Source organism: Hyperoodon ampullatus (genome assembly GCF_949752795.1).
Source record: "Hyperoodon ampullatus genome assembly, chromosome: 4".
In the NCBI taxonomy this organism is placed as follows: domain Eukaryota; kingdom Metazoa; phylum Chordata; class Mammalia; order Artiodactyla; family Ziphiidae; genus Hyperoodon; species Hyperoodon ampullatus.
The window spans coordinates 47,446,339-47,511,301 of record NC_136917.1 but is presented as its reverse complement, the minus strand read 5'-3'; the positions used below and the strand labels follow the sequence as shown (position 1 = coordinate 47,511,301).

General features: G+C 43.9%; 2 protein-coding genes across 2 annotated transcripts in view; one reads left to right on the top strand and one right to left on the bottom strand.

The window, feature by feature from the left end:
• Positions 1-15,303: 15,303 nt before the first annotated feature.
• Positions 15,304-28,461, top strand: GM2A (ganglioside GM2 activator; the record flags this gene model as incomplete). The annotated part of the gene is made up of 4 exons (XM_079703794.1): positions 15,304-15,393; positions 20,262-20,423; positions 25,863-26,045; positions 26,384-28,461. 4 exons carry the CDS (start codon positions 15,304-15,306, stop codon positions 26,537-26,539), a joined length of 591 nt encoding a protein of 196 aa, XP_079559920.1. The 3' UTR covers positions 26,540-28,461.
• A 13,399-nt stretch (positions 28,462-41,860) lies between these two features.
• The window catches only part of SLC36A3 (solute carrier family 36 member 3), a gene marked incomplete at both ends in the record, with an annotated part of 25,051 nt that continues 1,948 nt past the window's right edge, over positions 41,861-64,963 (bottom strand). The window contains 10 exon segments of the mRNA XM_079701537.1: positions 41,861-42,129; positions 45,108-45,277; positions 49,091-49,249; positions 49,251-49,255; positions 49,631-49,729; positions 52,308-52,526; positions 53,462-53,546; positions 57,357-57,452; positions 60,241-60,329; positions 62,994-63,084. Of these exon segments, the coding sequence (XP_079557663.1) occupies positions 41,861-42,129; positions 45,108-45,277; positions 49,091-49,249; positions 49,251-49,255; positions 49,631-49,729; positions 52,308-52,526; positions 53,462-53,546; positions 57,357-57,452; positions 60,241-60,329; positions 62,994-63,084 (1,282 nt within the window).

The window sequence follows — 64,963 nt, the reverse complement described above, 5'->3', positions numbered from 1 at the left end:
TCATGTGCTTCAGGATCATCTGGATCCTTTTCCCATCTATTCAATCAGGCCCTGGAGGGCTGAGTCTGAGGAATTTTCACAATAAAATTGGAAGCTTATTGCTCCAGTTGTTATCTCACCAGGGAATCAAATTATTACATTAATTATATCGAATTGTGTTGAACTGAATTAATACGGAGGTCCTTGGAAAGGAGAATTGAGTCTGAGTAATGCTAATTAGCAAGAAGCCATCCCCGCCTATTTTCCCAGAAGACCTGTAGTTTGGGTCTTGGGGCTGCCTTGGGAGAGGCAGCAAGATTCACTTTACCACTTTCTTTATACCAAGAGTGAATTCATGCCACCAATCATTGGCTAATGCTTTCTCTGTTCGATGAAGTTTGGATGGAGGTCCTCAAGGAGCTTCTGTGGTGATGCAGATTAGGAGGGTACAGAGCATCACCTAGGGATTCTAGGGAAAATTACACATCACCTCTTTAAGTGGGCTCTAGGGTCTGGAGACTGCTAATAAACATTTCTTTACACCAGTAGTTCTCAAAATGTGGTCTGGGGATCAGTAGCATCAGCATCTCTTGGGAAATGGTTAGAAATGCAAATTTTTGGGCTCCACCCCAGACGAGCTGCCTCAGAAACACTGGGTATGGGGCCCAGGAACCTGTGTTTTAATTCTGATGTGTGCTTATGTTTGAGCTACTTTCAACCTTTATGTCCTCCTGCCAGCCATTAAAAAAAAATTAATTTTAGGGCTTCCCTGGTGGTGCAGTGGTTGAGAGTCTGCCTGCCGATGCAGGGGACACGGGTTCGTGCCCCGGTCCGGGAAGATCCCACATGCCGCAGAGCAGCTGGGCCCGTGGGCCATGGCCATTGAGCCTGTGCGTCTGGAGCCTGTGCTCCGCAATGGGAGAGGCCACAGCAGTGAGAGGCCCGCGTACTGCCAAAAAAAAAAAATAATAATAATAATAATTTTATTTATTTATTTTTGGCTGTTGGGTCTTCGTTGCTGCGCACGGGCTTCCTCTAGTTGCGGCGAGCGGGGGCTACTCTTCATTGCGGTGCGCGGGCTTCTCATTGCCGTGGCTTCTCTTGTTGCGGAGCACGGGCTCTAGGAGCGCAGGCTTCAGTAGTTGTGGTACGCGAGCTCAGTAGTTGTGGTGCATGGCCTCTAGAGCGCAGGCTCAGTAGTTGTGGTGCATGGGCTCTAGAATGCAGGCTCAGTAGTTGTGGCACATGGGTTTAGTTGCTCCACGGCATGTGGGATCTTCCCGGACCAGGGATCGAACCTGTTTGCCCTGCATTCGTAGGTGGATTCTTAACCACTGCGCCACCAGGGAAGTCCCTATCAGCCATTTTTTAATGGGCACAGAGATGAGAGATGGAGTGAGGTCCTGGGCTCAGTGAGTCTCCAGTAAGCCCCATTTTCCATGTTTGAGACATCCTTGGCTGGGCTGAGTGTCTGGTTTCCAGGCCACTCCTAACCGTGCCCTTCATGTGACACACAGAGGACTGTTCCACGGGTTCTGAGCCAGGCCCTGAGCCATCTCACATCTAGGGACTAAGGGTGATTCCTTCCAGATAGAGTCCCCTGATGATCAGCTTGTTTAAATGCAATTGAATCGTGGGACTTCCCTGGTGCTCCAGTGGCTAATGCTCCACGCTCCCAATGCAGGGGGCCCGGGTTCTATCCCTGGTCAGAGAACTAGATCCACATGCCGCAACTAAGAGTTCGCATGCTGCAACGAAGATCCCACATGCCACAACTAAGACCCGGCACAGCCAAATAAATAAATAAATATAAAAAAATTAAATAAATGTAATTGAATGAGCAGGACTTCAATACTAGCTGGGGGCTGGGAGCTTTCCAGGCCTATATCAAGGATGGATATTGACTTGTCTGGCTGGAAGTCGGCCATCTACCTGTCCCCTCCTGTATGCCCCAGACTGTTTGCCCCTTCTGCACGTTCCCACCCCACATCATGTTCTCAATTCCATTCAGTTCCAAACAAACTTACTGTATATTTTTAGTGCAATCCCAGTTTCCACCAGCCCATCTCATTTGAAAAATGAATATTTTCCCACCTATATCATTTGCTATGTAATCAAAATTTAAGTAACCCTTTTTGAACAGATAACTGCCCTAAACCTCTCCTTTCTGGAAAACTTGTGTTTCCTGCCCTGATGTCACCTTCCTCGCTCCACTCCAATGGGAGCATCTTACCCACAGAGAACTAACTGGAGTGAGAGTTGGAAGATGGTGAGGCAGGGACTGTTTTCCAAGTCAAAAGTTGGAACACATGATTTAACAAAGGAATTTGTGACATTTATATTCTTTATTTACCTGATTCTATTCATTTACTCTTTGCCAACATATTGGAATTTCTAGGACAGCTAAACGGTTTATGGGGACAAGGAGGCGGAATATTTGTAAATGGAAACAGAACACATGAGAAGCATGATCCAGCTCCAAGGCTTAAAACCTAACTGTCTACAAGGCTGGGTAGGTACATAAATGAGAAGACGGCATAAGACAGGGGTGGGGTTAAACTGGGGACCACATACCGCTCTAAAAGGAGCACAAGTGGATGTGTTGCGGTGGATGGTTGTTAGAAGGAAATGAAACTCCAAGCTGGCCTGACCTTCCGATTTTTCAAGAGAAATTAGAAATCTGGGGGTTTTTTTAAATGTAAAATTTGTCTCTCTCTCTCTCTCTCTCTCTCACACACACACACACACACACACACACACGCCATCATGCAAGCTAAACAAAATATTTGCAGGAGGTTACATAGCTTCTGGTTTAGGTAGACAAATAATGTAACAAGGGGTATGGAAAAATACCATGGAAGCAAAAGGAGTAACGAACTCTATCTGGGAGGAAAGGGAAGGGCAGGCTTCCTCAGGGATGTGATGGTTGACCTGGGCTGTGTAGATTAGGCCAGGATTCCTCTTGTCAAGAAAGTGGGGGAGTGTAAGTCTGAGGGGATGACTGTGTTAACTTACATTATTGTGCTGATCATTTTGCAATATATATATATATATATATATATATATACACACACACATACACATACATACTTATGTATACATATGTGTATAAAATTAAAAATAAAAAAAAAAGAAAGTGGAGAGAACATGTGTGCCCAATGCGCAGTACTGCATGGGTTTTCAGGGGGGCTCAGCTGCTCTGTGTGGCTGGAGTACTGGGTGAGATTAGGGAAGGAGTGGGACGCAGACAGACAGGACAGCCTTGAAGGCCCTTCTCACGCCGCATGTGGGATCTTAGTTCCCCAACCAGGGAATGAACCCATGCTCCCTGCAGTGCAAGCGCAGAGTCTTAACCACTGGACCGCCAGGGAGGTCCCTGGTCAAGACGTTCTTTTTTTTTTTTAACATCTTTATTAGAGTATAATTGCTTTACAATGGTGTGTTAGTTTCTGCTTTATAACAAAGTGAATCATGTATACATATACACATATCCCCGTATCTCTTCCCTCTTGCATCTCCCTCCCTCCCACCCTCCCTATCCCACCCCTCTAGGTGGTCACAAAGCACCGAGCTGATCTCCCTGTGCTATGCGGCTGCTTCCCACTAGCTATCTATTCTACATTTGGTAGTGTATATATGTCCATGCCACTCTCTCACTTCGTCCCAGCTTACCCTTCCCCCTCCCCGTATCCTCAAGTCCATTCTCTAGTGGGTCTGCGTCTGTATTCCCGTCTTGCCCCTAGGTTCTTCATGACCATTGTTTTGTTTTTTAGATTCCATATATATGTGTTAGCATACGGTATTTGTTTTTCTCTTGCTGACTTATTTCACTCTGTAGAACAGACTCTAGATCCATCCACCTCACTACAAATAACTCAATTTTGTTTCTTTTTATGGCTGAGTAATATTCCATTGTATATATGTGCCACATCTTCTTTATCCATTCATCTGTTGATGGACACTTAGGTTGCTTCCATGTCCTGACTACTGTAAATAGAGCTGCAATGAACATTGTGGTACATAAGTCTTTTTGAATTATGGTTTTCTCAGACATTCTTACTTTATCCTGTGGGCAATGGGAGTGGCACAATCAGATTGGCGTTCTTCACGGTCACTCTGGGGACTCAGGTGGAGGGCAGACAGAAAGCTCTCTCCTGGAGCCGTCATACATCTCCTGGGATGGTTCAGGAGGGAACCGGGGCGGTTCCTAAAGGCACTTCGGTCCAAAAGGCCTGCAGCCCCCAGGTCCAACTCTGGCCCTGCCCCCACTGGGCTCCCAGCCTGAGATACTATGGTAATGAGGCGGGTACTGCAAGGAGGCAGTGGAGCTTGGGTGCCGTGGGGTAGGCAGTGGGCAGTTTCCTTTCCTCTTGGCCTGGGAAGCGGCTGTAGCAGCCAGTAGTGCTGTGGTTACCAGGGCCTTGGTTTACAACACATGTTTGTTTTTGAAAAAACGTTGCAATACCTTTTAAATCAGCGCCTTGGACAGGATCCAAGGACAGTAGCAAGGACCAGCCTCTGTGATGCTTCTTAAAGAAGTAGCTGCAGAGGGAGGGAGCCTCGGAACCTGGATTGCTGGGAGAGCCCGAGTTCAGGGAGGGCTTGGAAGGTAGGCAAGGTGGAAGGAGATCAGATCTCCAGGTCACCCCATTTCCACTCTTCCTTCCTTAGGACACTTTTGCATCCAGAGCACTTGAAGATGACCAGCGTTCCGAGCTGTCCTGGAAAACTAGAACTAGTGGGTAGGGTAGCCCAGGAATGTGGGGTCCAGCTCCTTGGGAAGAAAGACCTTCCAACTGGTCCAAGATTTAGGGGTCTGGCTTGACAGGGAGTGAGGTCCCCATTGTGGGAGGTATGCAAGGAGAGGCTAACATTGATAGGGCATGTTGGAGAAAGTACTGCAAGGGCCTGCTGAGATAGGGGTCCTGAGGGAATGGATGCTCAGATCCACTGTGATTGTGACTGGAAGGGGTATTTACTGTGGTCCCCCTTCAGAGACAGAAGTTCTTCCTCAAAGGAATCAAGATTGGCATTCAAGGGGCTTCCCTGGTGGCGCAGTGGTTGAGAGTCTGCCTGCCGATGCAGGGGACACGGGTTCGTGCCCCGGTCCGGGAAGATCCCACATGCTGTGGAGCGGCTGGGTCCGTGGGCCATGGCCGCTGAACCTGCGCGTCCGGAGCCTGTGCTCTGCAGCGGGAGAGGCCACAACAGTGAGAGGCCTGCGTATCGCAAAAAAAAAAAAAAAAAAAAAAAAGATTGGCATTCAAGAGACTTTCATTCTGGTACATGTTGGTGGGAATGTAAAATGGTACAGTCACTATGGAAAACAGTATGGATGGTTCTCAAAAAATTAAAAAATATGGTAATATGATCCAGCAGTCTCACTTCTGGGTATATAGCCAAAAGAATTGAAATCAGGACCATGAAGAGTTATCTGCACTCCCAATGTTCACTGAAACATTATTAACAAAAGCCAAGATATGGAAACACCCAAATGTCCACTGACAGATAAATGGTTGTATGCATACAACCAAAGTTTAATTAGCCTTTAAAAAGAGAGAAATTCTGCCACTTGTGACAACATGGCTGAACCTGGAAGACATTATGCTAAGTGAAATAAACCAGTCACAGAAGGATACTGCATGATTCCACTTGTATGAGGTATCTCAAATAGTCTCAAAGAAGCAGGGAAAGGTGGTTCTAGAGATCTGTGGTACAACATAGGGTCTGCAGTTAACAATACTAAAGTATTGGGCTCTGAAACACTTGTTAAGAGAGTGGATCTCATGTTTCGTGTTCTTACCACAAAAGTGAAACCAAAAAAACAAAGGGGCACAAGGAAACTTTCGGAAGTGATGGACATGTCTATTACCTTCACTGTGGTGATGGTATCAGGGGTGCATGCATATGTCCAAACTCATCCAATCATAAATGTTAAATATGTACAGGTTTTTTTGTATATCATTTATACCTCAAGAAAGTTGTTTTAGAAAAGAGAGAGACTTTCATTCTGATCCTTGGCTTGCTACTGATTTGCATTTTGACCCTGGATAATTCACATACATTCACTTCTCTGGCCTCACATCTCCCCACCCAACACTTTACCCAGTGCCTGACAAGGAGTAAGCTCTAGCAAAGATTTGTTTTTTGTTTGTTTTGTTTTTCTAAATTTAATAAACTCCTACAGTATATATACATATATTTTTTTGGCCGTACCACACAGCTTGTGGGATCTTAATTCCCTGACCAGGGACTGAACCCAGCCCCCAGCAGTGGAAGTGTGGAGTCCTAACCACTGGACCGCCAGAAAATTCCCAGCAAAGAATCGTTGAACAAATGAATGAATGGATGAATTAGCTGGATTGGGTCCGAAGTTGGACTGGGATCAGCAGGCCTCAGAGGCTACCTGAACCTCCTGAAATTACATTTACAACTCTTCATGTATGAGCAATTCAGTTTTTTTCTGGGTAGAGGGTCTGTAGCTTTAATCACTATTGCCATCATTTATTGAGGATTTGTTATGGCAAGCTAAGGTCTGTACATATTTCATCACATTTAATCTTCAGGAACCATGAGGGAGGTTGGAGGGGTTACTATTTCCACTGTACTAAAGTGGAAACTTGGGTTTGGGGAGTGTAGGAACTTGCTCAGGGTCATATACTGGAGTCGAACCCAGGTCCATGAGACTCCACAAAATAAGCTGTAAGCCACCGTGGTAAATTACTACAGCTTCTCAGAGGGATCTGCGACCGCAGAAGATGAAAACATTCTAGACCCTGGAGTTCTATTTCTCTGTGGGACTGTGGGGAATGAGGAGAAAGGGGTGGAGGTCGAGGAGGAAGCCAGCCAGCCAGCCGGAGCAGGACAGCGTCCATGCCAGCAAGGGCTGCTATTTAGAGCAGCCCCAGAGCCCCCAGAAAGGATGATAAGGGGTAGGCAGGGAAGAGCAGTTGTAAGAGGAGCCCTGGGAGGGGGAGGCAGCTATCTCCTCCCCCGCCCCTACTGCCTCCAGCTCACCCTGCCGCCTGATGTCTAAATAAGGCTTAGAAGCACATTCTAGGCAGCTAAAAATAAACCCTGGCTCCCCCTCCTGCCCTTGGGCTTTGGCGACCTCCCCAGCCCCGTCAGGGTTCCCCTGGGCAGGACCAGCTCTCGGAGCCCGCCCTTGCCGGAGCTATAGAATCTTGTGTCGCTGAGGACCCCAGGGTTCTGGTGGGAAAGCTTCCCACCTCAAGAAGACCTGGACCAGAAGTCAGGACGCCCGACTCCAACTCTCGGCTCTGACCTAACAAAGCTGGGCAAGTCCCTTTTTTCTTTGAACCTCAGTCTCCCCACATGTCAAATGCGGGCGTTAGACGAATGATATAAAGCGCTGGCATTTTTGAATGAATTCAGGATCCCACACTCAAAACTTCAGAGAGTGCCACTGGGGTTCTTTAGGGTACATCTGTCCTGCAGACTCATGCCGTCTTTTATTAGGATCTTAATTCGCTGCCCAGTCCTTAACGATTTGAAACATTCACATAAAAATCTGGATTTCCAGCTTCTCTTGAGAAATCAGGTCTGTCCACGCTGGGCTAGTGTGTCAGGAAACAAGAAGCCCGAATTGGGTAGCTGTCTCCCCCTGCTGGCAGAATGAACGTACTACAGGTGGCGGCTGACGCCCTCACTCACATTTCTGCCCAGCCTTGCAGTTGTGCGAGGCACCTGGAGCAATACGAGTGAGTGTGCTGGCAGATTCAGTTTTGCAGCCTAGGGTCGGGACACTGGCATTGCTCTGCCCAGCAAATGCTTGTTGAATGAATGAATGAGATAGCTAATAGAATGCTTTGGAGACTGTATTACCAAACCCACCTCGGGTCTGCTCCTCCAACGTGAAGCAAAGCCACTGACACTGGGTTGTGGTGAAGCAAAGAACAGCACTTACTGCAGGGTGCCAAGGTAGGGAGCTGGGAGACAAGCCTCAGATCCACTCCAACTTAGTCTTTGATTACGGGTTTTTGTAAGGGGAGGAACAAAGAGGCTGGGATTAATCATCCTCGTGACATTTCTGTGACATTTCTTAATCGTAATTTCAAGAGGTCAGGCTATCTCTGGTTCATGATTCTTTGGCCAGGTGGTCCATGGCTCGGGGGTTTATTAGCTCGTCTTGCCCTGGAGAAACAACCTGAGTTTCTACCTTAATGATGATATCGATAATAGTATTTTTGGTACATTAACATGTTATCAACAACAGCAATTTTAGTTATCTGACTCTAGTTGATTAGTGTTCAGTTAGCACAGCCTTGAGGTCAGAGGGGACAAGAAAGGGAATAAAGTTTTTGATAGAGAGGGAACTCAGTTTTAGGGGGACTCGGTTTCAACTGTCAAGATCCCCATGAAGGAGTTTTGACCATGGTGCTGCCTGGCTGAAATCTGTTGCCAGTGCATTGTGAGCCTGTCCCTGAGTCCAGGTCCCAAGCCCTCAGAAAGCACAAGATCCTCATACCCTCCCCCTTAACCCCACCCCTGGTGGGAGTCATCAGACAAGTAAGGTTCTTAAATATTGCCCTCCTTCCTGATAAGTCAGTAGGATTGTCCTTGGTTGGAAAATTACTGGCAAAAACAGTCAGGGTCGGGCTTCCCTGGTGGCGCAGTGGTTGAGAGTCCGCCTGCCGATGTAGGGGACACGGGTTCGTGCCCCAGTCTGGGAAGATCCCACATGCTGAGGAGCGGCTGGGCCCGTGAGCCATGGCCGCTGAGCCTGCGCGTCTGGAGCCTGTGCTCCGCAACGGGAGAGGCCACAACAGTGAGAGGCCCGCGTACCGCAAAAAAACAAAACAAAAACAAAACAAAATAAAAAAACAGTAAAACAGTCAGGGTCTGTTAAACTCAAATTATCTTTAGCACTACTTTGGAGGCCAGCCAAGGGGCAGGGAAGGAATCAGGAGGAAGGGTAGCAAAGGTTGAGCAGACCTGTTCAAAGAACAGGCTTTAGGACAGCCTGCTTGGATTCACCCAGCTCTCCTTGAGAAACTCACTGAAGCTAGACACTTCACAGAACCAAAGGATGCCGCATGTGGACTGACCTTCAGACATCATGGAATCCATCCTGCCTCTACAAGCAGTAGGGCGATGAGGTGTAGAGTGAGAACCTGCTTTGTCCTTTCTGCTGGGTTTCAGTAAACAGAGAAGGGGAAAGTTCACCAGATGCCTTCCTTGGAAGGAAATAGTGACTCCATCTGTATCCCACCCCTGCAACTCAGTGGTGGAGACACTGTCTGGTACTGACCCTTGCTACTCTGTGGTCTTCGGGTAACAGCCTTGGCCTCATCAGCAGCTTCTTAGAAACGCAAATTCTTGGGCTCTGCCCAGGCCTGCTGAATCATAATCTGCATTTTAATGAGATCCCAGGTGTTTTCCATGTGTATTACCACTAGAGAAAAGCTGCTTTAGTCCACTAGTTCTCCAAGTTGGCTGCACCTTGGAATCCTCTGGGGGTTACTTTAAAAAATGTTGCTGCCTGTGTCCCACCATGGGCAGCAGTCTGGGCCTGGGCTCCCAGGTGATTTGTTTAAAGCTCTCCAGGTGCTACAGCCATTAAAAAGAAGGGTTTAGGGACATCCCTGGTGGCTCAGTGGTTAAGAATCGCCTGCCAATGCAGGGGACACGGGTTCGAGCCCTGGTCCAGGAAGATCCCACATGCTGCAGAGCAACTAAGCCCATGCGCCACAACTACTGAGCCTGCGCGCTAGAGCCCACGAGCCACAACTACTGAGCCCACATGCCACAACTACTGAAGCCCACGCGCCTAGAGCCTGTGCTCTGCAACGAGAAGCCACCACAATGAGAAGCCCGCTCACCACAACGAAGAGTAGTCCCCGCTCGCCGCAACTAGAGAAAGCTCGAGCGCAGCAACAAAGACCCAATGCAGCCAAAAATTTTTTAAATAAATAAATAAGTAAATAAATAAATAAATAAAAATAAAGCTCTCGAGGTGATTCCAGTGTGTAACCAGCATTGAGAATCACAGCTCCAGGCAAAGGTTCTAATGAGATGAAAATCTGGGGGTATCAAGGCAATGGATATTCGGGTGGGGCTTCCCACCCTGGGCCCTCCCTTGGCACCTTCCCCAGCCCTGCTGGGCCTGCCCAACCAGTCCAACCCCCGCTCCCCAAGGCACTGTCAGGCCTCCAGCTGCTCTCAGGTTTCAGAAGGGTGAGGTGAGAAAGGGGTTTGTGCTCTTATTAGCTTTGCAATTCTGCCCAGGGGTGTGGCCCTGAGCTGAGAGGCCAGAAACCTGGATTCTCATCCCATTTCAGCTGGGTGGTCTTCGGCAAGATCTGTCCCTCTCTGGGCTTCAATTTCTTGATCTCTAAAATGGGCTAGTCACAGGAGATTGAAATAACTTCTCGTGCTCCTTCCAGTTTTCTACTATGTAGACAGACTCTCAAAGTTGAAAGGGAACTTGGAGGTCATCTAGTTTAATCTGACCTTCTTACAAATGGGGAAACTGAGGCCCAGTAAGGTTAAAGGCATTGTTTAAGTCAGAAATACCATTACCTTGGCTTCCCTGGTGGTGCAGTGGTTAAGAATCCGCCTGCCAATGCAGGGGACATGGGTTCCAGCCCTGGTCCGGGAAGATCCAACATGCCGCGGAGCAACTAAGCCTGTGTGCTACTACTACTGAGCCTGTGCTCTAGAGCCCACGAGCCACAACTACTGAGCCCGTGTGCCACAATTACTGAAACCCGCGCAGCTAGAGCCCGTGCTCCACAACAAGAGAAGCCACCGCAATGAGAAGCCCGCGCACCACAACGAAGAGTAGCCCCTGCTCGCTGCAATTAGGGAAAGCCTGCACGCAGCAAAGAAGACCCAACGCAGCCAAAAATAAATAAATAAAATAAATAAAAATTTAAAATAAATAAATAAATAATAGCCTTTAATAACAAGAAGAGTTAAGATTTTAAAACCAGAGGTCCAGGCTAAATTTGGGATTGAAACCCACAGAGACCAGGCAGTAACAAAAGTGAGAGATGCACAGCTTGTAGGAGCTGTTGGAGGCTGCAGAATCCCATCAGTGACAACTCAGCTTCAACAGATTGTTGCCCTGTAGAAATGCAGGCCAGTGTTTCCAGATTCTCTGAGTTTTTCAGGAAAGCTGGAAGTCCATAATTTAATGAGAAATCACCTGCTTTTATTATACACTGACAACCAAGTAAAAACCAACTACACACTCTACTGTCTATAAAATAGGTAAATAACAAGGTCCTACTGTATAGCACAGGGAACTATATTCAATGTCTTGTAATAAACTCTAATGGAAAAGAATCTCAAAAAGAACACATACATATATATGTATATACATCTGAATCACACTATATGTATATAGTTTCTGAATCAGAAACTAACGCATTGTAAACCAACTATACTTCAATTAAAAAAAAAAAGTAAAAATTCTAAGAAACACCACATAGACAGACAAATGATATTTGAGGCTTGTGTTGCTGTCTGTTACGTCTTCACATGCATTTGAGGTGGTAAGCATTCCTCACTAAATCTGAAATTGAGCAGGACCCTGCGGGACATTCCCGGGTACAACAACCTTTCCATGTCCCCCGTTTCTTGTTTGTAGAAAAAGCGTTTTAGTCTCCTAGACCTTCCCTGAGTTCCAAAGAGCAGATTCAAGCAGCTACTAATCAGGGAAGTGAGGAAGTGCAAAAACAAAGGAAAAGCAGCCAACAAAAAGTAGTTCAGCGATGAAACAGAGTCCTAGCTTCTCAGGGGACGTACACAACAATCTGACACATGTCTTTGAGTTGTTCTGCAAGAACTAAGGCTCCCACCCAGATGGAGGATGGTGAGGACATGCTGAGACCCCAGACTGGTCAGAGCCAGGAGGCTGATGGTTGAGATTCCTGGGACACCACCCTGTGACCTCACTACCAACCAATCAGAAGAAAGTCATGCACCCTGCAGCTGGCACCCAAATGTTGCCTTTAAAAACTATTCCCTGAAAACCACTGGGAGGTTCTGGTCTTTGGAGCAGGCGCTGCCTATTCACCTTGCTTGGCCCTGCAATAAAACTTTCTCAGCTCCACACACCAACGTTTCGGTTTGTTTGGCCTCACTGTGTGTCAGGTGTGTGACCTTTGGGTTCAGCAACAAGGGCACTTCCCACACCAGGCTTTACGCTCACACTGGGTCTCCAACCACACACAAGCAAGGCTGGGAGGTCATCCTGAGCCATGTTATTCCAGGGCTCAGACCCAGTTGCTCCTCCAGGAAGCCCATGATGATGAACATTAGAGTGGCAACAACCTTCAAAGTTGCAACCCATCACTCCTAGAATGTGGGTTCTTCAAGGATAATGGTCTTGTTTTAGTAATTGCCACTTTTGTTTGTTTGTTTGTTTTTGTCTGCACCATACAGCATGTGGGTTATAGGAATGGGGGCAGGGCCTTTATTTTGTCTGACTTGAATCTATAAATATTTTTTGAATGAGTGAATAGCTTAGTACTGGGAGGTAGTTTGTTGTTATTATTATTATTATTAATCCTTGTTTTGCAAATGAGGAAACAGCCCAGAGAGGTTAAGGCCCCTGCTCAGGCTCTTACAAGACAAGCCTGGGTCTGCCTGACTGGAAGCAAGCACTCTGAACAAGCTACTGTCTTGTTCTTTCTTGCATCTGCCTTATGGTCTTGGTTTCCAGTCACTGTGTCTCTGGCTTTGCACAATCTCCTCCAAAGCCCTCCAGATGGAGATGTCAGGCATTCTAATTCCCAAGGGATATGCCCCCTCATTGAGAGGTTCTCCTAAGTGGCCAGGAGGTTTGACCTTTTACTGCCCAAGACCATTGACTTCTTGTGTGAAGGAGTGTGCCTGAGGCTGAAAGAATGGAGACTTTAGAAGCTGGGAGGAAATGATGTAGGGCTGCACCCTGAAGTCCTGCAGTCCTTGCAATCGCCCAGCCATGAGACTGAAGAAAGAACCCAGAGGGAGTCAGGGACAGAGGCATCAACTATTGCACAGGGAATCTTGCAAGTCAGAGGCAAATGTCCTGGAACGACCTCCCACTGTGTACAGATGGCAGCTGGCAGGACACAGCTGCAATCTCCGCTACACAGGGGAGGAGGAGGCTATTAGTTACAGGGGGCATGACGTCAGAAGGGCTCCTTAGTTGCCAGGGAGACTGTTGGAGCCTCCCCCCTCCTTCCCCAGCTCTTTGGGTTAGTAACCTTGCAAGGGGGCCACCGTTTCCTGTTGATAACTGAACATACTGGAGCAGTTCTGCTTCGAGGACTAAAAACATCATTAGCTGGGTGTCCAGCCGACCATGCAGGTAGTTGCTGATTAAGCTTTCACCTTATACATATACACAATGGAATATTACTCAGCCATTAAAAAGAATGAAATAATGCCATTTGCAGCAACATGGATGACATGGAGATTGTCAGTCATACTGAATGAAGTTAAGTCAGACAGAGAAAGAGAAGTATCATTGGATATGCGGAATCTAAAAAGAAATGATACAAATGAACTTATTTACCAAACAGAAACAGACTCACAGACTTAGGAAATGAACTTATTGTTACCAGTGGGGAAGGGTGGAGAAAATGAACTTACTGTTACCAGTGGGGAAGGGTGAACGGAAGGGATAGTTAGGGAGTTTGGAATTGACAAAATAAAGGCCCTGCCCCCATTCCTATAACCCTACCGCACCTCCGCAGAAACTAGGGTCTATTCAAGAAAAGCAATCAGCAAGTAAAGAGTAAAACAAAGAATGTTGCCCACCATCCAGTTCTACCTACAGTACAGCCTGAAAGGGGTTCAGGGAGGAGATTAGAATGAGACACTCTGTGCTCTGGGAAAACTGACAGAACAGGCCTTAGATATTTAGATATGTTCAGGAAGAATTTTTATGAACCTGATTCTTGCATCTTCTGGTAATTAGAAAAGCACTAAAACCATTGACTAAGATATCTGTTCTTTGTGACTAGCAGCAACCTTCTACGAGATGTGTGCTTGACTGCATGAACCCTTTCATTAGTTTGACACCTCTTATACCTCTGAGGGAACAGCCTCAGGAGAAGTGAGTTCTAGTTTTGCTTCTGCTCTGTGACATTGGACAAGTCCTCTCACTCAGGGGGCCTGAAATTGCACTTGTGTATAATGAAGAGGTTGTGCTAGATGAGAGAGGGAAGGGATTATCAGAACGGGAGGAAGGTATGCAATTAGAAAAGCATATTAAAAGATCAGGTAAAGTCTTGAGCTTAGTTAATACATCAATGCTGGTTCTTAGTTTTTATTAAAAAATACCCTTATATCTTAATGTTAACAATGGGGGAAACTAGGAGAGAGTTTTGCACTATTTTTGCAACTTTTCTGTAATCTAAAATTAATTCCAAAATTAAAAATTTCTTTTAAAAGATGATTAGGTTGTTTTAAATTCTATTAATGCGTTCATTTACTCAACAAAGATTGCCTATTATGTGTCACATTACTAGTGACCAGAAGTCATGGTTCCACCCCTTGTGGGGTTTACAATCTAGCGGTAATTTGGCAGGAATAGGGTCCCTATTGCTTTTAAAAAAATTAAACCTCAACTACAAAGTGTAGTAGCTTAGGGAAATCTTGGCTGATGAGGTATATATAAGCAGAATCCTTGCTCTATCATTTCTTAGCTGTGTGACCTTGGCAACGCTAACCTGCCTTATCATGTATGTTTCCTCTGTGGTAAAGTGGGGCAAAAAAATGGATTCCCTCGTAAGTGCTTAACAGCGCTTGGCATGCATTAAAGTACTTATAAAAGTTATCATTATCATTATAATAATTATTTAAAAGACACAGTGATTTGTAACACAGCTAAGGGGAAGCGTAGTATCGACAGGGAGCATGATATTTTTGCCAAGAAGGACTTGGGCGAACGAAAACATGACGGCCCTTCCAGCAGTGACGGTTCACAGCGTTAAGTTCAGAAACAACAGCCCCGCCCCTCCCTCGCACTCCGGCCCCGCCCCGCCCCGTAGTCGACCCGCCCCTTTTCTCCTCAGACTCTGCCTTCGCCACTGAAGGTGGGGCCTGTCGCCCACGGGCGAAGTGCGGGGCTAAAGGAGGAACCTTTGGGGGGCGGAGCCGGGAGAGCTCTGTCCAATCCCCGGCCCCGAAATCTCAGATCCGGAGGGGGCGGGACGCACGGGGAAGTGGCCGCACTCAGCTTTGCATAGCAATGCACAGCTTTGCATAGCAATGCACAGCTTTGCATAACCAATACAGGCAGGCATTTAAAGGCGTCGTCGCCTCCACGAACCTTGTAGTTAACCCGGTGAGGACCCACCCTTTGTGATGAACCCCCTGATGCAGGCTCCTCTCCTCATCTCCCTGGGCTTGCTTCTCGCCGGCCCAGCGGCTGCTACACGCATCTTCTCGAACCAGGTGAGCATCCTGTCCTTTAGGAGGCTGCTTCCAGCATCCCAGCCCAGCTCGGGATGTGCGGGCTGGGGTGGGATATGGGGGTGGCCTCTCCGGTCTCTGGAATTACTTCTTTGCAGCAGAGCTTCCCAAAGTCACTAACTGTGGGACTCTGAGTGGGTCCTTTGCTCTCTGCGGGTTTCAGTTTCCCCACCTGTACAGAGGGGTGGGCTGTAAGGCTTTGCTCTGCTCCAGACTGTTTTGGAAGGGTTAATCTCAGTCCCGTCTGTACTCCTGTCCTCTTTCCAAACGTCTGAGTGAAATTTTACGGAACTGCAAGACCAAGGCTCTAATCCCAGGCCCAGAGATGCAGCCCCGTTTACGTGCCCTCTTTTTCCGCCATGAAAATGCCTGGTACCCTTCCCCTCCCCTCTGTACTGCTCTGAGGCGCTGCTCCTCCTCGTGGGTGGGTGGGTTTGAGAGGCTCTTCACGCCAGAAGGTCCATACTTGCTCCTCTGGCGACAAAGGTGCAGCCCTGCTCCTGGGTGTGAGGCATGGAGAGGCAACAGCCTACAAGCTTCTCCCTTATCTTCTCAGTCACCCTGTGCTCCAGACCCTGGAGAAGGGGAAGTTCTGTCATTCTGAGAAGTAGAGAAGCCTAGTTCCATGGCCTCTTTGCTGCATACCTGGGGGTCAGACACTTAGTATCTCTGTCAGCAGTCAAAGAGAGAGGCCCAGCCTAGGTCCCCTCCTGCCAACCTCCTTGGAAATATTTGTCAGAGCCAGGAACAGGGCAGTGTGAGGGAAAGTGGGATAGGACTAGAAGGCTTGGCTTCTGATTCCTCCTCTGTCTCTAATCCATGGGAGTGGCATTTGGGCTCCTTAAGCCTTGGTCTCCTTATCTGTACAATGGGCTCGATAGTACCAACCTGCCTTTCTTTGATGGCTGTGGGTGAAGGGAAATGCTTCCATGGATGGAAAAGCTCTTATATCTTAAACTCATAAAGTGATAGAAGCCAGTGGGCTCGGCCTCACCCTGCCCCAGGGGCAAGGAGTCTATTTGGCCTATTGAATGGAGGAGCAAAGAACTCTTGGCCTTACTGGCCCGGAGGGTTCACAGTTAGTCCCTGAGTGTAGGTTGAGAATGTTTCTCTTGGCTCCAGGTCTGACCACTATGAGGTGGTGTGGCTAAGTCTGGAACCAGTCCTACATCCCCGCTCTCCTACATGTCTTGGCTGTGGATGCCGTCCCAGACCAGAGGGTCTTACGTTGGCAGTTTTAGAGAGGCCATGAGACATCAGGGAGTTCACCCACCTTACCCAGCCCCATAGAGGATAGGGGACTCATCTGAGATTACACAGCAAGGGGCACTTTCCATTCTTATCTGCTATCATCCGGGTCTTCTCTGGGCTCATGTGATTCGGAACCCTTACCCTGAAACCCTGGGCCACATGAAGGCTGTGGGGTGATAGTGAGTGTTTGAGCATTGGGAAACCGGGAGTTCCAGTTCCTCTAATAGCATTAACCCGGTCTCATGACCCTGGGCTGTAGTGATCCTTAGATAAAAGGGGAGAATGTCTAGCCCCAGGCTGGGTGCAAAATAGGTACTTAATAGACTCTCTGGTAACTGTCTAATGTCATTTATTGTGCACATACTATGTGCTATGTGTTGAGCCAGGTGCTTTGCTCTTTATTTCCCTAATAAACTTTTTTAGGGGAGTAATTTTAGACTTACAGAAAAGTTGCAAAGACAGTACAGAGTTCCCACACACTCCTCACTCAGTTTCCCCTAATGTTAACATCTTGTATTACCATGGTACATTTGTCAAGACTGAGAAACCAACATAGGTACATTACCACTAGCTAAACTCTAGACTTTATTTGGATTCTACCTGTTTTCCCATTAACGTCCTCTTTCTGTTCCAGGATCCAATCTCGGGCACCACATTGCATGTGTTGTCCTGTCTCCCCAGTCTCCTCTGGTCTGTGACAGTTTCTCAGACTTGTGTTTTCATGGCCGTGACAGTGTTGAGGAGTTGTGACCTGTACTTTCTGTATGCAAACTTCTCACTCTTACAGTAGCCCTGTGAGAAGATATAGTTATGCCCATTTAATATATGAGGAAATTGAGCCTCAAGAGGGGTCAACTGATGCATGTTCTCAGCTAGTGAGAGTGGCTGAGGTATGGTTTTAATCTAGGTCTGTGATTTGGACCCATATTTCTGCCTCCACAGCTGTGCCTTTGCCCTCTGCCATACGTTGCCTCTTCCCACATGTTAGCCTAGGCTGTGATGACAAATATCTGGTGCCAGGCCTGCCCTTAGTGGGCATTGCTAACACATCATGCTTCCTTTTCCGGATGAGACTGGACTCAGCTGCAGAATTCACTGCGACAGAAGCCTCTAGTCAGCCATCGAGAAACCACCTTGTTAAGTCTCCCCAGAGCCTGAGGGAAGGAAGAGCGGGGTACTCTGGACACTTCCTCCAGCCTGGAATCAATCCTCGCTGTGAATCAGGCTGCCTTGGAATTTGTGAAAGCAGCTCTAGAAAATGGCTAGTCCTCCTACCCACCCTCCAGCTCAACTCTTAATCCCAGGCATGCTTTCATTTGATAGTGGCCTTCTAATTGACCTCCCGTGTTCTAAACTTGACCCTCTGCAGTCCATTCTCAACCATAAACCAGAGCATGGCCCTCTCCTGCAATGGCGTTCCATTGCACTTATAGGAAATCCAGCCTCCCGATGATGACCTATGAGGTCTGGCATGAATTAAATGACCCTGCCACCCCTCTAAGCTTACTTGGGTGCCTCATCCACTACATCTAGCCCACTGGCCTTGTAGGGCTTAGAGCAGCTGAGCATCTTCCCAGTTTGGGGCCTTTGCCCATGTTCCCTCTGCCTGAACATTCTTTCAGTACGTGCATGGCTGACTCCTCATCTTGCAGGATTATAACTTCCTCATCACCCTATTTAAGTGAGTCTTTTGTTACTCTCAACACGACCCTCTGTTTGTTTCTTTTATGGCACCCAGAGATCATAGTGGGTAATATTTATTTACATTGGACTGTAAGCTCCTCACCAAAGGACAGGCACATTTCTAATTGTTTACCTCTATGAACAGCCCTTGGCCCCGGGCCTGTGATCACTGCTTCATAAATATCTGTGGAATGAATGTTGAAGGAAACATTTGTTGGTACCTACCCTGCCTAAGGGGCTGTGGGGAATGCAGGGATGAATCAGGCCTTTCTTAGTCATGGCCCAATGCTTCATTCCAAGGGACAGAAGCCCATTCCAAGAAGCTCAAGTAAAGGGAAGTTTATTCCAGGTATACAAGGAACCTCATGGAACTAATGGCAGGAAGTGGCGGCTGGGATGTCTAATGGCTATCATTTAGGGAGCCAGCTCATGCTTTGTGCCTGGCATTGTGTTATGAGCTTTATGTACATGCTCTCACCCCTGCAACAGGTCTGGGAGCAGAATAGAAATGACTTCACTTAAAAGATGTGGAAATTGCAGCTCCAAAGGGGAAACTGGCCTGTAACATGATATGGTGGTCAAGCTATGATTTCAAGCCATGTCTACCAACTAAAGCCTTGATTTACCTATATCTTAGTCTAAAACCATGCCCTTGGCAGTTCCCCCCACTGCCTATTTAGATAGGGGGCCGGAGGCAGGGGGCGACTCTGTTCTCTTTTCCACAGACCAGCAGAGCCCTTAGTTCTTGTCCCTTTGGCTTGGTCATGAGTCTAGGTGTTCTGGCTCTGTCTTAAAGCTTATGACCCCGTGACAGCTCAAAGCCCAAAGTCCTCTGAATGATTTTGCCTCTGTCTCACTTCCCAAATTGGAGGCAGAGAGAATCTGTCCGCCTGGCCTGGGTTAAGTATTCTCTTTTGGCCCACCTACCTGTGGCTGTGTTGATGATGGGGGTCAACTTGGGGACGTGGGACTGGCAGGTTTTCCTTCTAAGATGGGATGTGTGTGGTGGGAATGCTGAAAGCCTCTCGTAGGTGGCCTTCAGGGGGCTGGGAAAGGTGTGAGTGGGTGGGCAGAGTCTGCATGGTATAGGAAGTGTTAAAGATCATAGACAGGGTTCTGTGGGAGTGGGGAGTCAGTGGTCATGTGTAGTTGGACACGATGGTGAAATCAGGAATCAGGAGACCTCTTGGGGGATATGGAGGAAGAGGAGGAGATATGGCTCAGCAGAGGGGAGGGGAAGGACGGACGTGGGGTGCGGGACAGGGCAGGGCATGCGCAATGGGAGTTAAGAAAGCACCGGTTAGGATTGCGCAAGTTTGTTCACTAGGGATTGTTCATCAACAGATGGCCCGCTGGGGATCTTTGCAGGTGTGTCCTAGTCCCTCCCTGGGCTAACTGTGCCTCCTTGAGGGTAGGGTGTTAGATATTGTTATGTTTCCCACTGTTTTGTGTTCCCTATTGTTCCTGGCCCTGGATTGGGCCTGGGGTGGGACGTGAATAAGGTTCTGGGCATGGGCTGCAAAGCCGAATCCTCCAAAAGCCTCCCTCTAAGGAGATGCCAAGACTAGTTGGAGAGGAGTGGGGAGCAGGGAGGTGAGAGATCAGAGAAAGTATCTACCAAAGGTGGATATGGTTAGTCTCCTATTTTGAAGTTCAAGGTCTGTGATTCTGTGCTCTGTAGTTCACGGCACACTTTTGGGAGATTGTCTTTTAGTTTAGTCCTGCCTATGAAATGGGTAGGACCGGTGTTATTCCAGGTTTACAGGTGTGGAGTTGCAGATGAAGCTCATAGAGGGCAGGTACCTCGCCCACGGGCACACTGTCAGTAAACTGCTCTGTTAATCCTTCTAACCTGTGAGAGTTCCTTTTGTCAACTTTTCTTTTCTCTTCTTTTCTTGCTGCCTTATTGTCCTCAGCTCTTCCAGCTCGGTAGCTTTTCCTGGGATAACTGCGATGAGGGGAAGGACCCTGTGGTGATCAACAGCCTGACTGTGGAACCTGACCCCATTGTCATTCCTGGGAACATGACCGTCAGTGCTGAGGTCAGGACCACTGCGTACCTCAAAGATCCTCTGAAGGTGAGCCCAGGGGTGGGCAGGGTCAGGGAGGTGCTGGAGGGAAGGTGCTGTGGGCCAGAGGGAGGCCCCTGAGGCATGTATGCTCAGGGAACTGAATAGTTTTGGAATCCTGGAATCCCAGAGCAGCAAAAGAAGCATAGATTTGTTAAATGTCCTTTCATAAGTTTATTTGCCTTTTGTATTTTTGTTTAGGAATAACCAGTTCATTCATGCCTGTTGCCTGTTTTAGGGGTGGATATTTGCATGTTTTCATACAGAACAATAGAAACTTTCTGTGTATCCATTGCAACTCCATATATTGTAGTCCCTTCCTCACTGGTTTGCATTGCTACCTTTATACCATATTATTATTTTTTTAGTATTTATTTATTTGGCTGCATCAGGTCTTAGTTGCAGCATGCAGGCTGTTCATTGCAGGGCACGGGGCTTCTCTCTAGTTGTGGCGCGCGGGCTCCAGAGCATGTGGGCTTAGTAGTTGCGACATATACTGTATTCTTGTATGCCTTCAGCCTGTCCTGGTGCAGATCTCTTCTGGCACCAGTTTCCTTTTGACTCTTTAAAAGGATTTCTGATTTGGAATCTGTGTACCTGAAACTACCCTTTGACTTGGTTAATCACAGCCCCTACCTCATACATTTCTCTGAGTGATTACTGAGTTAATAACATGGAGAGTTCCTTGCACAGGGCCTGGCACACAAGACCAGCTCAGTACATGTTAGCCCTTGTTAATATTTCCGTTAGTATCAATCTCTTCCTGTGGCTTCTTTGACCCAGAGTCCTGTACATGCAAACAGCTCTCAGGCTTTGCTTTGTCCAGCACCTCTTCCCAAGTCTTCTCCAGGCTAGGCCACTGCATTTTCTTTAGCTGTTCTTCAAGTGATTTTCTACCAGGGTCACATTTCTACACTACCTGCACTGAGTCTGGAGCAAAGAGCTCTTTAGCGAGCTGGCCATCATGCTTGCTCTTCTGCCACTGCCATGCAAACTGCAGACGTTTCCAAGAACACTGATGCAGTACAACTGACTTGGAAGGAAAAAGCTGGTGAACTCCTTTTTCTTCCCCCAGCCTTTTCCTGGCTTCTTTATAGGCCATTAAAATGGGTTCCCCCCAACCCATTTTCTATTATAGATCTTCCTCAACTTCCTCAACGTCCCAGTGAACCTAGCATAAGTTGAAAAATCTCGTTAAGTCGAAAGTGCATTTAATACACTTAACCTACCAAACATCACAGCTTAGCCTCGCCTACCTTAACCACACTCAGAACATGTACATTAGCCTACAGTTGGGCAAAATCATTTAACACAAAGCCTATTTTATGATAAGGTGTTGAATATTGAGTACTGTACTCAAAGTGAAAACCAGAATGGTTGTCTGGGTACAGAATGGTTTAAGTTGTTTACCCTCGTGATCGCATGGCTGATTGGGAGCTGTGGCTTCCTGTCACTGCCCAGCATCACCAGAGAGATTGGTACTGCATATTGCTAGCCCTGAAAAAGATCACAATTCATAACAGGAAGTACAGTTTCTACTGAATGTGTATTGCTTCTGTACCATCGTAAAGTTGAAAAATTGTAAGTTGAACCATCGTCAGTCTGTACTTTATTACCTGTCATAAATTTGGGCCATTGAGCTTTTTAAAATTGGACTCAGATTCCCACTGTAGGACTCAGATTCCTCCTACATATCTCTTATGTATATAGTTTTGATTTGGTTCCTTTATCTTTTCAGGGTATATGCATACTAGCTATTAAATGAAAGCCTCTCACCACTTGGGTAGGAGAAAAGATGATGAGTCTTCTTTTACAGATAAGGGACACTGAAGCTCAGAGAAGAATGCAACTTGCCCCAGGTCAGCATTCAAGGCTGGTGTCCTTATCTGGCTAATGTTTCCTATTCCTGAGCACTTTCTGGCGGGGAGGTGAATTAGTGCTTGGAGTTTTAGCAGGGGAGTATGCCAGGACTTTCCCCTTGACAGCAAAGACCCCCGCCCCCCAGGAGAGCTGCTAGGACGCAAGCACTGTATGAGCCTGAAGGGCTCTTAAGGTTAATGGCTTCTCCCCTTGTTACTGGGGCCCAGAGAGGAGTGACTGGTCCAGGCCACGCACCTGTTAGTGGCAGGAGAGAAACCTCCTCCTCTTCTGACCTTGCTGAAGTGAAATTTCCTCAATCAAAAGTCCCATTTGGGGCTTCCCTGGTGGCACAGTGGTTAAGAATCCGCATGCCTGGAGCCTGAGCTCTGCAACAAGAGAAGCCACCGCAGTGAGAAGCCCGGGCTCTGCAACGAAGAGTAGCCCCGGCTCGCCGCAACTAGAGAAAGCCCACGTGCAGCAATGAAGACTCAACGCAGCCAAAAATAAATAAATTAAATAAATAAAACAAAAAATTAAGGAAAAAAAAGTCCCATTTGGAACCTGGATGGACTTGATGCCAGCTACAATTTTTAGAAGTTGTATGCGCGAGATTCTGTGAGCCATGGGCAAGGTTAGAGTCTATCCAGGAATGCCTTTTTCTTCTTTTGATGTGTTCCACAGGATTTGGCATAATTTAGAATGCCCTTCTCTGAGCTCTCAAGTTCCAGCCTCTGAGACCTTCGTTTCCCCATCCTCAGGAATCGTAAATTGCTACCACATTTGGCATTTACACTTATTTCAGGCTTTTAGACACGCAGATTTCAGCCCTGATGGTTTACCTTTTTTTCCCCCCTCTAAAGTCCTGTACCTGCAATGCCCATGCCTGCGCCCTGTGATTGAGATATAACTGCCCCTTCCCTGATCTCATCAAATGTCTCCCCTTCAAGTCAGTTGCTAACAGTAGGTCTTTTTTTTAAAAATTAATTTATTTTATTTTTGGCTGCATTGGGTCTTTGTTGCTGTGTGCGGGCTTTCTCTAGTTGTGGCAAGCGGGGCTACTCTTCGTTGCAGTGCATGTGCTTCTCATTGCAGTGGCTTCTAGGAACGTGGGCTTCAATAGCTGTGGCATACAGGCTCAGCAGTTGTGGCTCGTGGGCTCTAGAGCGCAGGCTCAGTAGTTGTGGTGCATGGGCTTAGTTGCCCCACGGCATGTGGGATCTTCCCGGACCAGGGCTTGAACCCGTGTCCCCTGCACTGGCAGGCGGATTCTTAACCACTACACCACCAAGGAAGCCCCTATCAGTGGGTCTTTATCTAGAGCCTTGTGTGCCTAGCCCTGAGCTAGAGGCCAAGAGAAAAGTCATTGTTTTCAACTTGCAAGAAACTTGGACTCTTAGGAGGTCAGAACTGGTAGGTCTCTTCAGGATCATGAGATCCAAATACTCCATGGTCAAGATGGAGGAGCAGAGGCCTGAGGGGGGAAGGGACTTGCCCAAGCGCCCTGGTGGGTACAGGGATCGTGATTCCATTACCTGTCAGTGCCTCTGTCTGTCTTGTGGAACCAGGTCCCATGACACAGGGGTTTATTTAGGTTGAGCTGTGGAGGTGCTAAGGTAGTCCTGGAGTAGAGGGATTGATGGTCCCTTATTACTCAGCTTTGCTTGATTTTTTTTTTTTTTTTTTTTTTTGGCCACGCCGCACGTCTTGTGGGATCTTAGTTCCCCAACCAGGGATTGAACTCGGGCCCATGGCAGTGAAAGCACCAAGTCCTAACCACTGGACTGCCCAGGGAACTCCCCCTGCTTGCTCTTCTGAGCCATATGAAGAAGTAGACTGAGAACAAGGACTGGAAAATCAGCCATGGTTTGTAATCCCCAAACGGCAGGCATGGCTGTTGCCTTAAGTTCGGGGTGCCCCCGCTGAGTACCTCCTGTGCTGTGCTTGTCCTGGCTGGGGGAGGCCTGGTTCCTGGTGGATGCAGCCCCACAGGCTTCCAGTGTGGTGGGAGGAGCCCAGGCAGGACTTGGTCCCCGCTGGTCCCCTCAGCTGGGTGTTCTTTCTTGTTCAGGGTAGAACTGGCTCAACCATTTTCATTGGGGTGTTAGCAAAACAAGGAGGGGTACGGAGGGGAGAAGTCCAGCAGGAAGTAATTTTTGGATTTTAGGCACTATGCTAAGTGTTTGACAGGCATTGTCTCACTGAGTGGGACCTTGTGAGAAAGGCAGACACTCTTAAAATATCCCATTTTGGAGATAAGGGAATGGAGACAGAAGAAATTCCCCAAGGGCACAAGAGTAGGAAGTGGCCGAAGTAGCATTCCACTCCAGGCCCTCAGCTCTTTCTAGGCAAAGGGGTTGAAGCAGGCTTGGCAGGAGAGGAGACAGGAGGGCTGGGAGGGGACCGTGCATGACTCGGGGTGGGGAATAACGTGTGGGTCAGCAGAGTGGGATGAGGCAAATTTGAGTTTGTCCACTCAGGATACAGGCTGCGCGGACTTATCCCTTCCTCCTGGACCTGGATCCTGACACCTGGGGCAGTTAGAAGACTGAGTCCACAGCCTGGGGAGCCAGCCTGAGCCCAGCAGGCTCAAGGGCAATAAGTGCCCATCCAGGATTTGTCTCTTAGAAACAAAAGCCCTGAATCAAGTGAGCTTGGGGGCTGAGATTCATAGGATGCTGTGATGTTACAGCCGAGAGTGGTTTCCTGCCATTACACCCACAGAGAATCAGACTTCCTCCTGCCCTTTCCCGACACTTTTCCCTGACACCTTTGGGGGGATACGATCATGGTTCCTAAGGCACCACTCATTTGGCTCTTAGGCAGCTAATACTTAGTGAATGCTTAGCCCGTGCCAGGCACAACTGGTCAGCCCCCACCTCCAGAACAGGAGCAGAATTGTGGCAGCATAGAGGTGCGAAGTACTCACAGATCTCCCCATCCAGCTTCTCTCTGGGTGCAGGAGTCCTTCTGAAGCTTCCCCAACAGGGTCCAGGCAGCCCATCTCTTCTTGAGGTAGTTCCATCTTTTGTAACCTCACTATGATTGTTAAGATCTTCCTGATAGCAATCCCAGAATGATCCCTCTGTAAATTCCTGTCGTTTTCAGTTCTGTCTTCTATGGCTGTACAGAGAAAATAGGATCCAAGAATAGCAGATGGGTTTGATCTTGGTAACCAACTCCAATCAGTTGGTGGTAGCTGCCTGAAGTCCTCTGAAGGAAAAGGTTCTGAAGCCAAGATTGGGCTGAGAAGGAAAGTCTAGAAGCAGTGCCACAGTTAGCCAATTAGCAGTTAGATGACAAGTGCATTTCAGTTTCAACCAATGGATAGTGACAACCTAAAGAATTATAAGACTGTGTGGTTCAGTGCAGGGGGAAAAAAAGTTACATTTGATTATTAATGTCTGCCATGGGCACAGGAAAGTATAGTGTTGGAGCATGTGCCACAATATTGTCATTTCTTGATCAGAATATCTCCCAGATCCCATCCAATTAAAAACTCTGTTAAAATAAAATGCTGACCTTTTAAAGAGGCAGAGGAACTGGTATGTTTGCCTTGGAATTTTACACTTTCTCCAACTCTCTCACCAGGTGGTACTAACTCTGGAGAAGGAAGTGGCTGGCTTTTGGGTCAAAGTCCCATGTATGGAGCAAGTTGGCAGCTGCACCTACGAGAACTTCTGTAATGTGCTTGAAGTGTTAATTCCCCATGAGAATCCCTGCCCAGAACCCCTGCACACCTATGGGCTTCCCTGTCACTGTCCCTTCAAACAAGTAAGTATAGGGAGGGGAGAGCATTCCCCCCGTGACTAGAGTAGAGACATGGGGTTGGGAGACATTCTCTTGCAGACCTGGATGTCTGTGGGTGTAAATTGATATGATCTATCCTGAATCACTTATCTTTTGGGGGCCTTGGTTTATCCAACTGTGAATGGGAGACCTGAAGCTCGATCTGACCACTGGTGTCCTTTTGCTATCACATTCTATGCTCTACATGGCTCTTAGGAGAGTGGGAGGAGGGGCAGTTTGCAGCTACAATCCTAGAGGTCACTCCAGGAGAGAGTCCCATCTGTAGGCTCTCACTGACCTGTGGTCCACTGCCTCTCCCACAGGGTACCTACTCACTGCCCAAGTCTGACTTCTTCCTGCCTGACCTGGAGCTGCCCAGCTGGCTCAGCAGTGGGAACTACCGCTCGAAGATCATCCTAAGCATCAATGGGAAGCATCTGGGCTGTGTCAAAATCTCCGCCTCCCTAAAGAGCAAATAAGGTGGCACCTGCCACAGCAGAATGAAGGGGATGTGAGGAAGGCATCCTCTTCTTTCGTTGGCCAAGGCCAGATTCTACTCTCTGTCCTTTCTCAAGCCCCCTTCTACAATGATGACACTCCCCCGCTGAAAGTCATTTTATGCCACCTACAGAATTTTTTTTTTTTTTTCGGGATGCGGGCCTCTCACTGTTGTGGCCTCTCCCGTTGTGCAGCACAGGCTCCGGATGCTGCATAGGATCAGCGGCCATGGCTCACGGGCCTAACCGCTCCACGGCATGTGGGATCTTCCTGGACCGGGACCTGCATTGGCAGGCGGATTCTCAACCACTGCACCACCAGGGAAGCCCCCACCTACAAAATTTTTAGGTGTGGGCCAGCAGCCCTAACCTAAAGGAGGATGAGCCTGGTGGTTTTTTTTTTTTTTTTTTTTTTTTTTTTGCATTACGTGGGCTTCTCACTGCTGTGGCCTCTCCCGTTGCGGAGCACAGGCTCCGGACGCGCAGGCCCAGCAGCCATGGCTCACGGGCCCAGCCGCTCTGCGGCATGTGGGATCTTCCCAGACTGGGGCACGAACCCGTGTCCCCTGCATCGGCAGGCGGACTCTCAATCACTGCGCCACCAGGGAAGCCCGAGCCTGGTGGTTTTTGACAGCCCAGGACATCTACTGGGCTGGCCACTGCATTTTCCTCCTCACCCCCATGGCTTTCTCCCTAAGAGCTCAACTCATTTTCTAAACGGTCAAGGAAGGGGGCTAACACGTTTTGTGACCCCACGTTCAGGCTGACCCAGTCTTGGTCTCCTGAAGTACCTTTATGATTTTTCTCATTGATTTTTTGTGTGCGTCGCTGACCTAAAAGCAGAGTGAGAGTACTAACAGTTTTCATTTTACTCCCACCCCCTTTTACAACGAAGGGTCTGAAGGAGTCGATCTCAGTCTGTTCCTCCATCAACGTCTATGATTTAGTGTTCTTTTCTAGACTTGCCCAGTTAACAGTGGGGCACAGTGTATCCTGGAGAGGCAGGGCATGTGATGGGAGAGATATCTGAGAATGCTCTATGTGTTTAAGACAGTCTGCGAACTCAGGTATCTGCAGGGCAAAGCGCAAGACATCAGTAAGTGATGAGGACCACGAGGAACGTGTTGTTTGTGGGCACATCTTCCACTTTTTCCTTTGTATAACATAACTGATCTGAGGCAGCTGCTGCCCAGTCTCGAGCTGGGGGTATAGTCAGGGATGTGGGGACTGGGGTGAGTTGGGAAGGGCAAATCTGGTCCGTAGGGACAGCTGCTATCTAGCTATAGCCAGTGAGTACCACAGGAGAGTATGGGCCCAGCATTGCCAAATATTCTCAATTTCTTTTTCCCTCGAGAAGCCAGAAATCCAGACTTTTATATGAAATCAATTTTTAAATATTGGCAACAAATTATTTTTTTAAATACTGAGCAGGCAGAAGGGGCCAAACAGACTTGTCACTGGGGAAGTCTGGTTGGCTCATCGGTGGCCAGTTCATGGCCTTGGATATAAGAATATGCATGCCTTGTCCTTTTAACCTTGAGACAACTCCTCCACCACTGTGTCTCCCTCCATCGGGTCAAAGCCATAGTGCCTGACCCTAGAATGCTCCTCCAGTGCTGGGGGAGTAGAGGCGGCCTCAGAGCTGTGAGCTCAGGGATCACGAGGCTGCCTGCCCTGGCCTTGGAGCACTGTCAGGGTGAGTGGGGCAGAGGATGAACAGGTGGACCCGCCAGCAGCCACTCTGTGGAGCAGGGATCCAGCGAAGAGAGGTGGACTCATGTCACATGCCTGGCTTTGTTCACTTTCCTGTCCTCTCATGACAACTTAATCACCAATGACCAGCCCCATGTTCTGGGCTCACATGAAGGCTGGAATGGTAATAAATCTTTTTAACTTGAGGAGAATTCCTCCTTTGTTGTGGCTGCATATTTTCTCATTGATCACATCTCAGGATTTTTTTTTAAACATCTCTATTGGAGTATAATTGCTATATAATGGTGTGTTAGTTTCTGTTTTATAGTGAATCAGCTATACATATACATATATCCCCATATCTCTTCCCTCTTGTGTCTCCCTCCCTCCCATCCTCCCTATCCCACCCCTCTAGGTGGTCACAAAGCACCGAGCTGATCTCCCTGTGCTCCGTGGCTGCTTCCCACTAGCTATTTTACATTTGGTAGTGTATATATGTCCATGCCACTCTCTCACTTCGTCCCAGCTTACCCTTCCCCCTTCCCGTGTCCTCAAGTCCATTCTCTACGTCTGCGTCTTTATTCCTGTCCTGCCCCTAGGTTCTTCAGAACCTTTTTTTTTTTAGATTCCATATGTATGTGTTAGCATATGGTATTTGTTTTTCTCTTTCTTACTTCACTGTATGACAGACTCTAGGTCCATCCACCTCACTACAAATAACTCAATTTTGTTTCTTGTTATGGCTTAGTAATATTCCATTGTATATATGTGCCACATGTTCTTTATCCATTCATCTGTTGATGGACACTTAGGTTGCTTCCATGTCCTGGCGATTGTAAATAGTGCTGCAATGAACATTGTGGTACATGTCTCTTTTTGAATTATGGTTTTCTCAGGGTATATGCCCAGTAGTGGGATTGCTGGGTTGTATGGTAGTTCTATTTTTAGTTTTTTTTTTTTTTTTTAAGGAACCTCCATACTGTTCTCCATAGTGGCTGTGTCAATCTACATTCCCACCAGCAGTCCAAGAGGGTTCCCTTTTCTCCACACCCTCTCCAGCATTTATTGTTTGTAGGTTTTTTGATGGTGCCCATTCTGACTGGAGTAACATCTCAGGATTTCTGGAGCTGCTTTTCTGGGCTGTTTCTGCCAGAAGAGTTTGTGGCAGTGGGACAGGCGAGCTGAGGCGATGCCAGGGACTGACTCTTCTGTTTCTGTCTCCTGTGCTGCTTGTTATCTCAGCTTCATTCTGTCTCATCACCATCCAGCTTCCTTGGTTGTTTTTTTGCCTTCCCATTGCACTGTGACCTCTCCAGCCCTTTTTTCCCCCTCCTAGATCTTTCAGTTGAGCATTATTCTCCCAGTCGCATCCTTGCACCGAAAGAAGCTCGGCAGTTTGGTTAGTCTTTGTGTGCCATGCCATGCTCTCGGCTCAGATGCTCCTCCAAGTCTTGATGGGGGGCAGTGAGAGGTTGTGTGGGGAGATGGTGAGAATCTCAAGTCACAGGGAAAAGTGAACTTTTTAATAAATGGTGCTGAGCCAAATGGAAAGCCATTTGGAGAAAGTTGAGATTAGATCTATACTTAATGCCATATGCAAGAATAAACTCCAAGTGAATCCAGGGTCTAAGTGTTAAAAATGAAACCATACAAATACTAAAAGGAAACATGGGTGAAACATCCAGAGGCAATAAAGACTGATAAATTTGACTACATATGAAAAAATTGCTTGGCAAGAAACACCAGTCAAAAGACTGGAAGAAGATATTTACAGCACATATCATAGACAAAAGGTTAATAATATTCCTACTCTAAAGAATTGTCAAGGGATCAAAAACCTGGTAGAAAAACTGGGAAAAGAATTGAACAGACAAACTCTCACACAAAGGTATAAAAATGACCCTTAAACATGAAAAAAATGTTGAAACTCACTTCAAGATCAGAAAAATGTAAATTGAAACAATATTGACATAACATTTGTCATTTCTTGGGTTGGTAAAAAATAAGTACGCCACCACAACTCAACAGGCAAGGCTGTGTGGAAACAGGTCCTCTCATACACAGCTGGTAGGAAAGCAAACTGATTCAGTCCTTGAGGGGAATTTGTCAGTGTTACTTGTCATGTAATTTGTCAGTTACCTGTCATGTAAGAAGAGAGTGTAAGAAAAATAGACATGTGTCTGCTCATTTGTACATAAGGAAAAATGAGACAGAAATTAATGAATTGATTGTTTACAGAGAGTAGAAAGAAGAGGGAAATGATAACAGGTTATAAAGGATGAAGAGGATGGGATACTTCTGAGTATATCTTTTTGTGTATCTGACTCTTAGAACCATATAATGTTTCTGATTCCCAAATCATCATTAAAATCAACCAGGAGATAAGGGAAATTTAACATGGAATACAAACTAACAAAACCTATTTCAAATGAAAACCTATTTCAAATAATACAACCACACTGAAGTGGGTGGGGAAAAAATAAAATTACAGTATTTTGATGGGGTACTATAAAGCAACAGAAAAAAGGAACTGCACACAAATACTGAATGTACTCTAATTAGTCAATTAGTTTTTTCACAGGAGTAGCAGTTAGCAATTTTGAAAGTATTTCATGTGTATGTTAGGATTGAGAAAATGGATAAGTATATTATGGACACTGAGAGCATAGGGGCATATTGAAAGGACACAGGAACCGACCTGAGCTCTCAGTGGCCAAATCTTGGACAACTTGAGCAAGAAAAGAAATACTGACAGTAATAGGTTATAATCCATTGAATAAACATCCTTGAGTCCATACACAACAGAATCCCAATTAAATGTAGAAGAAATGGCAAAAAAATGGGAAAAAAACAACATCATTAGGCAAATGCCATTGTAAGAATTGTTGCAGACAAGAAACATCTATGTGTGCTAAAATTATTGGATAAATGTATGAGGAGAAACAGGATTTTGCATGGTCTCAAGATATCTCCTTACAGGATACAATTACAAAGGGGAAAATATAGTGGAGAAACCTAGCAGACACCACTTAACCAAGTGATCACATTTAACATCACCAGTAATAAGACATACTGACATCGTGCCCTTCCCAATATGGTGCACTGATAAAGGACAGTGACACTTCTCTAGTATTGCCCAAAACATATAATCTCAATTTCATCACAAGAAAGATCACACAAACCTAAATTGAGAAAGAATACAAAATAACTGGCTAGTTGTCTTCAAAAGCACCAGGGCCATGAACAGTAAGGGAAGACTGAGGAACAGTCACAGATTAGAAGAGAATATAGAAATTTTGAGAACTTGGATTGGATGCTGGATTAGAAAAAGGACCAGAAATAGGATTTCACCAGTGTTAATTACTTAGTTTTGATCACTGTGCTCTGTTTGGGTAAGATGTTAACATTATTGAAAGCTGGGTGAAGGGTATATGGGGACTCTATTATTTTTGCTACTTTGAAGTTTTTTCAAAATAAAAAGTTATGGAGAAGCAAGAAGAACTACAATCCTGCAGCCTGTGGAACAAAAACCACATTCACAGAAAGACAGACAAGATAAAAAGGCAGAGGGCTATGTGCCAGATGAAGGAACAAGATAAAGCCCCAGAAAAACAACTAAATGAAGTGGAGATAGGCAACCTTCCAGAAAAAGAATTCAGAATAATGATAGTGAAGATGATCCAGGACCTTGGAAAAAGAATGGAGACAAAGATCAAGAAGATGCAAGAAATGTTTAACAAAGACCTAGAAGAATTAAAGAACAAAAAAACAGAGATGAACAATACAATAACTGAAACGAAAACTACTCTAGAAGGAATAAATAGCAGAATAACTGAGGCAGAAGAACACATAAGTGACCGGGAAGACAGAATGGTGGAATTCACTGCTGTGGAACAGAATAAAGAAAAAAGAATGAAAAGAAATGAAGACAGCCTAAGAGACCTCTGGGACAACATTAAATGCAACAACATTCGCATTACAGGGGTCCCAGAAGGAGAAGAGAGAGAGAAAGGACCCAAGAAAATATTTGAAGAGATTATAGTCGAAAACTTCCTTAACATGGGAAAGGAAATAGCCACCCAAGTCCAGGAAGTGCAGTGAGTCCCATACAGGATAAACCCAAGGAGAAACACGCTGAGACACATAGTAATCAAATTCACGAAAATTAAAGGCAAAGAAAAATTATTGAAAGCAGCAAGGGAAAAATGACAAATAACATACAAGGGAACTCCCATAAGGTTAACAGCTGATTTCTCAGCAGAAACTCTACAAGCCAGAGGGGAGTGGCATGATATACTTAAAGTGATGAAAGGGAAGAACCTACAACCAAGATTACTCTACCTGTCAAGGATCTCATTCAGATTCCATGGAGAAATCAAAAGCTTTACAGACAAGCAAAAGCTAAGAGAATTCAGCACCACCAAACCAGCTCTACAACAGATGCTAAAGGAACTTCTCTAAGTGGGAAACACAAAAGAAAAGGACCTACAAAAACAAACCCATGACAATTAAGAAAATGGTAATAGGAACATATATATCGATAATTACCTTAAACGTGAATGGATTAAATGCTCCAACCAAAAGACACAGGCTTGCTGAATGGATACAAAAACAAGACCCATATATATGCTGTCTACAAGAGACCCACTTCAGACCTAGGGACACATACAGACTGAAAGTGAGGGGATGGAAAAAGATATTCCAGGCAAATGGAAATCAAAAGAAAGCTGGAGTAGCTATGCTCATATCAGATAAAATAGACTTTAAAATAAAGAAGTTTACAAGAGACAAGGAAGGACACTACATAATGATCAAGGGATCAATCCAAGAAGAAGATATAACAATTATAAATATATATGCACCCAACATAGGAGCACCTCAATACATAAGGCAACTGCTAACAGCTATAAAAGAGGAAATCGACAGTAACACAATAATAGTGGGGGACTTTAAGGCCTCACTTACACCAATGGACAGATCATCCAACATGAAAATAAATAAGGAAACAGAAGCTTTAAATGACACACTAGACCACACAGATTTAATTGATATTTATAGGACATTCCATCCAAAAACAGCAGATTACACTTTCTTCTCAAGTGCGCACAGAATATTCTCCAGGATAGATCACATCTTGGGTCACAAATCAAGCCTCAGTAAATTTAAGAAAACAAATCATATCAAGCATCCTTTCTGACCACAACGCTATGAGATTAGAAATGAATTACAGGGAAAAAAATGTAAAAAACACAAACACATGGAGGCTAAACAATACGTTACTAAATAACCAAGAGATCACTGAAGAAATCAAAGAGGAAATCAAAAAATACCTAGAGACAAATGACAATGAAAACACGACAATCCAAAACCTATGGGATGCAGCAAAAGCAGTTCTAAGAGGGAAGTTTATAGCTATACAAGCCTATCTCAAGAAACAAGAAAAATCTCAAACAATCTAACCTTACACCTAAAGGAACTAGAGAAAGAAGAACAAAATGCAAAGTTAGCAGAAGGAAAGAAATCATAAAGATCAGAGCAGAAATAAATGAAATAGAAACAAAGAAAACAATAGCAAAGATCAATAAAACTAAAAGCTGGTTCTTTGAGAAGATAAACAAAATTGATAAACCCTTAGCCAGACTCATCAAGAAAAAGAGGGAGAGGACTCAAATCAATAAAATTAGAAACGAAAAAGGAGAAGTTACAACAGACACCGCAGAAATACAAAGCATCCTAAGAGACTACTACAAGCAACTCTATGCCAATAAAATGGACAACCTGGAAGAAATGGACAAATTCTTAGAAAGGTATAACCTTCCAAGACTGAACCAGAAAGAAATAGAAAATATGAACAGACCAATCACAAGTAATGTAATTCAAACTGTGATTAAAAATCTTCCTACAGGCTTCCCTGGTGGCACAGTGGTTGAGAGTCCGCCTGCCGATGCAGGGGACACGGGTTTGTGCCCTGGTCTGGGAAGATCCCACATGCCGTGGAGCGGCTGGGCCCCTGAGCCATGGCCGCTGAGCCTGCGCGTCCGGAGCCTGTGCTCCGCAACGGGAGAGGCCACAACAGTGAGAGGCCCGCGTACCGAAAAAAAAAAAAAATCTTCCAACAAACAAAAGTCCAGGACCAGATGGCTTCACAGGTGAATTCTATCAAACATTTAGGGAAGACCTAACACCCATCCTTCTCAAACTCTTCCAAAAAATTGCAGAGGAAGGAACACTCCCAAACTCATTCTATGAGGCCACCATCACCCTGATATCAAAACCAGACAAAGATACTACAAAAAAAGAAAATTACAGACCAATATCACTGATGAATATAGATGCAAAAGTCCTCAACAAAATACTAGCAAACAGAATCCAACAACGCATTAAAAGGATCATACACCATGATCAAGTGGGATTTATCCCAGGGATGCAAGGATTCTTCAATATACACAAATCAATCAATGTGATACACCATATTAACAAACTGAATAAAAACCGTATGATCATCTCAATAGATGCAGAAAAAGCTTTTGACAATATTCAACACCCACTTATGATAAAAACTCTCCAGAAAGTGGGCATAGAGGGAACCTACCTCAACATAATAAAGGCCATATACGACAAACCCACAGCAAACATCATTCTCAATGGTGAAAAACTGAAAGCATTTCCTCTAAGGTCAGGGACAAGACAAGGATGTCCACTCTCACCACTATTATTCAACATAGTTTTGGAAGTCCTAGCCAAAAGTGTCACTGTTTGCAGATGACATGATACTATACATAGAGAATCCTAAAAATGCCACCAGAAAACTACTAGAGCTAATCAATGAATTTGGTAACATTGCAGGGTACAAAATTAATGCACAGAAATCTCTTGCATTCCTATACACTAATGATGAAAAATCTGAAAGAAAAATTAAGGAAACATTCCCATTTACCACTGCAACAAAAAAAATAAAATACTTAGGAATAAACCTACCTAGGGAGACAAAAGACCTGTATGCAGAAAACTATAAGACACTGATGAAGGAAATTAAAGATGATACCAACAGATGGAGAGATATACCATGTTCTTGGATTGCAAGAATCAATATTGTGAAAATGACTCTACTACCCAAAGCAATCTACAGATTCAATGCAATCCCTATCAAATTACCAATGGCATTTTTTATGGAACTAGAACAAAAAAATCTTAAAATTTGTATGGAGACACAAACGACCCCCCCAAAAAAAAATTTTAAAAAAATAAATAAAAAGTTGTAAAAATATACTGCTGAAGTTTCTCTCTGACAACTGAGAAGTGTTATGATATAGAAGCTTATCGAGAATGGCAGAGCCTGGGTCAGTGGGTGAAGTCAGGGAGGGTTTTCCTGAGGAAGTGATAACTGAGATCTGACAAATGAGTAGGAATTAAGTAGGTAGAGAGAGGGGGGAAAGAGTTCAAAGTGGAGGGAATAGCATATGCCGAGGCCCTGCAGGGAGGAGGAGCTGCTTTTTGGAAACTGGACAAAGGCTGGTGAGGCTGGAGGGAAAAGGTGCTATTGGTGCCAGAAGCAGCGAGAGAGGTGGGGAAGGACCAGATCACAGGGCCTGTGTGAATCTCCCTGACCGGCAAGTCCAACTTCCTAAGTTATGGTCCACCTGAAAATTTTCCCTTGAGAAAATTTTCAGTGCAATTTCATAGCAGTGCAATTTCCCTTCCAAGTGGTGTCAGATGCCAGGGAGAGGTTCTGCGCTCCCCCGCCCCCCTTTTTATAACCTTAGAGCTCAGATCAGGGTATTGCTTGAGGCACTCCTTCATGGGTTTGAGTCAGGCACTGTCTGGACATTGTTTGCTAGTCACAAATCTTGTGAATCTTTAGAGAGTTCTCTGTCAGTTTCATTCCCAGGGTCATGGTGGCTTATACGCCACTCATGTCACTTGTGTCCACTTTGTAGCCAACTCTTAATGCCTCAGTTTCTCATGGACAACTTCTGCTGCCACCCCCACGCAGGGCTTGTGTTGCTTAGCAATCTCAACTCTCTCATTCCTCTTTCTTTCGATGGGTTGTTGAAGATCCGAATTCAGCCTCCCTTTAAAGTGATTTTGTATATCATTCCCCTCAATGCCCCAACCACAGTCCATCTCAGTCATGTTGAGACAGATCACATTCGTGGAGCCAAGAAATGCAGTGGGAGATGATTCTGAAGGTTCTGGGGGTCAGGAATCCCCCTACAGCCTCTGTATCCTCCCAGACATCTCTATTCTAACTACCAGGTCCCAGTTTTTGCCAAAGAAGCACATGGCAGCAGAAAATTCAGTATACATTGATGAAACTGGAAAGGCCAATTTGGGTCCTGTCAGTGCTGGCTGCAGTCAGTAAGTGTGTTCTGTACCAGTCATATGGTGGCCTGCGTTTCCTTGTCTGGTAGCTTACCTCCCTCATCTGATTTTGCATATTGCCCCATTCTGCATTCAAACCTTAGTGCCAGGGCTGCCTATCCACCATCTGCAGGTTGTTCAATGCCACAAGAAGCATAGTCTTGCCTTCCTTTTTCCAGAGGTTCTTTTGAAACCCAGGGTCTATTTGTTTCATTGGGTTTGTGATTGCTCCTAAAGTTGCATGCAAAATTTAGTGTGTATGCATATATGTGAATTTTATGGAAGGAGGATCCATGGATTTCATTAGAATCAACAAGGTGTATGAGCCCTCCAAAAGTTATAAACCACTGTCTTATATGCATTTTATTGTTATATATTCTATAGTAAGGCTTCCATATATTCCCTAAAGCCTCACCTGCTCCAGGCTCATGGTCTGGGTCCCCAAAGAGCAAAGATCTTAATATTGGCATATAGCTTTCTTATGTAGTGATAAGATGCTCCTCTCCACCGCCCTTTCCTTCATGATGCCATGGCTACTTCACATCTCTTCTGAGAGGTTGTTGCTTGACATGTGACCATCGGTAAATGAATGAAGACGCATTGCAGGATGAGAACTCTGCTAACCCCAGCTGGGATTCCTGTTATTTTAGGCCATAGAACCAATCATCAAATAGAAGGTGAGGTTGAAAAGTGATGTTACCTAGAAATACTCATTATACTGTAAATTTATGCTTTGCCTACTTTCCTGTATGGGAATTATAGTTCACTATAAAATGTTTTTTAAAAGTGGTGCTTCCATTAGAGTGAAACATCATTAAAATTTTCCCTCACATGAAGTTTCTTTAGTTATAAAATCAACACAGGGACTTCCCTCGTGGTGCAGTGGTTGAGAATCTGCCTGCCAATGCAGGGGACATGTGTTCGATCTCTGGTCTGGGAAGATCCCACATGCCGTGGAGCAAGTAAGCCCGTGCGCCACACTACTGAAGCCTGTGTGCTGCAACTACTGAGCCCACGTGCCACAACTACTGAAGTCCGCGTGCCTAGAGCCCGTGCTCCACAACAAGAGAAGCCACTGCAGTGAGAAGCCTGCGCACTGCAACAAAGAGTAGCCCCTGCTCATCGCAACTAGAGAAAGCCCGCATGCAGCAACAAAGACCCAATGCAGCCAAAAATAAATAAATAATAAAATCAACACATTATTGTGAAAATTGCAACAACACAGGTAAGCAAAAGAAACAAAAAAAACAACAACAAAAAAACCCCATAAAATTTCACTCATAACTGAACCCACTTGGAGAAAATTCCTGTAACATTTTATGTTGTGCATATCCTTCAAAACTGTTTGGCTATATGCATATGACTGCTTTTTTAAAAGGAACCAAAATGGCACCATGCTTCACTTTCTATTTTTCACAGCTTCGAGTTATAATTGTTATATAATAAAACTGTACATACTATACAATTGAATAAAATTTGACATATATATACACACCTGGGAAACCATCCTCACAATCAAAATAGTGAACATATTATCGATCATTTATGAAAGTTTCCTCATGCCTCTTCTCACCTCTCTCACCTTCAAGCAAACAGATTTGCTTTCTGTCCCTACAGACTAGGTTGCATTTTCTAAACTTTTATATGAATAGAATGATACAATTTGTACCTGTTTTTTTTTAATCTGGATTCTGTCACTCAATATAATTATTTTAAGATTCATCCATGTTATTGTGTGCACCAACAGTTTGATCCTATTTATCACTGAGTTGTATTCCACTGCTTGGATATACCACAGTTTGTTTATCCATTCACCTGTTGATGGGCATTTTGGTTGTTTCCCACTTTTTGCTACTGTAAATAAAGTTACCATAAACATGTATGTACAAGTCTTTTTTTTTTGGCCACACCACACAACTTGTGGGATCTTAGTTCTTCAACCAGGGATTGAACCCATGCCCTCAGCAATGAAAGCTTGGAGTCCTAACCACTGGACCACCAGGGAATTCCCTGTACAAGTCTTTTTATAGGTAGAAAATTCCTTTTCTTTCAGGTAAATATCTTGAGGTAGAATAGGTGGATCATGACAGGTGTGTGTTGAACTTTTAAAGAAGCTACCAAACTGTTTATCAAAGTGGTTTCACCATATCCATCCACAATAGCAGCATATGGGAGTTCCAGTTTCTCCACATCCTTGCCAACACCAGTATGGTCAGTCTTTAAAATTTTAGTCATTCTAATAGGCATAGAGTAATATCTCATCGTGGTTTTAATTTGAATTTCCCTAAATACTAATGATGTTGGGACATCTCTTCACATGCTTATTTACCATCCATATATCTTCTTTGGTGAAGAGTGCATTCATATTTTTTTGCCCGTTAAAAAAAAATAAGTTGTTTTCTAATTGTTGGACTTTGAGAGTGCTTTATGTATTCTGGATATGAGTAACTCATTAGACACAAACTTCACAAAGATTTTCTCCCACTTGGTGGCTTTTCCTTCCATCCTCTTAACAGTGCCTTTTGAAGAATAAAGGTTTTAATTTTAATGGAATCCATTATAGCAATTTCTTCTTTTATGGATTGTGCTTTAGGTGTTATATCTAAGAAATCTTTGCCTAGTCCAAGGGTCACAACGTTTTTATCTCCTATATTTTCTTCTAACAGTTTTATAGCTTTAGATTTTACATTTAGGCCTAAGATACATTTTAAATTGATTTTTTTTGTATGTGATGTAAAATATGGATCCAAGTTCTTTTTTTGATGGGGGTTGGGGAGAGCATAAGGATTTCCAATTTTTGCAGCACAACTGCCTTGAAAAGGTGATTCTTTCTCCACTACCTTGCCTTTGCCTCTGCACCTTTGTCAAAAATAAGTTGCTCACATGTGTGTAGAGTTATTTCTGGACTCTCTATTCTGTCCATTGAATTATGTGTCAATTCTGGCACCAACACCATGCAATTTTGATTATGGTAGCTTTGTTATAGTTCTTGAAATCAGATAGTGTTAGCTCTTCAACTTTGTTCTTTTCCAAAGAATATTTTGGCATTCTAGGTCCTTTGCAGCATTTCCATATGAATTTTAGAATCAGCTGGTCAATTTAAAAAAAAAAAAAAAACCTTGCTGAATTTGATGAGGATTGACATCTTAACTATAATGTGTCTTCTGAGCCATGAACAAGGTGTATCTCTCCATTTATTTACATCTTAATTTCTTTTAGCAATATATTATAGTCTTTATTGTACATGTTTCATATCTTTCATCAGATTTATCCCAAATTATTGCATATTTTTGGTGCTATTGTAAGTGCAATTTCTGATTGTTCCCAGATAGTACAGAGAAACACAACTGGATTTTATACATTGACCTTATATCCTGACACTTTGTAAAATCAATTAGTAGTAGTTTTTTTGTAGGTTCCATTGGATTTTCTACATTGATGATCATATCAACTTCATATAAAGACAGTTTTACTTTTTCCTTTCCATTCTGGATGACTTTATTTCTTTTTGTTGCCTTATTTCACTGTCTAGACATCTGGTACAAGATTGAACAGAAGTGGTGAGAATGCACATCTGTATTTTGTTTTTGATCTTCAGTCTTTCCTTATCAAGTATGATGTTAGCTATAGATTTTTCACAGATGTTTTTTACCAGTTGTAAAAGTTCCCTACTATTCCTAGTTGCCAAGAGTTTTATTCTAGGAATAGACATTAGATTTTGCCAAATGCTTTTCTGTATATATTGGGATGATCATATATTTTTCTCTTTTTAGTTTGTTAATATGGTGAATTACATTGATTATATTGATTTGCTAAAATTTTGTTTAGAATTTTCACATCTATGTCCATGAAGGATTTTGGTCTGTAGCTCTATTTTCTTGGAATGTCTTTGCCTAGTTTTGGTTCACAGAGTGTTTTAAACCAGTTTTTTTTTTTCCATTGATAAATCACAAATATATTTGCATATCAATAGGTGCAGTTTTGCAGTGCTTGGGGTCATCACAGAATTCTATTCTGGATGAATCATAATTTAACTTAATGTTGGATATTTGTTTCCAACATAAATAATGCATACAATTTTGCAAACATAGAAGATTCTTAGGATAAACTCCCAGAAGTGAAACTGGGTCTGAGGGCTATGCATTTTAAAACTTATGTATTATAAAAATTGTCCTTCAGAAAAGCCATAAAAATGTATTCTGCCATCTGCAGAGTATAAGATTGTTTTTCCAAACCCTTACCAAAACTAAGTATTATTTTTAAGAAGGTCAGTAGTCCTTGCACATGATGAAATCCTTTCCCTCACACAAACTGCTCATCCCCTTTAGCCTAAATCAGCTCTAAGTGGCCTTAAGATATCCGAGAAGATGGGGGTCGGGTGGGGGGAGAGAGAAAAAGAAAGAGAGAGAGAGGTGATGTCCTTCTCAGTAGGGAGGTCACCATAATGAAAGATTGCTAAGAAATGTTTTTATCCCTTAACCTGCTTCTGGTATGCTTGTGTCTCCAGGGCAACAGGGTAACTTGCTGACAGAAAACCCTTCGATTTTCACACATGTGTTAAAGGATAAATTCATTTCTTTTCTATTTTTTTTCCATTTTCAGAATGTCAGAGCTGGAAGAGCCTGTAACAGCCAATTAATCCAATCCTTCAATTCATAGAATGGGAAAGTGAGATGGACAGGGAGAGAAACTTGTCCAAGATCCCACAGGATAAAAATTAAAAAAAAAAAAAAAAAGATCCCATAGGAAATCAGTGTCAGAGCTATTGGTTAGAAAAATTACTGCTAAGTACTATTTTTGTTCTGTGACTCTTCCACTTAGAACCGTACCTAAATAGAAACTCCTCTTCCCTCAACATACACTTTTCTAAACCTGATGCTTTAAGGGTAGTTACTGCAGAATAGAGAAAACAACTCTTTTTGCATTTATATTTTTGCTTGGTCTCTGTTTCCAGGGATATCATGGGCAAATGGCATCCTTTTTCCCATTAAATGAGGCTGATAATACAAATGGTTGAATGTGGTTTTGGTTCAGAGGTACGAAAGGTCTCCAGAGAAATCCAAAAACCAGAAAAGACATAGCCTGAGAGGTATCAGTACTGGCTTGTGTCACCTACCTTTCTCTTGGCAAGATAAAGAAGCCACTAATTAATATAGAGATGTTGGGGTTTGATCAATCTATATAACATCCACAACAGAAGTCAAATTGGGGATGGGAGTAAGGAAGAACTATCAGAATAAAAATAGATAATTATGTATAGACAACTGTGGAGCTGGCTATGGAATAGTTGATGGGTTGGATCAACTCACAGAGGGCTTGGTATGTTCCAAATACACACCCCAAAAGGCCCAGGATGCTGATCATGATGTCTTTTGCAATGGTGACACAGCTCATGTCTTCAGGGTAAAAGGTGATGAGCTCCAGGAAGGGCGGGATGATGAGGGCCAGGGCACTGCTGCTCACGGAGCCCACCAGGGAGATGACCAGGTCCAGGCGGGGGATGAGGATGGCTGAGACACCTGCGGGGAAAAAAGAAGTTTAGAATTGCTGAACGTTCCTGCAGGAAGGGAGCCCAGAAACAAACCATTTCTTTGGAGACTTGTGTAATTCTACAGGTGCCTGACAGACCATTGGAGAGGTAGGAAAGGAGCCCATTGTGAACTGGAGCAGAACAGGCACTGTGGCTCTGGACTCCCACCTCTGTTTTAGCTGCCAAAACATGCTCTCCTTTTCTGTTTTATCTATTGGGTTTTTCACATATAATATTTATTGAAAAGGATCCTCTACTACCTATCTATTATAACCTTGTCATCACAGAGCTGGGGAAATCTAGAGCTCTAGAGGGAATGGGTTGTGCCCAAGGTCACACAGAGCTGAGATGAGAAGCCACTGAAATGTCCAATCTAAGGCCCTTTCCACCCTACTAGGTTGCCTCTAATGTACGTGAAAGAACTTGATATACAGTAGGTGCTTGATAAATGCTTGACTCTTGCCCAGGCACTGCATCTACAGTGAATATGTACTAATCTACGCAATATAGTCGCTGTCTAGAAGCAAGGATGGATAAACAATGAGAGATGGCTCTGCTGCTCTCAGTCTCTCAACCACTGGTTTTCCTACTCTTAGAAGGAAACTGGTAATTACGGAGAATATAAAACATGCAGACAGCATTAGGCGACTCACTCACCACCTCTTCTCTTCCATAGACACTCTTAGATTTCCACCTTTTATACATACAGTGAACATATATCATGGATTTTCGAGGGGAGTCCAATTTTGATAATATTTGAATGAATAGACATAAATTATGTGACAACTTTATACAGCCATGTGATTTTCCTATGAATAAATTAGGGAAAACCAGTTCTGGAAAGCACTCAGACTAGCTTTCTGGGTCTTCAAGAAAACATCACCTCTTTCTGAAATTGCTCCAGCACATCTAACCAGAGAACAAGAGAGACTCATAGACTCTCACGGTTGAGAATCCATCACCTCTCTGATGGGATGATCCTCGTCCACAGCTTTCCTTTATCAGATATTTAATAAATTGCTTACTGGAGGAAGTACAGAGAAAATTCAGTGTCTGTTCTTTAGGAGAGCTCATGCAGGCAGGGCAGAGAGAAGACACGCTCAAGGAAAAGCTATAATGCAAGGTGGACTGGAGGAGTGCTCTAGAAGGGTCAGATCTGGTCATGCTAACCCATTGCTGTGGGCCCTTCCCCACTGCCTGATCTCCTTAGCACAAGGTCCCTTAGGACTTGGGTCCTGCCAAATCCTCTGGCTTCGTGTCTTATCACTCATTATGCTTTCAGTTCTCCAGAGAGGCCATATGTAAGCACTTGCCTCCAATCTGTGCAGAGCCTGCTCACTGCACGTGGTACATTCTCCACTGCTCCACCTGCCTCCTAATTATCTTTTAGATCTTAACTGAAACATCACTCCAGTGGAGAGGACTTCCTGACTTGGCCCAGGCTAAGTTATAGGATCTTCTCAGGTGCTCTTAGGGTAGCCTCTTCTTACAGTCTTAACTATCCTCTGGTACATCACTGTGTACCATCTTAACATTCATCACAATGTGCTATAATTATTTGCCTGCATATATTTCCCACTCAAACTATAAGCCTCATGAGAGCAGGAGCCATGTCTTTTTCATGATTCATTATTGTATCCCTAGCACCTAGCACAATGTCAGGCACATAGTAGGTGTTCAACAAATGATTACTGAATGAAGGATAACAGAATTGACAGATGAATAAAAGAGGAAGAAGTGGTCATTCAGCACGGAACAGAAGCAGGACATGTCATTGAAAGTCAGCTGTCTCTAGTGATGCTCTCTCCCTGATACCAAGTGGCCTGAACTACTCAGCGTTTCTCTTCAATGTACACCCTTCCTATTGGGAATGATTTCAAAACAATATATTTACAGGTTCCTGATGTCTTGGCACAGACTGGGAACTCTCTGTAACAACACCTTAAGCCAAGCAGGTATGCTGTTTCTGCTTATAGAACTCCAGTTATGTGGAATATAGCATCTGGTAGTATATTGTTCTGCTGGTCTGCTCCAAGATTTACACACTTTCTCCTGACCCTGAACTGAGATGGGATTCCCTCAACTTTAAATGCTGACTCCTGGAGACTTTAAAATGAAATTTGCTCTCTCTCTTGCACAATAATCCCACAGGTGTTTGAGAACAGATATAGAATTTCCCCAAGCCTTTGCTTCTCCAGGCAAAACCTCCATAGTTCTTTCCCTCATTCTTCATGGGACACCTGCTTTGATCTTCTTTCTCTGAATATGCTTCAGAGAAAGAGTGTCCCAGCCCTGTTCACAATGTTTCCCAAACATCTACAATGGCACCTGATGTAGAATGAATGAGGTAATGAATGGATGAATGAATGGAAGGGAGCAGGAAGGAAGAAAGGGAGGGACAGAGGAAGGGAGGAGAAAATGACTTCCAAGACTGTAACAAATTAGCCCCTTGGGGTTTTTCTCTATAGTTAAACACCACTTTAAGGAGACTTGACCTTAATTTATGATAGGAAGGAATATGGCACAATGCAAAACACAGACTTTGGTGCTACACAACCTGCATTCAAATCCCAGCTCTGTCGCTTAGCAGCTGTTTATGATGTGAGCATGTTACTTAATTTCATGGGTCATAGTTCCTTCAATTGGTAATATTACATAGTTAGGCTGTCATGAGTATTAGATAATGTCAGTGCTGTGCCTGACATATAGGAGGCATATAGGAATGAATAAATGACGCTTCTTTCTCCCTCAAACCAGTCAATGTATTCTTTCCATGTGTAGACAGTAGAGATTACTATAACATTTACTATGTGACAGTTCTGTTAAGCCCATTTTTCAGTTGGAAAGTTGCGGTTCCGGGAAGTGAAATATCTTGCTTGGCTAGTGGCCGAGCCAGTGATGGGGGTAGCTGTCAATGTGGCTCCTGGCCACAGCTTTGGGCAAAGAGAGCCCTTTTATCTTACTCACAGATCAGACAGACCAAGGCCGTGCGGACAGACAGGTCTGCAAACAGCACCCAGCTCTCTGACACCTGGGAGATGACGACGGAGATGATGATCTCAGCTGGCACGTGGAACTGGAGGGCATAAGTGAAGAAGATGCCGATGGAGTACATCAGCTTGACCGACTGGTACAACCTGCAGAGAGAGGGACAGCACGTGAAATTAGACGTGGCTCCTGGGCAGGGCCGCACAGGACTCATCCACTGCCTGGAAGCTGGGACTTGTTGAGTTATAGAACTGCCTAACTTCCATTGACTCAGCCTGACCCGCCACCAGAGCCACCTGGGAAGCTTACTAAAAGTGTACATTCTTGGAGATTCTCATTCAATAGGCCTGTGACTCAGGAATCTGTGCCTTTTTTTTTTCTTTTACTTTTTAAAAAAGGTATACCTGTATGGAGTAAAATTCACAGTACAAAGGTCATACCAGGACTCCCTCTCACCTTTGATTCCCAGTCTCCAGTTCCTCTCTCCACAGGCAACTCTTCGAACAATTTTCTTGAAGCCCTTCCAGAAATAGTGTAGATACAAACTTACACAGAATGTAGGTACACACACACACACACACACACAAACACACAGAAGCATTCTCTACACACCATTGATCTCTGTTTTTAGTCATTAAATATTTCTTAGAGATTGTTCCCTATCAGTACACACAGATACATAGATCTGGCTCTTCTATTTAATAGCTGCTTGACATTCCAATTGCATGGATACACTATAATTTTTTAACCAGTCTCCAATTAATGGATATTTAGATTATTCCTAGTCTTTTGCCAGTAAACAATGCAGTAAAGAATATGCTTGTACATATACCTATGCACATACAGTATACGACCCCAGAAGTAAAAATGTTGGGTAAAAGTATATGTGATTTAATATTTTGATAGCTCTCAGAAAAGGGTACTGTCATACACTGTTGTAAATTAGTGCAGCCACTGTGGAAAACAGTATGGATGTTCCTCAAAAAACTAAAAACAAAACTACCATATGACCCAGCAGTTCTACTCCTGGGTATGTAACTGAAAAAAAAAAATTAAAACACTAATTCAAAAAAATACATGTACCCCCATGTTCAACGCAGTGTGTATATACATATATATATGTATGTATACACACACACACACACACACAGATACACACAATGGAATACTACTCAGTCATAAACAAGAATGAAATTTTACCATTTGCAAAAACATGGATGGACTTGGAGGGTATTATGGTAAGTGAAATAAGTCAGATAGAGAAAGACAAATACTGTATGATGTCACTTATACGTGGAATCTAAAAAATAAAACAACTAACGAATATAACAAAAAAGAAGCACATTCACAGATATAGAGAACCAACTAGTGATTACCAGTGGGGAGAGGGATGGGGGAGGGGCAAGATAGGGGTAGGGGATTAAGAGATACAAACTACTGTGTATAAAATAAATGAGCTACAGGATATATTGTACAACACAGAGAATATAGCCAATATTTTATAATAACTATAAATGGAATATAATCTTTGAAAATTGTGAATCACTATGTTGTACACTTGTAACTTATATAACATTATACATCAACTATACCTCAATAAAAAGAAATAAAATAAAAATAAAAGTTTGATAGCTCTTGACATATTGCACATTTGTTGTCCCAGCATAATGGAGTGCTTGCTTCCCTCCATCCTTGGCAAAACACGGTATGTGAACACATGCTGGTTTGTGCCATTGTATTTTGTAAAATTGGCATTTCTATGATTATGAGGGAGACAAGAGTAGCTTTTCAAATATATAAAATGTCACTTTCTGAGTTGCCTGTGAACTGTTTGCTCAGGCCCATTTCTCCTTGGGTTGTTGGTCTCTGGTTATTGGGAGGGGATATTTGTTCATTCCTTTTTTTTTAATATATAACTATGTTTATTCTTTTTTAATGATATTTAATTTATTTATTTTTGGCTGCGATGGGTCTTCGTTGCTGTGCATGGGCTTTCTCTAGTTGTGGCGAGTGAGGGCTACTCTTTGTTGCAGTGTGCGGGCTTTCATTGCTGTGGCTTCTCTTGTTGTGGAGCACGGGCTCTAGGCACGCGGACTTCAGTAGTTGTGGCACGTGGCCTCAGTAGTTGTGGCTCACGGGCTCTAGAGTGCAGGCTCAGTAGTTGTGGCGCAGGAGCTTAGTTGCTCTGCGGTATGTGGGATCTTCCTGGGCCAGGGCTTGAACCCGTGTCCCCTGCATTGGCAGGCGGATTCTTAACCACTGCGCCACCAAGGAAGCCCTGTTCATTCCTTCTTTAAGGCTCTTCTGGAGAATCTCATCACCAGCCAGGTTCAGAGAAGCTGTGAGGTCCTCACGGCACCCGATGCCCGTTTTTTTCCAGCTGATATCCCAGAAGGAAAGCACCCGCCCTGCCCAAGGTAGCTAGTGGCAGCCTGAATTACCCAGAATAAGAACAGCATATTAGGCTGATATCTTATTCGTGTAAAATAGGTCACAACTTCAAAGAAATTCCATGTTTATTATCTCATCTCGTCATTACCACAACACAGTGAGGTGGGTGGGACTGGTCACATTTTTCTCATTTTACAGCTGTGGCCTTATGGGAAATGAATGCCCCACCATCCTACTCACTTCCAAAAGACCAAGGCTGTGGGGAGACATAGCAGTGATAATAGCTAACATGCAATGAGCACTTACTGCGTGCCAGACAATTTTCTAAGCATTTTATGTATATTAAGCCAATTCACCCTCACAGTCACTCCCTGAGATAGCATGGCGGTCATTTGCGCTGCTCGCCAAATACCTCCCAGTCTTCCAGACACATGGTAGAATTTCACTTCCCTGCCTCTTGGAGTGAGGCGTGGCCACTTGCTTTGACTGATGAAGTGTGAGCAGAAGAGACATATGTCACTTCCTAGAGAAGCTTTAGCAGCTTCATGGTAAAGGGTATGATTCAATGTGCCCTTTGCCATGGAAACCACCAATGTTTCAGGGAGTGGTTATTCCATCAGTCTGGGTCTTGGAGTGGGGATGGTGCAGAGTTGAGCCCCAGCCATCCCATAATGGACATGTAGCATGAACATACAATTAAGCATTTGTGTGTTCAGCCATTGAGATTTTGGAGTGGTTTATTTTATTACCAGAGCATAACCTATCCTGACTGATACAAATAGGCGAGAGTATTATCCTTATTTTATGGAGGATGGAAATGAGGTCTGCAAGATTAGGTTAGCTTATCCAAGGTCATGTGAGAACCAGGATCAAATCCCATTGCTCAGGTGTAGAATCTGTGCTCTTAAACACTTGGTTCTACTGACTGCTTAGTCATTCTGCACCCAATACTGCCAGAATAATGACAATAGCTAATACTCGATGAATGCTACGTGCCAGTCCCCAAAACGCTTCCTGGATGAATGAATGAATGAATAAGTGAATCAACGACTGAATGCAAGAACTCCAGTCCAAGAACCAAGTGGGGCATAGCAATGGCAGCTTAGGCCCATTTCTGGAATTGGGGTCCTGAGTAGCAGTCCACATGCAGGCCCCTCAATCATTACTCTGGAGTTATACTTTTTGTTGTTGCTATTTCTGTTTCATAGACACTCCCAGATCATTCCTGTTTGATAGCCTGTGAACCACAGAGTCAGACAGATTCAGTTTCAAGTTTCAAATTCTCATGAACAGTGTGAGCTGGGCAAGTTACTTACAGCCTCTCCACATATCAACTTTCTTATCCATTCAATGGATTGATAATAATAATGCTAACCATAGGGCTGTTGAGAGAATTAAATAAGATAATATACAATGCCTGGGTTATTAAACGTACCTGTTATTATACTACTAATACTAGCAGTTAATATTTGTTGCTAATGGTAACTCAGGGATGCCACATTCTGTTGCTAAGACTCAGACCCTGTGACTCCCCTCCCCTTCCCCCCAAGCCCAGATGGGCAGGGACTTACCAGCAATTGGGCAAGTTGAGGGTGATGCTGGCCTGGGTGTTCGACCCAAACTTCATGTAGCCCAGTGTCCCCAGGCAGATGTAGAGGACGATGACAAGGGACATGCCCAAGTACAGAACAAAAGAAAACTGCTGTGAATGCTTCATCTGGTTTTTGAGACAGAACCTAGAGATGAAAGGAGGTTGAGAAAGAAAAGGTAGAAAGAAAGCTAGCAGGTTCCCCCACAAGCACAGACATCCTTCTCCAGGAAGCCCAGAGTCAGGAAGGGGCCGCACCCCCTTTCATCTTCTCCCACATTTTCTACAGCCAGGAGTGCCCCACTCCATCTGGGCTGATGGTAAATTCCCACTCAGTTTTCAAGGCTTGGTGTGGTGTATGGGGCAGGTGGCACCCTGTAAATGGGTACTGACTTTCCCTTCCACCAGGAGAAGATCATATTCTGCATTTTTCATAAATACTACTATTTAGACACCTAGAACAATGACTGGCTTTCATACAGAGCACTAGGGACCATTCCCTCAAACCCTACACCCATCTTACCATACCGACGCCTTCAAACGTGAAGATGGCTGTACCGATGAACAGCAAGAAAGTCTTCCAGCTTGCCATCAAGGGTAGGTTCCTGGGAACTGGAATCTCCTGAAAGGAAGTACAAGAAGGGCATTCATTGTGCCAAGGTGGAGAAGTCACCCCAAATCTGGTAGAGAGCTGGGCTTGCCCGACATCAACAGAGACAGTGTTAGAAGCACCCATGAGATATCTACAGCTGAGTCAGCCTTCTCAACTATTAAACAAGTTACTTATTTTTATTGTGGTAAAATATACATGGCATAAAAGTTACCATTTTAAACACTTTTAAGTGTATAATTCAGTGGCATTAAGAGCCTTCACATTGTTGTACAACCATCACTACATTCCATCTCCAGAACTTTATCATCATCCCCAGCCGAAACTCTGCACCCATTAAATAATAACTCCCTATTACCCAGCCCACTGGTACCCCTATTCGATTTTCTGTCTTTATGAATTTGACTATGCTAGGTACCTCTTACAAGTGAAATCATATAATATTTGTCTTTTTGTGGCTGGCTTATTTCACTAAGCATAATGTTCTCAAGGTTCATCATGTTGTAGCATAAATCAGAATTTCATTCCTTCTTAAGGAATACATTGTATATATTTACATTTTGATTTACCACATGTTTACATGTGGTGAAAATGGAACCCAGGGAGACGAAGGGAACTGTCCAAGGCCACTCTGCAAGTGAGTGGCACAGCCCAGATAAGAATTCAGGTCTTCTGTTTTCCACTTCTCTAATACCTCTTTCCCATCACTTCTCTCAGAGCCGTGGTCTTCTGGCTGGCACAGTAGCTATCACAGATCTAGATGGAATGATTATTTTAATAGACTCCTGTGGGAAGAATAATGTCTACATCCTAATCCCTGGAACCCTGAATATGTTACATTACATGGCAAAGGAGAATTAAGTTTTCAGACTGAATTAAGGTGGCTAATCAAGCTAATTTTATTTATTTATTTCACAGTATTATATATTATATTTGAGAAGAAATTATTCCTAAGAGATTCATGTCATCCTTGAGATAAATGGGAATTTCCAAATATTTCAAATCCAAGTTTGGGAATACAATTGGGAGAGTACGAAAATGACAAAGGGAAAAACTCTTGGATATCAGAGTTATCACAAAACTTAAAGGTGAGTTACGTGAACTGTATAGAGTCAAAATCAAAGTAGAAATTCCAAGAAAAATAGAAGAGGCATGTTCTACTTCCACAATCTGATCAAAGACTGGCAACACTGGGCTCAGGCTTTGAGCTCTGCTATCACAGGCACTTCTCAAGCCCTTAGGACAATAGGACCTTTTATAGTTTCCTTTCCAAAGAGCAATTTCAGGCCCCTCTTTAAGTCTTTATTTCTCAGACTAGATGGAGGGATTCAGCACGGGTGTGATCACAGCATACATCACTGAGGCTACTGCACTTGAATGTGAGCTGTGAGCAGCAGCAGAGCTACTGTACACTCCTATGCCTGTGCAATAAAATAAGGAGACAACTGAGAGGTGAGATGCACAGGTGCATAATCCTTTATACTTCCCCTGACGTTAATTTTAAAATAACGAGGTTATCCTGGATTACCTGGGTAGATTCAACGTAATCACAAGGGACTTAAAAAGTGGAAGAGAGAATCAGAAGAGAGAACCAGAGATGGCAGCATGAGAAAGACTTGGCCTGACATTGCTGGTTTTGAAGAGGGAAGTGGGCCATGAGCCAAGGCATGAAGCTTCTAGAAGCCAGAAAAAGCAAAGAAACAGGTTCTCCCCACAAGCCTCCAGAAAGAAATGCAGTCCTGGTTTTAAAGAGGGAAGTGGGCCATGAGCCAAGGCATGAAGCTTCTAGAAGCCAGAAAAAGCAAAGAAACAGGTTCTCCCCACAAGCCTCCAGAAAGAAATGCAATCCTGCCCAGTGAGACCTCCAGAACTCTGAGATAATTTTGTGTTGTTTTAAGTCACCAGATTTATGGTAATTTGTCGTAGCAGCAGCAGGAAACTAATACAACCCCAGAGACTTTCAAAGAAATGAAACTATAATGGTGAAATTTCAGGGCCTGTAATGATAGCAAAGCATGGGCTTGGGAGGCAAAATGACTGTAATGAGTGGAAAAATTACTTTCTGTTTATCAGTTTTCTTGTCTGTGGACTGAGGATAAAGTAGTATTACTTCCAAAATAGCATCATTGTGAAGATTTAATGAGTTAATCTATGTAAAGAACTTGGCACAAAGTAAATCGAATTCCTTTATCATCCATGTATCCCTTGTCAACCTATCACTGCTACAATTTTGGTTGGTTATTTGATTAAGATTTATTACCCCAAGTGATTGTAACCTCCATGAAAGCAGACACCCCATCAATTTTACTTACTACTGAATCCCCACCCCTTGCACAATGCCTGGGTCATAGAAGCTATCAATGACTATTTGCTGAATGACCCATTGTCCAGTGTGACGATAATGATGATGATGGTGACTAGCTTTTATAGTTTGTCGGGCAGGTGTTCACGGACATCACTTTGGCAGGGGCTGCTCAGAGCAGGAGGTCACCTTCCTCACTCTCATCTGCCCATGACACCAGTGACCCTCCCCAAGGGTCTCAGAAGCCCTGGACATTGACCCCCTCCTGTGGTGGTTTTGGGCACAGACCTGCACGATATACTCCAAGATCAGAGCCATGCTCCCCAGGGTGGTGATACTGGCCAGTGCTGAGAAGACGGACAGCACCCTCAGGTTTTGGATAAACACCAGCAGGATCAGAAATGGCAGGATTGTCAGCATGTAGAAACGAATGTCCAGGGTGGAGGTCAGCACCAGGATCTTCCTGGGTTGGCAGGTGTTGGAGGTCACGTAGGCTTCTTCCACCATCTGATGTGGAGCACAAGGAAGGGCAGTGTAGTTAGAGGTGACACATTAACACAGGATGCCATTAAGTTTCAATTTCAGATAATTAACACATAACATTTTAGTAAAAGTATGTCCCAAATATTACATAAGGACATACCTGTAGTAAAAAAAAAAATTATGCTGCTTATCTGAAATTCCAATTTAACTGGGTGTCATATATTTTTATTTGCCAAATCTGGTAACCCTAAACCATAGTACCCATGACTGTGACAACCAGAAACCCTTAGAATCATCAAATCTCAAGCCTGAAGGGTCCTTTTGTCATCTAGCCAAAGCTCTTCTTCCGTACCAAATGGTTTTCTTTCAATCATCCAGAGAATAGGAATTGATTACACAGGAATATCTTCTTGAACTTTAGATAGCCCTAAAAGTTAGAAAGTTCTGAATATTGAGCAAAATCTGTCTGTTTGAATATTCCATCTATAATGCCTGTCATAGTTCTGGCTGTTTGAGTGCATGAAAACAAGTATGCTTCCTTTATTCCATGAAAGCAAGAAAGAATGTTATGGTTGATTTATAATGCCTGTTAGGAATGCAATGAGGGCAATGTTGCAACTTGTTTGCCTTAATTTAAGTCTTCTACATGACAATCTTGAGCTGCCTAAAGAAAAGCTCACCAACACTTTTCAGGCTAAAAATTCTCAATTATTTCTGATTGGACAGGATTGCAAGCCTCTCTTTCCATCCTGGTTACACTCCTCAGATGTTGATTCGGCTTCCCTGTGATCCACTTAAAGAGTGATTCCCAGGACTGAAAGAACTCCCAAGTGTAGTCTGACTAGGGAGTAGAAATGAAGCCCTCTCTTCCCATGATCCAAAAACTATAATTTTGCTAATGCAACCCTAGCAGCAGGAGGTCTGCTTTCCCCCACTCTGCCCAAAAGGGGCCTCTTTACCTGTTGTAAATTGTCTGCCATAAACATAAAATAAACACTGCAGAAGCCCAACTGGGTGATGATTAATAAAAAGCTGACAGTGTACCTGAGAAGGAAAACAAGAGGCAGACAGAGGGAGAAACAAATTATTTTTAAATGCATTTTTTGAGACAATTATTTCTTTTATTATTTCTAGTATTTCCTCATTTTTTAATTTTGAAAAATTTGAAGTCCACAGTAAAAGTTGAAAGACTAGTGTAATTAACATCCATATACAGTTTAACTAGATACACTGATTGCTAAAGTTTAGCCCTAACTGCATTAAATATGTATGGATGAATGTGTTTATCCATCCATACACACACACACACACACACACACACACATGCATTTTTTCAGAACTACTTGAAAATTGCAGATATTATAACACGTCAACCCTAAAGACCATAACATAGTCCTCCCTTAGGACTATGATGTCCAGAAAATCAACTTCAGTATACTCAGATATATAGTCCATATTTTAAATAACCCAATTCTCTCCAAAGTATCTTTTATAGCTGTTTAAAAAATTTTTTTGATTCAGGATCTAATCATGCTTCATATGTGGCATTCGGCTATGTTTGTTTAGCATTTTTTTTCAGGTAGAGCTGCCCTGTACATATCCACCTTTTTTGTTTCCCGTGACATTGGCTTTTTGGGAAGAGTCTAAGCCATCTGTCTTGTAGAATGTCCCACATCGTGGACTTACGTGACTGTTTCCTCGTGACTCAGAGAAGCAAGCACACACGTAGGTGATACTCTATACTTGTGTTTCATCACATTGGGAGGCACAGGATGTCCACTGTGATGGCGAATGCTCGGCCTCTCTATTGAAAGTGTACATTTCCTACTTTGCAACCTGGAGGTAAAAACTTTGAGATGCCACAAATAGCCTATCCTCCTCAACCCAAGGGTTTTAACATTCATTGATGATCCTTGCTGAATCAGTTATTTCACTGGTGGTTGCAAGGTGGTGATTTTCTAGTTCTGTCATTTTATCTAAGTTTATTAGCTAATGTCTAAGAAAGATATATTCTCCTTTCCTCTTTTTTTATCACAGTAAATTGACATTAATTATTCTCTATTTAATATATTAAACTCTGTTATTGTCATTATTCTTTTGGATTCTTAAATTGTCCCATATTTGGAGATGCATTTATTTACTTTAATAAATTTATTTATTTTATTTATTTATTTTTCGCTGCGTTGGGTCTTCCTTGCTGTGAGCAGGCTTTCTCTAGTTGTGGTGCACAGGCTTCTCATTGCAGTGGCTTCTCTTGTTGTGGAGCATGGGCTCTAGGCACATGGGCTCAGTAGTTGTGGTGCATGGGCTTAGTTGCTCCGTGGCATGTGGGATCCTTCCAGACCAGGGCTCGAACCCATGTCCCCTGCATTGGCAGGCGGATTCTTAACCACTGCACCACCAGGGAAGCCCTGCATTTATTTTTTAAGAGAACAAAAATATGTTCCTCTACTTAGGTTCTAAGGTTTAGATCCATGTTTTTCAAGACTGGGTTGTAGTAACCATTGCATCAGAATCATCTGAGGTTTATGGTAAGAATACAGAGTCCTGGCTCTCATATCAGCCTACTGAGTCAGAAGCTTGGCAGTGTCATATGAGACTTCAGAATAGAGATGTTTTTTTCTCTTTACTGTTGAGATTTTCAAACATACATGAAAACAATGATAATTCAATGACTCCTCGTGTCCTCATCCCAGGTTCAACAATTAACTTTTTGCCAATCCTCTTCCATCTATTCCTTCACCCCCACTGAACACAAGCTTATTTTGTTGGTGTATCTGAAGCGAACTGGAGATGTCAAGTCATTCCACCTGTAAATAATTCAGTATGCAGCTTTAATGGACAAGAATTTAAATAAAATATAACCATCATGTCCTTAATCACCCCTTACAAAACTAACACTAATTTCTTATATCACTTAATAGTCCATCCATAGTCAGATTTTTCCAATTTTTTCAAAAATGTCTATTTCACAGTTGGTTTCTAAACAAGTCTATTCATTGCATTTTGTAATTAAGTCTCAAGTTTTTTTGTTTGTTTTTTTTTTTGCGGTACATGGGCCTGTCACTGCTGTGGCCTCTCCCGTTGCGGAGCACAGGCTCCAGACACACAGGCTCAGCAGCCATGGATCACAGGACCAGCCACTCCATGGCATGTGGGATCTTCCCGGACCGGGGCACGAACCCATGTCCCCTGCATTGGCAGGCGGACTCTCAACGACTGCACCACCAGGGAAGCCCCAAGTCTCAAGTTTTTTAGTCTGCTATATTCCCCTTGCCTTATTTATTTTTTCCCTTGCAACTTTAATTTTTTTGGTTGGTGCTGAAGATACCAGAAAATTGCCCTGTAGTACGTTTCACTTTCTAGATTCAGATGATGAATTCATAATGTCATTTATCTTGTTCTTCTATCCCGTGTTTCCTGTAAACTGATATTAGATCTAGTGGTTTGATAAGACTGAGGTTCTTCATTTATCTTTCTGGCAAGGGTACTTCAGAGGTGGTTCTCTGTACTCCCTACAGTATCCTATTATAAGACACACCATGTCCAGTTGTCCCATGTCTAGACATGAGTCGATGACTACATGGGGTCAGGTGATGCCAGTCTATTCTTCCTTTATAGTTTTCCAATGACCTTTCACAATAAGCATCAATTGATGACTGTTGCTTATGTGGAATAGGTAATTTTTAATCAAACTCCCCAGGTATTTCTTAGCATACTAAAAATTACAAATCATTTGTTTAAATAAAATAGTTTCCCAATTCTTTCTCAGCTGCTGGGCCTCCAGAGAAATGGCACAGTATAGTGGATGAGAGCTGAATGTTCTGGATTTCAGTTGTTGCTCTGATCCCTGGGTAACCTGAGCAGCCTTATTGTTCTATATGGTCTTCATTTTCCTCCACTTGAATAGGCATGGATATAGTGATCTCCAAGGAGCCTTCCTGCCTGAAAGTTTTATTCAGGATGTCATCAGAAGCTGATAAATCTTCGTGAGAAAGGATGGACAATTGCGAGGTCTCCATTATTACTGCCCCGTGCCTTTCCTGTCTGAAAATCAGAGTGACTCCTGATTGGGAGATCAGTGACCTTCTGACATTCCCAAGAGAGGAGCTGCAGGAAGGATCTTGGCAGGTGAGGGACTAACTCCTGAGGGGCTCTGCTGGGAAACGCTACCATGTTAGGTGCTTGGTCAAAACTCTGCTTCACCAGTATCTACACCTGTGATCTTGGACACATTATTTTGTCTCTGTGAGCCTTTATCACCATATTTCCTCCCAATAAAGATACACCTGCCTACCTCACAAGGTCATTGAGATGATCAGAGGAGATCAGACAGAGAAGAGCATTCTGTACACCATAAACTTTTTATCCAGTGAGGGTTACAACCTAAATGTTCACCATTAGGGGAAGGATTAAATAAAACCACAGGATCCATCTATACTGGGGAACATCGTGAGCCTTACAAAATAATGAGGTCAATCTCTATGTCCCAATGTGGAAAGAAATTAATCATATTATTAGATGAAAGAGCAAATTTGCAAAAAATATTCCAATTAATATACAAGAAAATAAAAACCAAAAAATATATATAATATGTAAGAAAATACAAAACAAAATATATATTTCCATTTGTACACATATATACAGAGAAAAAGTACATGCAGAGAAAAAGTCTAGAGGAATGTTTACTAACTAGATATCAGTGATTACTTCTTGGGTGAAGAATGGGATGGGGGATGGAGCTATCAGAGGAGATTCTCTATATTGTTCAATAGTTTTAAACAAGAACATATTCATTTAAAACTTGTGTTACTAGAAATAAAGAAAGAACAGGCAGTGTTCTAAGACTACTACCTTCCCCACACTGAGTGGGTCCTCAGCCAGGCGTTTGGGCAGGTTTCAAGGCTGTACATCATGGCCTTTCCATAGTTCACAAAAGTTTTTTGCAGTCTAGGGAAAGGACAAGCAATGAATAACTTAAAACATTTTTTTTAAAGTACAATGTACTTCTGAAGTGAGTAATTATTATATATTCATGTATTAATATGGGACATTCTGGTAATTTTCTAGCAACAGTATTATTGAGATATTTTATAATGGTATACTTTTAAAAGTTTCAGAATTCTGCCTCTTTTTTGTAGTTGTCTTTTTTAACACTAATATTTAAGTGGATATTATTATTATTATTTAGGTAGACAGTAGCTGTGAATTGATTAGGTCTGCAAACAAGGGCAGAGAGGATACGAAAGTTGTGAGGTGTGCACACCGGGTTAGAGGGAGGAGAAGGGAGGGGGATGGGGTATGAGTATGGCCAAGACAGTGGTTCTGTCTTTTCTGGACTTACATTCCCTTCTTCCCACTGTTGAGGGTGTTGGAACATTTGGGATGCTTGCCCCGGACCAGACACCATGCAAAGGTAATCTTTAGCCTCCTGCCCAGCACCCCTGTAGGATGTGACACCCCAGTTCCAGCCTATCCCTCTTCCCTCATCCCTCCTTCCCTAGGCGGCCCTTCCTAAGGGACAGGAAGGCCCTGCTGAGGACTGTCAACAGAGCAAGTGGGAGCAAGTTGCCCAGGTCCCTGGAGTTAATTGCATGACTCAGGGGAGTAGCTTGGAGAGGGAAAGGGCCCCAGACTTGTCAGGTACTAGGGTTTAAGTCCCAACACACCCCCTTAGATGGCTGGGAGACCTTGAGCAAGTCTCTTGATACTTCCAGGCTTCAGTGTTTTTACGTGCAGTCTGGGTTTTGGGGAGGAGCCAGTAAGAGATGAATATGGTGATGCACTGAGAACACGGCATGATGCTTCTGTTTTTATTATTACTCAATGCGCTTGGCATATGAAATATAGACGAGGTCACATTGCATAGGACTGGCAAATACATTACTCTGAGGATTGCAAATTCAAAAGCAACGGGGATCAGAAAGGTATCAGTAATGTGGTGAGAAGGGCTGGATATGAGACAGAATAGGGGATAGTGGAGACAGTGTCCTAGGCTCTGGTACAGGTCTTGCTCCAAAAGGGGTTGATCAGGATGTGGCTCCAGCTGAATGATGAAGGAATGAAGCCGCAAAGGTGGCAGAGTGTCTGACTGGCAAGAAGGTACAGATTTTTTTTATGTGAAATCTTCAGGTTTTTAAATGCTGGTGAAAAACAAAAAACCAAGGGACTTCCCTGGTGGCACAGTGGTTAGGACTCTGCGCTCCCAATGCAGGGGGCCTGGGTTCGATCCCTCATCGGGAAACTGGGTCCCACATGCATGCTGTAACTGGGAGTTCACATGCCACAACTAAGGAGCCCATGAGACGCAACTGAGGAGCCCGCCTGCTGCAACTAAGACCCAGCACAGCCAAATAAATAAATAAATAATTTAAAAAACCCAGTAGAAGTCCTCCCAAATATATCTGAAAACCATTGTCAACTCTTAGGCCATGGGTCTATAACCTCTGTATTAGAGGAAAAAAAAAAAAGGAAAAACAAATAATCAAAAGCAAACATCAGGGAAAGGTTGTCATAAATGACAGAGATGTTGGAAACCTGCACGGTGATAAAATGGCCCTGGCAGGCTTGAGGGAAGAAAAAGATTTGCAGATAGGTTAAGGGGTAGAGTCAGACAGGTCTTAGAATACTGGCTCTGCCACTTCCTAGCTGTGTGACCTTCAGCAAGGCATTTAACTCACCTAAGCTTCAGTTTAATCATCTATAAAATGGGAAAAATAGTGCCTACCATAAAATTTTACTGTAAGGAGTAAATAAAAGAAGACTTGCAAAGCTCTTGCCATGTACCTGGCACAGTGTAACTGTGCAATAAATTTAATTGCTGAATGAGTAAATGCTCTTAACAGTGTTTCGTGGGCTGGAAAGTACCACACAGGTTAGGTGTGATTAATATATACTCCAGATACACCTATTTGGGTTATAATTTGACTTTATGAGGAGCTTCATTTAATATCCCTACTTTGACACATGAGGACCTTCTCCACATCTATGAGGACATATTTAGATTTGCCTGCCTTGGGAGAAGCTGAGCCCTGTGGACAGGAAGCCATAAGGCTATTGGCTGTAAAGAATTGCTAATCACCATGAATTGCTAGTTTATGAATATGAAATTCTCAGCATTGCTTATTTTCACTGCATTTGTCTTTTTCTTCTGGAATTTTGCTTTGCCTTACAGTTTTAAATATATAAACGTTGAGTGTTGTATGTATACTTTATTAGGGATTGAGGTGAACTATCCCTGTATTAGGGATATCTCTTAATATCCCTGTGAGCTATTCATCTCATTGCTATGTTTTTTTTACTGTTACTAACTTGTCCCAAGAAGGGTTTACCTGGAAAAAATTCCCCTTCGAAGGTGTATGTATTGGAGTTGGGGGGAGATGGGGGTGGGGAGATTAAGAGGAAAAGAAAGACATCTTAAGTATCTCGCATATTCATGGATATGTATGAGCACATTTGCATCCTTTATCCCTTTTGATTTCTCTAGATAGGGATATTTGGGCTCAGAGAGTGCAGGAGCTTGGCAAAGTTGTCCAGCTAGTTAGCAGCAGAGTTGGGTCCAGACCTAGGAGTTCCCAGTTGGGATTTTAATCACTCCCTCCACCGCCTCTGCAGTATCTAGAGGAGCAGGGGTGGTGGCCTGGAGAGGGGGCCAGCTAATTGGGTCAGCCATCCAGGGAAACTTAGCACACCCTGAGATGGAACCTGGCACCAAGTGACAGAGAAGCAGGACTCTCACCTCTGACTTAGGTGATGAGCACAGTTCAACAGGATGAGCACGCAGTGCACGGTGAGGATCCCGATGGCAAGCAGGCTGAAAGGACCGACCTGGAGGGGAAAGGAGATGTGGGCACAGGGAGCCACAGGTGGATTGCTCCCATACCTGGCCCTCTCCCTGCCTGGGTGCTAGGGTCCCTCTCATAATAGAGATTTGGGGATGAGAGCCCCTGCCTGAATGTCCTTGTGCCCCCAGATGCTCTGGCCTGAATGCCCTTCTTGGCATCACTGCAAAGTGGCTGCCCAACCTGTGCTACAATACTTCTAGTAACAGAGAGCTCACTACCTCCCAGGCAGCCCATGCCTTTCCTCACTGGCCTTTAGTTCCGCTTCTAGATCTCTCATTCCTTCTCACATCCCAGCCCTTAACTCCTCCAAGATGCTTGAAGACCAAGGTTCCTCTTAGGGATTGGCTTCCTTCCTTTAGTACAAAGTTATCAAAAGGGGCACTACTGATATTTTGGGCCAGCTGATTTTTTTTTGTTGCAGGGGGCTGTCCTATACATTGTGGGATATTTAGCAGCATCACTGGCTTCCACCCACTGCATTTCAGAAGCACTCCCTCCCCCTCCTCTCCAAGTTGTGGCAACCAAGAATGTCTCCAGACATTGTAAATGTCTTTGGGTGAGGGGAGGTGCAAAATTACCCTCAGTTGAGAATCACTGCTCTCGTATGTGTACTTTCAATGTCCCTTTTATTTTTGTAACTAAAAATTGTATGTATTTAAGGTGAACAACGTGATTTGATATACATACACAGAGAAATGATGACTAGAGTCAAGATAATGAACACGTCTCCTCCTCACATAGTCTCCATTTTTTTTATGTGTGATGATATTAAAAAGCAGGGCTCATTATTAATCATTATCTCCCAGATGTGATCACAACGGCACAGAGCGAAGAGGGGCTCTCTCACCCTCTTTGTGCTGGACACCTGTGCCTTTATAGATGTGACCTGTGCTAACATCACAAAGAAATTTGAGAGATGAAAAGCACCACTAGATTGCACCAGGATGTAGCCTCCGTATAGCAGAGACTCTTTCGTCTTGTTTAAATCTATATTCCCAGGGCTTAAGAATAGTAGGTGCTCAATATATATTTCTCAAATGAATCATGATTACAGGTTCTGATGGGAGATGGAGGGTACAGAAATCACCCAATAACTCTTAGGAACCAAAAATCAAAGGATAAAAGAGTTATCTTAAAAAGCAAAGACCACACTGGCAAAGAGCGTTTGGTTGAGGGCCATGTGGTAATAATGCTCTTCAGAAGTTCTAGAACCCTGAGAATTCTAAAGGGGTCTCAATGTGACTTTTTTAGACATGAGGGCCACTTTGCAGGCCTGGAGAGAAGGAGAAATTCGTTTCAACTAAATGGAAATAATCTATCTATTCAATTCCATGGACACAAATTGGGACTTCCAGTGTGCCAGTCTCTATAGCAGGTATTGTGGGGAGGTGGAAAGATGAATTAGAGAGTACCTGCCCTCAGAGCTTTCAGTGAGGAAGATAGGTATTTTTTAAAATAAGCACGTTTCATCTTTGTAAGTGCTGGAAGGATTCCAGGTTAGGTAGATAAAAGTTCTAGAAAAACACAAGGTGAAGGAATTTTAATAGGAAACAGTCAAATTTTACAGAGGAGGTGGAGTTCAAAAGACAGAAATAAGGGAGAAGGTAACAGCATAAGCAAGAAGACAGAGGTGGGAGGGCACAGGAAGTGTCAGGGGATTGGTAGAGAATTTGTTAACCTCATCTTCCAAGCCACTTTCTCACAATCAATCACAAACAGTAGTCACAAACTCAAATGCCTGGAGGGGCCAGGCTGCTGATATAAATGAATGAAATAACAAGGATATAATCCTAGGGAGTTGGGAGAACTGTGGCAAAGTAGATTCTGCATCAGTATGCGAGTATGGTGAGTCTTTAGGAACAATGATGGGGAGGGGGAACTGGATGGAGGTGGTCAAAAGGTACAAACTTCAGGGGGCTTCCCTGGTGGCGCAGTGGTTGAGAGTCCGCCTGCCGATGCAGGGGACACGGGTTCGTGCCCCGATCCCGGAAGATCCCACATGCCGCGGAGCGGCTGGGCCCGCGAGCCATGGCCGCGGAGCCTGTGTGTCCGGAGCCTGTGCTCTGCAACGGGAGAGGCCACAACAGTGAGAGGCCCGCGTACAGCAAAAAAAAAAAAAAAAAAAAAAAAAAAAAAAAGGTACAAACTTCCAGTTATGAGATAAAAGGTACTGGGGGTATATTGTACAACACAATGACTGTAGTTAACACTGCTATATGGTATATTTGAGAGTTGCAAAGAGAGTAGATCCTAAAAGTTTTCATCACAAGGAAAAAACATCTATTTTTGTAACTATATGGGGAGATGGATGTTAACTAACTTTATTGTGGCAATCATTTTGTAGTATATGTATGTCAAGTCATTATGCGGTACACCTTAAATTTATACAAAGCTGTATGTCGATTATATCTCAATAAAACTGGAAAAAAAAAAAAAAAGAATGGCTTGTCTCCTCCAAGCATGCTCCATTTAGCTCTGGGTTGGCTCCAGTGGATTGATGCCAATAGGCTCATTTCCTATTCCAAAGGGTGCCCCCCTAAGCAATAGGCTTATTGCCCATTGATAAACAGTACTAAGGACTTAGGGACCCGCCAACCCTTTCTCCCAAATGGGTAGACCTGGTCCCCATTGCACAGGTCCATCTTACCAATAAGCCGGCATTTTTCATGGCCAGAGGAAGTCCCAGGAGCCCTGTGCCAGTGTTGCATTTCAATAAGTGAATCAAGGTTTGCATAATCCTGTAGGGGGAGCATAAGGCAACAAAAGGGTATGTTAGAGGAGGGAAAGGAGACCCAACGCTCAGGCTTCTTTCAGCCTCTCCAGGCACCCTGAGGTGGGAAGACAAAACCAGATGAAGGGGACTCTGGTTTAACTCTCAGTTCCCAGGATCTGTTCTGGAACCTCTGATCAAGGGCTGGTGCTAGTTCAGGTGACTCAACAAATATTTAACACACACTAGGCTCTAAAGAAAAAGTTAATAACCATTGCTACTATTCTGGATAACTCCCTAGTACCAGTTTATTCATTAATGCATTCAACAATTTCTTTCATGATACATTCACTCAAAATTTATTGAGACCTACTAGAAGTTTGGCATTTAGATAGACAATGGAAAAAATAATAAGAATTTTCTCAATTTACAGGTAATTATCACTGCCCAGTCATTTATTAATTCATTCACTAGAAAAAAAAGTCTGCCACCACATATGGAGTATTTATTGGTTCTAGTTCACTCTTTCATCCATTTACTCAACAATATTCACTGCAAACTTATTCCATGCTATGCATTGGATACAATTTAATAACAGTTGCTAAACGTGCATATAGAACACTTACTATGTGCCTGGCAGGGTGCTAGGTACCAGGGTTCTAAATGTTTTCCACACCAGTGCTGGCAGCACCTGCTCAGGCACCACCAGTCCACTGGGGAGGGGGAATGTGGAACAGAATCATGAGAAGAGAATCAAAAAGGAATTGAAATGAAAAGTTGACTGCAAAGGACTGAACTGCGGTACGACCACTGGATTCTGAGTTCTAGCTCTGCCATTAACCGACTGTTTTTGGTCACTATTTTGGGAAGGCCCTTGGCTGCTTACGTCTTCTGTTTATTCATCTTGACCTGCCTACCTCCCAAGGATATAATAAGAATCAGAAGAGGTAATGACATAATGAATCTTGGAATTGTGAAGTGCTTCACAGATGTGAGGCATCATCACCATCAACATCATTATATCATCATCATTATCCTCATTACCACCACCACCTTTGGTTTGGCCTTACAGTGCTCACCTGTTTGAAACGGCTTCCTAAAGAGGAGGCAGAGCTGGGGTGATAGAAAAAAGGCAAGCAAGGGCTGGTTTAAGCAGGTAGTGGGGACCCCTCCTCCTGTATCAAAAGGTACCTGGAGGAGGTCATTGGAGGCACCTCCTTGTGCAGCCTTTGGACTGTCTGGAGGCAGCCCGGAGGGTGGAAATACACTGACCAAGGTCACATGGCGAGTCAGTGCTCACGTCTCCTGGTCTTGTCCTGTTGGTTAGGGTGTCAGGGCTGGGTCAGGTTTTGGCATTTCAGTATTGCCCAGGGAGAGGGCCGGGGCTGAGAGAAGAGAGTGACTTCCTGCATCTCTGTGAGTTCAGACTTTTCACCTAAGCAATGGGGGGAGGTGGGGGTGGTGGTACAAGCTGTCCCTTCACTTCCAACAGTAATTGATATTTCTTGGTAACTGCAATTATTGAAAAATATGTCAAAGCCAAAAAAAAAAACAAAAAACCAAAAACCCACCCTATTTAAAAAAATCTTTTGTCAATTATTTGATAGTAATTTCTCCAAAAGATGTGCCCCCTTCCTGTTCTCCATCCCTCCATCTCTCATTTCTTTCCTACAGCAGCGTCTTGCCCAACCTGATCAAATCCCTTGGGAAGGGTGAGATAAGGGTTTGGAGAAAACATTGCACCTTAGTTAACAGCATCATAGATCAGGGCTGTGAGGAGTAAAACACATGTTGGGAGCTCCCAGGGACTTAAAAAAAAGTTTCTATTTTTTTTCCTTGAAAAATGATACATTGTCATTATAAAAGGAAATACTCAAATTCCACCAGTGGGAAAAAACTACTTTTAA